At 40.1% G+C, this 67,828-nt stretch overlaps 1 protein-coding gene across 2 annotated transcripts; it reads right to left on the bottom strand.

Moving 5' to 3' along the window:
• Nucleotides 1-5,897: 5,897 nt before the first annotated feature.
• Nucleotides 5,898-60,387, bottom strand: gcgra (glucagon receptor a). Of its 2 annotated transcripts, XM_063471993.1 has the most exons (14): nt 60,106-60,387; nt 23,531-23,678; nt 22,902-22,998; nt 15,984-16,091; nt 15,727-15,827; nt 15,483-15,577; nt 15,180-15,369; nt 13,430-13,589; nt 13,210-13,270; nt 12,640-12,709; nt 10,587-10,675; nt 10,340-10,484; nt 8,946-8,987; nt 5,898-8,856 (listed from the first exon to the last, which is right to left on the bottom strand). In XM_063471993.1, exons 2-14 carry the CDS (start codon nt 23,582-23,584, stop codon nt 8,491-8,493), a joined length of 1,578 nt encoding a protein of 525 aa, XP_063328063.1. In that variant the 5' UTR covers nt 23,585-23,678; nt 60,106-60,387; the 3' UTR covers nt 5,898-8,490. The 2 variants fall into 2 exon arrangements, with proteins under 2 accessions (XP_063328063.1, XP_063328064.1); XM_063471994.1 differs by lacking the exons at nt 22,902-22,998; nt 23,531-23,678; nt 60,106-60,387 and having other exon boundaries at nt 15,727-15,822; nt 15,984-16,080.
• Nucleotides 60,388-67,828: the final 7,441 nt, after the last annotated feature.

The following is a 67,828-nucleotide window of genomic DNA, read 5'->3' on the forward strand; positions in this document are numbered from 1 at the left end:
TTATAAAGGCAGGATGAAAGTAATTGAAGGAACCATTTATGGCTCATAAAACTGTTTTCCTGTCAATGCAGGCTTTATTTGAGGCTATTAATTTAGCTGTTACATCCTGATTTGAGCAAATTACTATAAGTACTCTGGGAGTCTTTTTCTATTCTAATCTCCTCTGGAAATTATGAAAAACTAGACGAGCTGAAGAACAAAGTGTCTCCCACTATTAAGCTGACCTGACATCTTAAATTAGGAATGAACTTTTTGTTATCTGGACTGTTGTGCAGCTGATTGATTCCAGCTTTGAGGGGCTCATTTAGTCTGTTGGAAATATTCATATTCATCTTCTGGCAATATTACTTAACATAGACAGAGGATGGCATAAAAACTGCAAACAGACACGGCACACTGTATGCTTATTTGGTTAATCTTCCGCATCATAGCTCCTAGCAGCATTACTCTTTTTTCCATTTGACAGAAGCTTGTAGTTATTAGACTTCCATCCAGGCCAGTAAATTTACCCAAAGCCATGTCACTCTGTTTCAGAGCTTCTGCTGTAAACCACCACACTGTCTCAGATATTGGATTTATTGAGCCTAGTGTGTTTGGTGGCTACAATCTGATTACACATTTATTTAATTTAAGGGGGTTGTAGGGGTGCTGACAGATCATCAGGCGCTGGTGAGGGATATCTCCAAGATGAGGCCGTGTGTGAGGTGTCAGTGTGTGTGTGCGTAAGCTGAGAGAGTCATCTTCATATTACATGAACGGGTTGCTTCCCAAACCATGTGTACCCATGGGATGCTGCTCTGCTTGAGAGAGACGATAACGCAACCTCTCAAACACAGCTAATGAGCACTAACAACCTGAGTGATGATGCTCATGCATTAATCAAACCAATGAATCCGGTCTCTCTCCTCACTCCTGCGTCCTATGAAACTGAGTAAATGATGCCAATTTGGCTGAGCAGCTTGCCAGCCTTGAAACATGAGGAAAATGTTTTTGCATGGATCCACTATAATTCTGCATCAGATGTGTGCCACTTATTCATATCCTGGGATCTAAACGATGTGACAAACATTTGCAGAATGTAGTTACTGAAAATTATCTTTTCAGTCACTCACTCCTGCTCTTGATGTGGGTGAGTAAAAGTTTGATTAAAATCAGTGGGTGACTAAATGATGACACTTTTGTTTGCGAACAGTATTATGATAATAAATATTAGTGTTCAAACCAATGACTGTACAGTCATTGGTTTGAACACGTGTTGCTTAATGAGGAGTTTGATGCTTTTGTTGGGTGAAACTGCTACTTTTATTGTTGTTTTACTTTATATATATGCTTTAAAATGAAGTCAAACCTACAAGGCGCAGACTATGAATCAGAGCAAGTTTTTTTTGGTTTTTTTTAGAAAAATTATGTCTTATTTTAATCTTCAATACTGTTGTGATGCTGCGATTTCATATACTTGCCCAGCCAGTGTGGGTGCATTGGTGTGTTAAGAGTACAGCAATAAAATGTGCTGTAATAATTACTATAGAGTTTGCAGTGATCAGTAGCTACTTAGACAGAAAAGCCTAGTTAAATCTCAGCTGTAGTTTGTGTTTGTACTTCATTAAAAACACAAAGTTAAAGACAGATTGTGTGGTGTTCATTGCAAATCTTCACTTCTTTCTTCTCGCACAAAAGACATGCAAAAACATGCTGAGAGAGAGAGAGAGAAAAGAAAGTCAGAGAAGGATATACACTCACTCGGTTAGGTACATCTGTCCGGCTGGTTGTGAACATGAATCAGCCGATCACATGGCAACAACGTGGCGCATTTAGGCATGTAGACATGGTCAAGCTTTGACCTGTTAAGGTTCAAAGCATACAAATGGAGAAAAACGGTGATTTAAGTGACTTTGAATATGAGTCTCTCTTCTGAGTGTTTCTGCTGAAATACTCAGAAGAGTATCTCCGAATCCACAACACATTGAACCTCAATCCAATAAAGGACATTTGGGATGTGGTGGAGATTCGTTTCATGGATGTGCAGCTGTTTCCAGCAACTTTTGCCATGAAAATTTAAGGCAGTTCTGAAAGCAAAAATGGATATTAGCAAGGTGTACCTAATAACGTGCTCACTGAGCATGTATTCATACTCATTTCATATGAGCAGTCTTAATTTCCATTTTAACAGTCTGATATTAGACATTTTTGTTGTCCTTCTGCTAAAGACCATTTCATATTTAACTATAGATTGTTATCTTTTACAATTTACAATTCTTACTGGCCATGCTGGTCTGAACTAGGATTAGATCCTGCTTTTAGACATGCACTTTCACTATAGAGTATTGACTCAAGGTTATTATTCATTTAGCCATTAAGAAGACAGCACTGATATTATCTAATATGGAGTTAAAAACAATTCACCACTTTTATCTGATAAGGCTCAAAATATTCCTTAACCATTTATTTCATAAGACCCAAAGCCCAGTTTGCTTGCTAATTTGCATGCCCTATTTTCACACATGGTTGCTTGGTAAGATATGTAAATATGAAATATTCATTCACAAACGCACACCTTCAAATGCACCTGTTGCCTCTGCAGCTGCGGCACAATGACAATCCTGGGAAGCAATGCTAGCACGAGACGTCTGTCAGTGAGCTGAGTGTTCTTTATTGTCCAATCACACATAATCTGTATGTCCACATCAGGACACAAGCCCAGTTCCCAGGCCTCAGGGAGAAAAGACAAACACGACAACTGCTGACCCACCCTTGCTATATTTGCTCCATGTGCACAGAGCCCAGAAGACGCTCTATTCACCTCATCCCATTTTCTGATACCCACAAAAAAGGTTGTTTAAATAAGATAAAGTGTTTTTGTCTTTTAGGTTAGCAAACATATTATGCATCTTAATATACAATTAGCTGTTTATATAAACATACCCTAAATGTTTAAAGAAATATGCTAACGCTACCAAAGATTTTGTATTGTTTTGTTCTGTTTCTCTTCTGTTTGTTCTGTCAGTGTTAACTGTATTACATTCATCACAAATTGCTGATGAAGCAACCAAAAAAAGTCCTCTGCAGAGACAGCGGCAGTTGGACTCTTCATGTTAGATCTTCTGCCTACATTTTGTAAGCCTCTGTTGTGTGTTACCAGTCATTTAAAGTTGGCCACACTCACCCAACAGTGTCATAGTGTGGTCATCCGAACACAACATCCTTCAAAAACATTTGTAACTACCATTAACATCTTACTGGTTTAGAGATATAATACTACAGCGCACAAACATTGCTTTGTAAAAGAAGCATTTTTTAAAGATTTAGATTTTTTAGTTCTCAGATGATTTATGTTACCATCAATATTTGGCCTCCATCATAATTAAAGATTATGATACGGCTGACCTGACTTTAAACTGTTTCAATTACAGTTTCATTTGGACTCAATGACTCAATTAGTCATTTAGAAAAGTGTGACAACGAGACTTTTTTAATTACTATAATTTTATACTTACTATTTATTTTACACTCAAGCATATAACTGAGGGTTTTACAAGAATATTGTAACTATTTTTTTTATTAGGTTAATATGTGCAATATCTTCAGAATTAAATCCCCCTTCCACTTAATCCTATTTGGCCAGCCATGGTATTTAATATTTAATATGAAGTAAGCTCAAATTTCAACAGCACACAATGTTGTCAGTTTAAGAAATTTATGCTACTGTGGTACCTCCAAAATCTTAAGTACACCTTCCTCAGTTTGGATGATGCTGTGCATAATTCAAATGCTGATTAGTTGATAAGTGGGTCTTTTAATTAGTTAATGGTAGTTTTCACTCTGAAACTGGAAGCTCTGGAAGCTCTGAAAATTGCAGTTTCTCATCTTGCTCTTACCACTCACCATCAAGGCTACATAACGAACAGGGAGGGACTACCAGTGTTAAGCCAGTGAAAGGATAATGCATCATCAGCACCAGTGTTATCTGTCAAACAGTGGCAAATTTTCTGCCAGAGGCTTTTTCCTGTTTCCTTCCCACTATTGCCAAAGTGCTTGGCTTGATGGTGTCAAAATCACGTCACAGAGGTGATTTTACTCAGACCTCTACATTGGCGAGACCAAACAGCCACTTCATAAACACGTGGCACAACGTAGAAGAGCCACCTCCATGGGACAAAACTCGGCTGTCAATCTGCATCTAAAGCAAAAAGGTCACTCTTTCGAGGATGCCAATGCTCACATTTTGGACAGAGAAGAAAGATGGTTTGAAAGAGGAGTGAAAGAAGCCATCTATGTCCACTGTGAACGACCATCTTTTAACAGAAGCCATCTATAATCCAGTTTTGAGATCCCCTCCCAGACGCCTTAACGCCCACTCACATCCTGGGCCATTTGACCTCAGTAAATTACATGATAGAGTGGGGCTAGGTTTCACAATGGGTTCACCTTGGCTGATTGTGACCCACACCTTGGCTCGTGTGATTGGGTAGAGGATCAAAAGGGGGTCCATGACCCTCTTGGGGACACTCCCATATGGCTTAAAATCTGGGACTGTCCACCAATTGCTCTTAGAACTGAAGAAGCTTCTCGGATGAGAGGTGAAACATCTTCAAGGAAACTTAAAGAAGTCCGGAAGCTTTTCTTTCCAAGGTGCTTAGAGCTCACAGAGTAGTATATGGATTTGAGTGAAAGTGTTACTTCCCTCATGTTGACTGGAAATCATAATTTACTTGCTGGTGTTGGGTCTTGTGTTACTACTGCAGTTAAGAAAATTACTCTCTTTCTATAATAAAAGTGCAACTTGGCTGCTTTTCTCAGTTTAAAAAAACACTGTACACTGAGATCTTAACATTATCCAAGTAGTCCTTGTGATATCCACTGTTACACACGATCCAATCGGTGCCAGGTAACACTATAAAAGTTGTTCTCCCAACGTGGTGTCCGATTCAATAAGTAAGAAAACTTACTTACACTCTTTCTGGTAGAAACTTCATGTTCTCAGAGTTTTTAAAGAACATTCACTAACATCACCTTGTAACATTCCCAAAACGTTTCCAGATGGTTAATATGTAGAGGTTTTTATTATTTGGCAGACATTCAGGAGAAATTCAGAACAGTCTGGAAATCTTTAGGGAAGCAGTAATATAAAACATCCCTCCTGTGTGTCCACACTGGATTGAGACAACATTTACAGTACCTTTAGTGACATTATGTTTTAGCTTCTCTATTACTCTCAAGGAAATAAATGCACTCTTTCCACCCATATAATAACCAAAATGGAACATTCTACTAAAATCATACTGGGAGTTACAACCTTTTCACAATCAAAGTGTAACCATTTAATAAAATCCTTGATGTTTGGTGAGGGTTTGGGACATTTGTCACCTATAATAATTCAAAGATCCTTCAGAGACATTGTTTAAGATCTCCAGTATGTCTGTTTTAACATGTTTGTTGAGTCCAGCAATGACAGGGATGAGATGCAATACTGATTAAAAATGTGAATAAGATGACGTTATGAGTGAGCAAAAAAAGAGAGATTATCTCCACACTGCTGACGACTGAAGAAAGTGTCAAAGTTCTGGAAAGTTACAGCCCCTTTTTTCCACAAACGTGTTGGGGGAGCTGCTTTAAGATGCTATTTAAGCCTGCGTCATGCAATTTACTGAAAAAGAGAGGGTCTTGGTGAGATGAAACAGAGTACTGTAAGTGTAACAATACAATGTCTGTTGTTGTTCCATAATAGGAACAATGTGCCATAGTAAACAACGCTCGACCCCGAGGGTAGAATCAATACTCACCTCTTTCACAAGACAGCATGTCATTCAGCCAAAAAAGCTGCCTGGCCAGCCAGATAGCCAAAGCAACAGATGTCTCCATCAAGTCAAAAGAGTTTCTCTGCACACGGTTCCTTCCTTTTTATTGTAACATCATGAATATTCACCAATACAAAAGCCACTGCAAGTTAAAATCAACTTTCGAATACACTGTTATTTATTCTTTTACCATTTGCACAAAGCGGACACAATATATGATGAATTGTATACACCTGGACGCAGTCGGTTTATATACTGACCGATTCTTCACACCACATAAACTTTACATAACCACCTTTAAGAGAAGAGAAAAAGAAACATACTGAGTTGAGCCTTTTAAAGAATACATTCAGACAGAACCACTTTGATCCAGGAAAGGGAGTGACCCAAGCTCCTAACTTTAAATGCAAACATGGTTATGGTCACAGCTTAAAATACATGTAGTAGCTTGAAGCTAAATTAGGATATAGCTCTACTGAATCCTATTTTCTTTGACGTGTACAACATTCCTTTATTACTTTGTGAAATGTCTACAAAACAATGAAAAAAAGATCTAAAAAAACACTGCAAAGATACTTGTGGCAGAACCACGGTCGATGTACTTCCCAGCAAAAATGTGGCTGTCTACCTGCTCTATTACTATCCTCAGCAGATGGCGATGAAAAACAACCTCAGCCTACAATTTTTTCCCACCTCAACAGCAGGAACTGACTGAAGTGTTAATGAACAGAATCTTGATCTGAATGAGAAACATGTTGCCGCTGTGGGCTACAAAATGGCACTGAGGAATCACAATGAGTCGTTTCCATTATAAAACAGAGAGCTGTGTCTTCTTCTTGCCTTATACAGGCATGGTGTTTGGGAATGTCCTGTGGTTCTTTACTGTATATGCTAGAGGGAGACTGACTCATACTAACCTCTGACCTCTGCGCTCTGTGTCAAGCCACTTGCACTGGTTTTTATCAAGCCTCTGCTGGCAGCCCATTATTCATCTTACATCCACAAATCTGGAATACTGAAACTACACACATTCATACCCTGAAAATACACACACCCACTCAAAGACATGCGTGGGAAATATGGACTGCAATCAAATAAAATCACCTGTATAAACACATATATAGAGAGACATGGTATCTTCCAATTATAAATTAACATTGTGCAAATAGATACATACAAAGTCAAGTTCAGTTAGTTCTGGCAAAAGGTTTCAGCAATTCAGATATTCATTTCTGCTCTGCAGGTTGCTTCCCTTCTTTGAAAATAAATGCAATCAGACACAAATGTACCACTGTCTGATTAGCTTTGTTTGCCACGCCAAAGCATGCTTGTTCAGCTTTTGTGATGCAGAGTTTTGTTCAAAAGTGTTCACAGCCACTGCAGACATGGTACGGTTGCACATTAGACTCTGTTGGTATGGTTACTGGGCGAATCCAGTCACTAGCAGTCATTAGCAAAGACGTTTTCGTCTGACACAATGGCACCGTAGAGTGATTATTCACACAACTCTTAAGTTAAGCTCGCAAAATTTACGCAGTCTTCATGCATGAAGTCCCGGGACCATCCTCATGCCAGAGGTGACGCGCCATTTTTAGGAACGATGCTGGAGTCACACCTTTACAGGTCGTAAAGTTGTGTGTATTTTTATCCTTGATTGGATAACCACCCTGGATTCAGGGGCGAGGCATGTCATTCAGACAACATCTTGATGGCAAAAGGTAGAAAAGGAAATGCGTGTAGTGGCAAAGGAATTCAACTATCACCTTAAAACATACACGGCAAGTTTAAACAGCTGCAACAATAGCAATCAGCAGTATTCAACTAATATAAAAAAGATGTATTTTAATCTAAAAGACATAAGAAAGTCAAGTGATGATGATTTTAGCTTATTTATAATTGGTCCTATACCATCACTTGACCTCCTTTAATGTCGACAAGCAAGACGAGAAGGACCTGGGGACAGCAGCTGCCAGTTTCCCATGAGCCCTGAATGAGGTCACTTGAACAACACTGTGGTCACCATATTGTTTGAGGTATAGTCAACAGAATGTTTCTTTTTTTTCTGCACATTTTCATCTAAATCACATAGACAGGAAAACATTTACAGATATTAGAGCAAAGCAGATATATATATATAAAAAAAAAGGTTTCCCATCTGTTCCTACCGCATGTTATTTTGTATATTTTGTAGTCTTTTTTGTGTGTATTCAGTTCAATGCTCTCTTTGTATTTAAACTTTAGTACCAGAAATTTGATAGATAGGATAAGTTAAAGCAGAGGCTCAAGCAAGGACCCTGTGACCTTTACAGTTGGGGTTTATTTATTTATTTTTTGGTGCTTTTGTTACTTCAGGTTTCATGTTTGGTATGTCATTACGATCTTCCGTGGCTTATCTGCCTCGGGATGCTGTTGCAAAAATTGTTCAGCATGCAGCAGCTTCTTATTCTGTGCTACAAAACATCTAAACTAATCCGTTCACGAGACTCGCAGCACATTCGAAATGTCAGCGTGGATGCCCTTCCTGATCCTCCTCTCAGACTGTGGCGACAGCTCTCCAGTGACGCAGATCTCTGAGGGCCGACCTGAAAAGTGACACCATTAACTCGGCTCTTTACAGCTGAGCAAGTCAGTCTGTCAGAGCACGATGAGAGCCCAAAGCCATCCAGCTTCCTTTTTTAAGTAGTCCCAGTAGCTTTCACAGGTGGCTCTCCATGTTCTCTTTCTGCACTTCGTAACACTGCAGCTTGTCAGTAATGCTGATGTCCTCTACCAGGATATAGTTGCCGATGGTCCCCTCGTGCAGCAGTGAGGCACACTTCCCTTCCTCTGTACTGTGGACCATGCCATTTTGGTTGCTAGCGACGAGCATGTGCCTCTCCTCGGGGCTACAAACTGGGGCGGTGGTTTTGGCGATGTCTGGGAGGTGAGGCATTCGAGGGGCGTGGTTTAAGAGGCTGGCTGTTTTTGTGTTTGGGGTATTGCTATAGGTGTGGCGGTACTCCTCCTCAATGTTCCTCCCTAGCTTCCAGCGCTTCCACTTCTTCAGGATCTCGGACTGCACCTGGGGAGACAGCAGAGACATAAAGTAGACACTACAAAGCTTCGAACATCTGAAGATGGTGTATTTGTTGTGCAATCGAGATGACTCACTTCTTTGTTGACAAAGCAGTACAAGATTGCCACCAGGAGACCCTGTGAAGACAAACAATACTGATTTCATTCTGTCTACTAGCCATTTTCACCCACAATATTCACTTACATGCTACTCTGCAGCTATGAAAACATGAAACTGAATGTATTCTAATATATGCACCACACTCCAGGCAGAAACTGCAAGTTTACTTCTTTAAAATAAACCACAAGTGCCTTTGAGTAACATCTGTCTTAAGATGTAAACCTCACAGCTATGTTTGCCATCTTTTGACTTTGAAATTCTCTTTTGCTCTGTCTGTTGGTCATCTGTCATCTCTGTTTCCAGTGCCTAAAGGTCACTCTAATTATGTCACTGTGTGACAAAGTCATTTAGCAGTGCTCATAGTGTGTTAATTTAATCTCTTCTGACACACAAGTATTACAGCACATCATGACTGTCTCAGAGATGGAAAACTCACAGAAGCAGAGAGAGACAATTATGCAAGATTATTATTAGTTTTATTATTTTTTTAGTAGCCTACAACATACATTTCTAACTGTGAATCGGATGCTGTTACGGTTCGGACATTTAATTTTTTTAAGCTAACATTTGTTAACCTACAAAAAACCCAACCTTAAAATTGCTGTTTTAACTCTTTTGTCACATCTCTCCACACAAACACTTGATATTGATAACACCCATTCGCCCTTGTTCAGGACTACTTGACAAGCACAAAATTAAATTAACTAGTTCCCATCAATCAATCAATTTGAGTGAGTTATTCAGTTCACGAGCTGTCACAGGGCGAGAGGTGATACACCCCGGACAAGTTGCCAGTTCATTGTAAGCACTGAGTACCATGTATTACCAAGTAGTTTTCCATGGAAAGTGTTGAGGGCTGTATTTTAGCCCAAATCACAATTCTCTCCCCTAAACCTCACCTTTTTGGGTGAGGTTTAGGGGATACGTAAACAAATCAGAGAAAAACTGGATGCGAATCATGACCTCCTGCCTTAAAAACCTACCAGCAACTGCCACCCTAAGTGCCTCCATATGTGGACTTCGCCTTTCTGGACCATTACGCCTTGGCATCCATTCTTGGCACAGCTGTAGCATGAAGGCTGTGTTGTGTGCATCTCAGACAAACCGTAACCCTTTTTGTTGGTTTGAGGTGTGTATTTTTTTTTCTTGTTCTGTACTTATGCAAGGACAGCTGAGGTGAATTATTACACCACATAAAGCTTTAACAATAACTTTCATTAAAACCAGAGATGTCTTAATTCACTGTCCTGAGGCACGCCACTCTCCTTAAGGTGATTAATGATGCTGAATCATACTAGAAATAGTGTTGTGAAAAAATAAACATGTTTCGAAGTTCATGACTAACAGTCATTTGTTGTTAAAGTCCAACCTGGAAGGAGGAGAAGAAGAGGTCAGAGAAGAGCCTGGTGAGACGCAAGCCGATGCTGCCACTGGTGGACTCATCTGTTGCGAAGATAAAGACCACGTTATGGATCCCGAGCAGCGGGATCAAGGTTAGCGTTGACTTAGCCAACCTGGGACAGAGGAGAGGAGAGACAAAAGGACAGAAAGCAAAGACTAAGTAGAGAGAAAAAAAACGCAAATCAAGAGAAAAACAACATCATATTCAGACTCACCGGAACTTATAGTCTGTGTATCTCATTTGGTGTGCTCGAAGCTTTGACACGAGAATTTTGATGATATGGATAAAGATAAGGAAGTTGATCTGTAAGAGACAGAGAAAGACAATGTTACTGGAAATAGTTTACTTATATTATGCAAAAGATACCGTCATAAAGCTCATCTTTCTCCAGTACAGTGGAGATGGATCTTCCAGATGCATACAGGCCCAGAAAAATTGTGATTAATGAGAGAAATGGAAGAAATCTGAGTTATAAATATCACAAAGGATCAGCAGATAAAAGCATAACTATCTGCATTAGTCCCAATAGCTGTGCAAAAAGTGTTTTCAAGCACATTGGGAAACCCTTTCATAACAGCTGGCATTTCAGACAACAGTAGGTGTTCTCCTGATGAAATCACTTATGATGTGACCTTTAATATTTTAAAATAATTTGTCATGGGTAATTTGTGGTGCTTGGACCTAATGCGTGCATTTAATTTCTGTCACGGATTGTTATATCAGCAGCCCAGTATGAACCGGCATGAGAATTTAATGGTGAACGGAACTGTGTAACGCTGCACAGTTATTCAACATTTAAACCATATGGTAACTTGTAATATTTAGAAAAGGAGCTTAACCATAGCCATGATAAATTGTTAATCAATATAAATATACACTTACTGGCCATTTCATTAGGTACATTTACTAGTATCACTTTAGAGCCAATACAGAAGTGTTTTAATTCATCATGGCATAGATTCAACACAGCGCTGAAAAGATTCCTCCGAGATTTTGGTCCATGTTAGTTGCACATCCATGATGTGAATCTCCTATTTCTCCACAGCCCAAAGGTACTCTACTGGCTTGAGATCTGGTGACTGGGGAGCTTGACAATAATGAACTGTTTAAGTAACCACTTTTAGATGTGACAAGCTTTTGGACATGCCAAGTTATCCTGCTGGAAGCAGCCATCAGATGATGGGTACAGTGTGGTGATAAAGGGATAGGCATAGTTGACAACAATGCTCAGGCAGGCTGTGGTATTTAAATGATGATCATTTGGTAGTAAGGGGTACGTGAAATACTCGGAGCAGCCTGCACGGTACCGACAACGTGGTGCATTCAGCGTTATTTAAATCACTTGTCTTTTTCATTCTGATGCTCAGTTTGAAGTACAAGGTTTATGCCACGATTATTTACTTTAATGAGCAGTTGATGCTGTACCCATCAAAGTGGCTGATGAGTGTATTTAACAGATGCAAAGCTAACTATAGGCTGGCTAAATCTGTCAGCACACTGCGTATTAAACCACCTACATATTTATCTACATATGAATATCTGTAGTTCTATATTTGCACAGACTTGAATAAAATTGCTGTAATTGTCAAAATATCTGTAACACCTGGAGCAGTCTCACACACACACACACTACACACACACAATCAATGTGAATGCTACAGTGTAGTTTTCTACTGTGTCGTGCAGCTTGAGAATGGTGGGATCAAGATAAAGAGGGAAACAGTGAAATTGGGACCAGCCCTCCCATTCCAACAGGAACCCCAACACAGGAATTCCTGTGGGATACAGGTCACTTAGCTGGAAGATAAATGCATGGAAAGTGCCAGGATGTCTGGCTTCACTTAAGAGCCACGACAAATTGGACTTGTGTAAATGCTTAGGAGTGACCTTTGCAGAACACACGTCTAATAAAAGTCCTGGTGACAGGATGAATACAGGTTGCAGAGTTGGTCACAATGCAAATATTAATTTGATTTAATCCACGAATTTTTGACCCCTGACAGGCTTCACAGAATTTTGTGTGAAGCACATCTTATCTTTAACACAACATGAATAAAAGAGGTATGTTTAATATTTAACAGTTCACGAGTGGGGGATAAAAATAGCTGGAAATGCCAGATTGACAGTTACACATATACCATTGTAAGGCGAAGCTGCTTTTTTGCCATTAACGTTTACATGCAGGAATAATTGAAATGTTAAAAAAAGGACATGGCATAACAAGATGCGAAGACACATAAAGAGGAGGAGGACGACGACAAAATTACCATAACAGCTGCCAGTATCGGAGCGCGTATGATCCACCAGTATTTCATGTTTATATTTTGCTCCCAGCAACTGAAAAGAAAAAAGAAAAGCACTGAATGAAATATCAGTGAGAAACCACCTGACATATTTCCTCTACTTTACTAGAACGCTTGTGGACACGGCTCACACTGTAAAACATGTTGTTAAGGCTTTTAAGACTTTACATAAGAGCACAGTGTGACCTTAAAAGCACTTCATTTACTGCTTTGCAGAATATTTGGGGTCCTGCCGAAAGTTAACATGAAATATTAAGAATGTGCAAACACAGCTGTTAAACCAGACTGGCATCCAGCAGGAGATAAAACATGTCTGTGTGAAAAGTTGAATTGCAGCCAATCCTTCATGTAGTAAATTGTGTGTTAAATTAACCGCAAGCATCAAGATTTTTGGAGAAAGACAATCTGCTGACTTTTTTTTGACATGGTGTCCTGATACAAATGTTACAAGCTAAAATTTAAACTCGTTGGCAGGTTTTCACTCTTGTTAAACAACCTGGAGAACAGGGAAGAGGGAAAGAGAGGGAAACTTACTCCTGATTTTCATACAGGTATTTAATCGCCACCCATGGCACGAGGAATATTAATGGGGTACCTGTGAAAAAAACAAGAGTTGTCTAAATGCAAAACAGCCAATTAGCACTTAACAATTTGTATGCTCTTACTTCATTTGGCTCAATGCAAAAAGTATCATATAACACATAACTGACTTGCATCCCCTGACCTATGACTTCACAGATTCAGGCCAGCTCACCCCAACCGATGCACTGGTAAATTTTGAAGTAGTTCCTCTCCGTAAACACAGTGATGACCAGGAGGTTGTGGAGGTAGATGCCTTCCACCAGCAACCAGTAGCTGTTAGCCATGATACTATACTGCATCATAACCATGGCGATGCGACAGCTGACCATTGTCTGCAAGAAAAGGTTAATATCACATATTTTAGACTGTCGAGAAGAGTTGCCTGACACATTATTTAGCCAATGTGAATGATGACATCGGCGGAAGTGGGAGCTCCTTCTGCGCCGGGATTCGGGCTCTGTGCCCACAGAGGTAAGAGTTTACAACAGCAGCAACTTTAAACCCAATTTCAGCCAGCTGTGACAACCCAAGCGCACATTTATATATTAATCTCTTCTGCAGCAAACTACTGTATTTTATTTTGGTCATGTATGCAGTTTCTCATCTTTGTTGTGTTGGTGAGACTCCTCACATGCTTGACTAACATAAGTAATCATTAAAAGCCTTTTTAGCTGTACCTGTTTTGACATTAAAAACAATTAAATATAATGTGGATATTAGACAAACATAAGTAAATGCAAAATGCAGTTTTTAAATAAAGATTTTATTGATTAAGTAAGAAAATTGGCACTGGTCCTGTGTGAAAAAGTAATTGACCTTCTTGTTACATCATGAATTAACTGTGATTGATCTCATTTTTTGGGAAGCTGAGTTCAGTTTCACTAAACAGGCTCAGACCTGATTACTGGCAGACCTGCTGAATCAGGAAATCACTTACATAGAATCTGTCTGACAAAGTGAAGCAGGTTAAAAGATCCCCAAAAGCAATGCATCATGCTACAATCTAAAGAAACACCTGAGAAACATAGTCACTAACATCTATCAGCCTGGAAAGGGTACAAAGCCATTTCCAAGGCTTCAGGACTCCAGTGAATCACTATGAGAGCCATTATTCACACATGGGGAAAACTTGGAACAGTGGTTAACCTTCCCAGGAATGACCGGCTCCAAGAGCACATTGATGACTCATCCAGGAGATCACAAAAGAACCCAGAACAACATTAAAGAACCACAGGCTTCACATGTCTCAGTTAAGTTCAGAGTTCATGATTCAGCTATAGGAAGGAGACTGGGGAAAATGGCACCGAAGGGAGAGTTCAAGGAGAAAACCACATCAAAAAGAACACAAAGGTTCATCTTATATTTGCCAAAAAGAAAAAAAAAAACATCTGGATGATCCCCAAGAGAGAAAGCTAAACTTTTTGAAAGGTTTCAGTCCTATTACGTCTGCCGTAAAAGTAACACTGCATTTCAGAACAGGAACATCATACCAACTAGTCTGCTTTTTCAGTCAGAAAGCTGATAGGAAGGCAACAGTTACTTAAATAACCACTCATTACAACCAAGCCACACAGAAGAGCATCTCTGAATGGGCCACACTGGGTACCACTTCTGTCAGTTAAGAACAGGAAACTTAGACAGTGGTACTAGTAAGTACTAAACAAATTGGCTAATGAGCGCATATATGAATCCTTTAAACAGAATCAGGATTGTTGTTCTTATAGAGCTCAAAGTTCACCTTTATGACACATTGTGAACATACTATAACGATCAGAACCTAAATCCAGAACTGTTTTGTACTTTTATTTTATTAGCTAATCAAAAAAATAATAGAACGGTCACAAATAAGAAAACATTTGTCTCATTTCCACTTCTGATAAAGTCTTTGGTGATCACTGTTAAACATGAAGAGCAAAACTGACCTCGTTGTTGACCAGCAGCTCTATTGGAGCTATAGATGCAGGGGGGAATCCCTGCTCCTCGTCTCTGTTCAAGCCCTGTGCTATGTGGCTGGTTTCGAACAGAGCATCTTTGATGAGGACAGACAAAGCTCGCAGGATGAAAGAGGCAAAAAGATTCATGTGGATGTTGTTCCTCATGCAGTGGAGTTTCCTGATGAAGGAGAAGCAACAATCATCCAAGAGGCAATCTGTTGGTGTATCAATCATCTGGTTTTGCTCTCTTAAAATGTGCTTGAAATGATTTAAAGTGTAAATGATTATTACCTAAAGAATATGAGAATGCCAAGAGCCAACACTAAAGCCACCAGGGATAAGGAATAGCCCACCGTGTACATGATCCGAATATGGACATAGTACTGCTGCAGATCAGAACACACGTTTGTTAAATCTTTTTTAATTTTTATTTTTTATTTATAGTAAAATTAGACAAAATCTCTTTGTTCTTTAGTTTCTCTCAGCTATATCTAATGCTTTCAGATCAAGTAGAATAAAAAAAGACTATTCTTACCAGATGTTGTACTTGTTCATGAGAATCACATTCGCTGGTATTATATGTAGTCACCCACTGGCCATTCACATCACATTCCTGATACACCACGCCATGCTGAACTACACATACACACACACACACACACAAACAGACCTCTGTGATTTACTGAGAAGTCCAGTCATAGGCAGCTGTCCTTCTCTGCAGGGCATTTTAAGTGACCTGGCATGAGCATGTCTGAAATATTGTGTATGGCCAAAAACTCACACATCTCTTACCTTTACGGTGCCAGGGCAAATACCACGGGCATGGCACAACAACAGTAGTGTTAGGGAGTCCATCGGGCCAACAGGCATAATTATTAAAAGTCCTGTTGCACACCAGGCCTGTGATTAAACAAAAAAAAAACCATAACATCATAATATATATGCTGAGAAACCACAGACTATCTCTGAGAGTCTAAAACTTGCAGAATGCAGTAAAAAATAATTATATATTATATATTTGGAATGATTGCTGCTAGTAGCTATTATGTAAACATCAGGGTAATTTAGCTTGACTTCAGAGTCCTGACCTCCTACTTACAGTATATCACGTCTTCAATCGTGTTTCAGAACAGAGGACCGAAACAACATTAACTGTACGGAGAGATGGGTGTTCGTGAAGTGATGTATAGGCTAAGCTGCTCTTACGCTAATGGAGGGTGACAGGAAAGGTATGTAAGTGCTGCAAAGTGGTGTGATTTTGCATGCAGTGTGGGAAGCAGCCTTTCTGAAAGTTGGAGCAATCTGCTGCACTAACCAGTGAGCATAAAACATGATAACGGTCTTTAATGCGACTGAAGGGCAGCGTTTAGCGTGTAGTTAAACATTTTGCAGATGGGAGCTGCTTTCTACTAAGCATGAGCAGAAAGTAAGCATGATGTAGTAAATGTATGACTGGAGAGGAAATCGCTGCCGCCTCATGGACTGGTGAGCAAACTGTTACCTGTTCTGCAACATTAAAAGGTTTTTCTCAACAATGTGTTTGCAAATCATACAAATATCTCTTACTGTCGCATTTGCATTGCTCCGAAATGTTGCATATTTTGCTGAAGTGGTTATAATTAATAGTTTTGCATTAAAAGGTTATAATACCTTTCTGTTGGTTCACAGCAGACATTTTAGAGTTGAGTTGGGCTATGACTAGCCCAACTCAACTCTAAAATGTCTGCTTGGAATACTAAAGAGCAAACTATTATAGTTACCGTCTAGCTAATGTGTTTACTGAAGTAGTTGCTCTTGAATATCGTACTCCTTAGCTACCACGGCCCCTTTATATTTATTTAATTTAGCCTGATGGAAAAGGACCTCCCTATTCCTTCTCCTTTTCCTTCATTACAATTGCTTTAAAGTCTCTTTGTGCTAGTTTCATCTTTGCCTTGGGCTGTCGGCGTTGTGTTCATGCCTAAATACTAAGAGAAAGATCATATGGGACGCCTAGCAGAGGCCCCAGTCCGTGAGATCTTCAACGCACACCTCTGGCAGAGCTTCAACAGCATTCCGAGGGAGACTGGGGACATTGTCCGAATGGACCATGTTCAGCATCTCCATTGCCGAAGCTGCTGCATTGAGCTGTGGCCGCAAGGTGCCTGTCGTGGTGGTAACCCCCGAACCAAATGGTGGATACCAGAGGTGAAGGGAGCCACCAGGCTGAAGGAGTCCTGTCGGGCTTGGTTAGCCTGTGGGACTTCGGAGGCAGCTGACAGGTACCGACAGGCAATGTTCCCTCTAAGCTGCGCACGTGCGCAATTGCGCACTGCTGGCACGGTCTCTGCGCACAGAAAATCTGCGTTGTGCACAAAAAAAAAAACTAACCTGAATTGAAATTAACAATTCTGTTTTGCAGTGTTAGTCAGTAAGTGACTGGCTGCCCCCGTATGGGATTAGAACGATGCCACCTTATCCCATAGTCCAGCCAATCACGCGATTCACATTGTATATGCGCAGCTAATCAACGTGGTTGACAGGCTATGACAGCGTCCTTATGTGCCAACACCGGTGTTTTAGCTAGCAAAGCGGCGTGGCTGATGTGGAGTGAAGCCACGTTAATGATAACGTGTACAACCATTGGAGATGTGAGCAGGACAGACGGAACAATTGACGGAAAAAGTGTAGACATTATACTAGTCTTTAAATTGTGTTGATAGGCCACGTAAAACCAGAGTTGTGATAAAAAAAAAATGCAATGTTTGTTTTTCTTCCTGAATACTATCGTTGTTTATATTTACTGCGGGAAGAAACGGTAAAAACGGCGTTTTGTAAGAAAAAAAGGCTCGAAAGCACTGTCCGCCTGTTAGCAAAAACAAACCCCCACCCCCCTCTCTCTTTCCTATTTGTCCAAAAAAGTACCATGTCGACCAATCAAAAAATGATATGGCAACGTGGCATCTAGTTGTTAAGAAACGGGGGGAAGTTTTAGGAGTGACGGCGGTGTTTTGAGAAGTGAGAGATTTGAGACGTTTAGCGCAAATCTTGTGTAGTTAGTGTGTAGTGTACTCAATAGTTTTGTTGTGTGTGTCAGAACAATGAGGCGACTGCTGAATGTTACAGGTGTTACAGCAGTGATACATCTCCTGTTGTCAGGCCTGCAGGTATCAGGCTGTTGTTCTCCTTTATCTCATAGTGGACAGAAATAATTTTTGGAGTGGCACAAATAATTTGTGTGGCATCAGATTTGATGCAGAACAGCTGATTGTTCTGTAAATATTTTTGAAATGTTTATTTAAAAATGCATTGGCTGCATTTAAAAAAATAGCTGCAAAAAACATTGTTGTTTGCCAAACTGAGTTACTTTTTTGAGGAGTAACTATATAATTAATTGCCCAGCATTGGTCATTATATACTGTATTTTGCAGACAGAGAGTTACAGGACTCTCTCCCAGACCAGACTCATACTCATAATACAAGTCAGAGCTTTATACAAAAAAAAAAGAAAAGAAAGAAAGTTGTGTTTTCGAAATTGGAGTTCAAGTTATTTTTACTTCCAATAGTATTAACATAGTACACAGGCCAATGGCTAGATTTTTTTTTACATTTTCATTGTAAGTGGGCTAAAGCAGTTTAAAAGTAGTCTAACATAAATGTAAATGCTGTAATTTGATTATTTTAATAAACCATGTAACTTGGATGGATTCGGTGCTGGCGTGACCACAGTGCACACGTCTGATGTCGCTCACAGTGGTCCAAGGGACCACTCAGGGAGTTTGTGTGTTCGCTCAGTCACATGAAAAATTAGAGGGAACATTGCCGACAGGCCAAGCGGAATGCGGCTCGGGCAGTGGCTGAAGCAAAAACTCGGATGTGGGAGGAGTTCGGAGAGGCCATGGAAAAAGACTTTCGGACTGCCTCGAAGAGATTCTGGCAAACCGTCAGGCGTCTCAGGAGGGGAAAGCAGTGCTCTACCTGCAAATGTATAGCTCTGGTGGACCTCTGCTGACTTCGACTGAGAAAATTGTCGGGCGGTGGAAGGAATACTTCGAAGACCTCCTTAATCCCACTGACACGTCTTCCGAGGAGGAAGCAGAGTCTGGGGATGAGCGGGATGACCCGCCAATTTCCGGGGGCGAGGTCACTGAGGTAGTTAAACAACTCCTTGGTGGCAGAGCCCCTGGTGTGGATGAGGTCCGCCCCGAGTTCCTGAAGGCTCTGGACATTGTAGGGCTGTCCTGGTTGACACGCCTCTACAATGTTGCGTGGAGATCAGGGGCAGTACCCCTGGACTGGCAGACCGGGGTGGTGGTCCCCATTTTTAAGAAGGGGGACTGGAGGGTGTGTTCCAACTACAGGGGGATCACACTCCTCAGCCTCCCTGGGAAAGTCTATGCCAGGGTGCTGGAAAGGAGAGTTCGTCCGTTAGTCAAACCTCGGATACAGGAGGAACAATGCGGTTTTCGTCCTGGTCACGGAACACTGGACCAGCTCTTTATCCTCTCAAGGATACTTGAGGGCGCATGGGAGTTTGCCCAACCAGTCTACATGTGTTTTGTGGACTTGGAGAAGGCATTCGACCGTGTCCCTCGGGGGGTCCTGTGGGGGGTGCTATGGGAGTATGGGGTGTCTGGCCCATTGCTACGGGCCATTCGATCCCTATACAACCGTTGCAAGAGCTTGGTTCGCATTGCTGGCAATAAGTCGGACTCGTTCCCAGTGGGTGATGGGCTCCACCAGGGCTTCCCTTTGTCACTGATTCTGTTCATAATTTTTATGGACAGGATTTCTAGGCGCAGCCAAGTGGCGGAGGGCTTTCACTTAGGCGAGCTCAGAATCTCATCTCTGCTTTTCGCGGATAATGTGGTTCTGTTGGCTTCATTGGGTGATGGCCTCCAGCTCGCACTGGAACGGTTCGCAGCCGAGTGTGAAGCAGCGGGAATGAGGATCAGCACCTCCAAATCTGAGGCCATGGTTCTCCCGGAAAAGGGTGGAGTGCCCACTCCGGCTCGATGAGGTCCTGCCCCAAGTGGAGGAGTTCAAGTATCTCGGGGTCTTGTTAGCGAGTGATGGGAGAAGGGAGCCGGAGATCGACAGACGGATTGGTGCTGCGGCCACAGTGATGCGGACACTGCACCGGTCCGTCGTGGTGAAGAGAGAGCTGAGCGTAAAAGCGAAGCTCTCAATTTACCGGTCGATCTACGTCCCTACCCTCACCTATGGCCATGAGCTGTGGGTAGTGACCGAAAGAATGAGATCGCGGATACAAGCGGCGGAAATGAGCTTCGTCCGAAGGGTGGCTGGCCTCTCCCTTAGAGATAGGGTGAGAAGTTTGGCCATCGTAGTGTAACGAGTAGTGTAACAAATTACTTTCTCCTAGGGGTAATTCATTAACGTACTGTATTTTTTTTTAAAAGAAAAGTGTTCTGTGAAATATGTATAATATTAATGTTTTTGAGTAATGACAAATATTTGACCTCACAACATGCAATTCATTTGCATGGTGCTTAGAGATGGTGGTGACTCTCAAAGCTGAGCCAGTGAGAATTGATAAGGAATCAAAACGATAAGTTACAAGCAGTAGCAACCAAAATAAGCAAAATTTGGGGGGGGGGGTTGGATAACAGACAAATTTGAGTATACTGTGATTTATTATGCTCTTGTCACTTGGTCAGATGAAATATTATGGCGTTATTTTTGTGCCACTATTCTGAGTGCACGTAAAAAAAATTTGAGCGCACGTAAAAAAAAAATTGCAGGTGCAAGTGTTGCATTTTGAGGAGAAATTTATTTTGAGCGAAGAAAAGCTAAATTTGAGTGAACAAAATTCATTGTGCAAAAAATGTATTTCAGTGTTTGCTATCATCCATACACACACACACACACACACACACACACAATAGCAGCCCTTCTCGCTCAGTTTTTGCATTTGCGCTTGCTCGCAATGTGTTGGTTGCGCTCTCAACATTTCTGCCCGTGCGCGTTCAACTCTTTCTGTACACCGTTATATTTGTGCCACAAAACCAGCCAATCACAGACTTGGATGCAAAAAAATCTGATTGGCTGGTTTAGTCTCCAATCAGCTCAAAATGACGAAATGCAATATCCCAGAATCCATTTTGTCCAAAACTCAAACGAGGCAGTGGAGGAGGAACACAGAGTGGCAGAGTTTGAAATATTACTCTTTCTGGGTCACAAAATGAACTTTTAAGATATTTTCATGCGAGAATGGTGCTGTGTAAACTTCAAATATCTGCTCAATTTATCAAGACATCACATATTTGCAAAAGTGCTCTAACGTTTTTGGAAATGCCTGTTACCAACCAGCTGACCGCACAGCTGGACTGGCCATTGGGCATACCGGGCATTTACCCGGTGGGCCGATGGTGATTTTTGATTTTTATGTTTGTTTGTTTGTTTTTGTAACGGTATAAACAATGAAAGGTGGTGGATTAGCCAATTGGTCATGATCAGCTCTGGGCTGGACCAATTACAATACATCCGTATTGAGGGGAAAAGGAACGCGATTCGTCCTGGACTTCAGCGAAAATGAAAAAAAGACACAAAGCTGGACTTATTCTGTGTTTTTGCTGCACAACTGCCTGTTCTTCTCTCATTCTCTCCCCTGCCTCTCCTGTTGCTACTTCAATCATGAAACTGATCAATGATCAGCTGATCGGCTTTTCTGCCACAAGTCCCGTCTCTCTTGTTTGTTTATCGCCCACTTTGTGCCAGAAAGAGGAAACCAGCGGATGTCGCGCTAAACAACAGCAGCACGTTCAAGCTTGATAAGCTGTTGTTAGAATTTATTTAATATTACTTTCTAGTATCAGCTGATGTTTGCTGGAGCCACAGCTGTAAAAGCTGCTGGTCATGATATCGGTTTGGATATGTGGTGAGAGGGAAACATGAAGGTGATACAAATCATACATATATACCAACAAGACAGTGTTGGTATATAACAAACCAACACTGTTGTCACAACAGCGTTTGTTTTAGTTCAAAGGCTTTATGGTTTTTCCTATAATACCTGGTGGTGTAGTCAGCCAATTTATTTGTCACTTCAGCCTTATATATTATGTTCAATCCGAGTGACCACCCGGTCAGCTAGTGGGTAACAGGCATTTCCGAAAACATTAGAGCACTTATGCAAGTATGTGATGTCTTGATAAATCGAGCAGATATTTGAAGTTTACACAGCACCATTCTCGCATGAAAATATCTTAAAAGTTCATTTTGTGACCCAGAAAGAGTAATATTTCAAACTCTGCCACTCTGTGTTCCTCCTCCACTGCCTCGTTTGAGTTTTGGATGAAATGGATTCTGAGATATTGCATTTCGTCATTTTGAGCTGATTGGAGATTAAAACAGCCAATCAGATTTTTTTGCATCCAAGTCTGTGATTGGCTGGTTTTGTGGCACAAATACAACGGTGTACAGAAAGAGTTGAATGCGCACGGGCAGAAATGGTGAGAGCGCAAAAATAAATTTCTCCTCAAAATGCAACACTTGCACCTGCAATTTTTTTTCTTACGTGCGCTCAAATGTTTTTTACGTGCACTCAGAATAATGGCATAAAAATAACGCCATATAAAACTGGATGATATCTCCAATGAATGAGTAACACTTAGAAACTTTTGGTAAATGGGGCAGGTTGGATTTTAATAGCAGTGTGAAAGGGCCTAAAGTTAAAATTAAATTACAAGTTTAACACAGTGTTTAGCTCACCGGTGCTTGGTGGATTTTGGCTGTTGTTGCGTTCACACTCTTTCCTGTACAATTCCCAGCGCTCTGTCACCTTTTGCAGGGAAACAACAGCAGAAACCTAAGGAGACAATAACAGGAACACAATTAAAGAAAAAATATCTGGAAGGTCTGTTTTCCTGGAGACTTACGGATACATTTCAACCAGATAGACATGAAGAATACTGAGAACATGAACCTCGTGCAAAGCAACTGGCCAGCTGACGTTCATTTGTTTCAGTTCACTTTATATATACGGTAGCTGTAAACAACTGGTTCTCATACTGGGGATTTAATCAATCAAAATAACACCTTGTCACACGATAATACTGTACTTACACCACTGTACAGAGTGTTTAGGTTTCTGTAACTCTCTGGCTTCTTTCAGAAGAAAAGACAAGTCTTAACTGTGAAGGTCATTGACTAATATATATATATATATATATATATATATATATATATATATATATATATGTGTGTGTGTGTGTGTGTGTGTGTGTGTGTGTATATATATATATATATATATATATATATATATATATATATAGATAGATAGATAGATAGATAGATATTTGTCTGTGTCTGTGTGCTTTTAAACATGTTTTTGGACCCACCTGGATACTGCAGGAGACAATGAGCACTGCCAAAAAGAGGAACAGCTGTGACATCCCTTATTCCTGCTGTTGGTGCTGGGATGGGATACTGCAGAGCTGAGAAGAGTTTTCACTTCATAAGGGGGCTTATCTACACTGGCCTCGCTGCCTGGATGACACAGAGACATACAATTCATCAAAGCTCATTGCAAACACATTCCTGTTAATGAGGCTCAGCTTGGCTGCGCAAAACAAGAGAACCAAAACAGGAAAAGGCTGGGCCATGTCGTTCACACTACAATTACACCAAATTTAGAAGGTATGCTGGCAAGGAAGTAAAATAAAAGGAGAAGTCTTATGTCTTTTCAACTTGTGTTCTTAACGCTCAAGAAGTGTGGAGAGGAAAGGAGTGCTTATTCATTCAAATAGAGCCATGGTTGACAAAGTTTACAGCTATACAAGATAGACCAGAACATCATCGGGCCAAAAAACCTCCAGGAAATGCTGTTTGTCCCTGCAGTGAGACAGCTGCATGTAGTCAGTGATTCTGCTGGCAGCTATCCACCTTCATGCTGAAGCCAGTGAGTATTTGGTTGAGTGTTTGTCAGTGTGTGCCAGAGGTCACTCACCTTCGCATCGACTGCCACAACACTCCCGAAAGATTTGACTGAAGCCGGAGAACGGAACGAAATCTGAAACGTTTCTGCAAAAAACACCTTGACCATGGAAACATTTTTGGCTAAAACGTTTCAAATTCCATTCCGTTCCAGTCTTGCGGTGGGTAGGAGGACGAGCTCGTGATGTTGTGTAAGTAATTTTTTTACAAACGGAGGTAGGTATTTTTTCAAGAGATAAGAGCATAATGTATCGTGACAGATGAACAGTTTGCAATGTTCTTGGGTGGGAAAGCTTAATTCATGAGTTTTTCAGTCTCTGTTTTGACTGAAAATGTCATCGAGCTTCTAAAATCTGGGGTAAACAGCAGCTTGGAGGATCCAGTCACAATCTTAATGTCCACCCTATCAGACTTGATCAAATCTACACCAAAGCCTTTCTTAATGGGCTGCTCACTGTAATAACTACTGGATAATTAGCATTAGCTGTAATACAGCCTCACTGATTGCCATAGGCGCCTGAGAGATCAGAGCTACTCTTGTCAGGCCTGACATCACGTCGTGACTGGTCCAGCTCAAATCATAGCGCTGACTCTTGTACCTCTGACAGCATCAGACATGTTCTGATTTCAATCCTGTTTTTGTGTTCTGGTGGCTAAAAGACCAACAGTGGCATCCCATCACAAATTCTGGCATAGGTCATTGGAAAGCAGAAACTACAGGCATACTGTACTTTAACCTCTGCTCTTCCAAAGATCTCTACTGTAGGTATCTCAGGTAAGTTCTTACCAGACAGAGATAATGAGCGCGTGACATTTCAGCACGTGTCCCGCTGCACCGGAGAGGTCCAGACCCTGGTCTTCCTTGTGGCTAAAATGTTACGCCATGTGTGACAGTTTTCCAGGGGTTGCCCTCTTTCACACTCTATCTCTCACTTACTCTCTCACTCTTTTGCCAGCCCGCGCCACTCTGCAGCTTAGCAGCGACTGGGAGCAATGATTAACCAAACTGCAGGAGTGGGAGTGAGGGTTCGTCAAAGCCAGAGGGTTTACTACAGGAGAAAAGATTCCCAAACATGGCTCCTGACCCCTTTTCTATGTTGCGACACTAAACATTCCAGCCATTACACACATGTGTGAAGTTATGAGGTGAATTTTAAATCTGCCTCTCACACTGAGAGTATGCATGGACACCAAAATATGATATTTCATCATCACTTCATGACTAAAAGAAAATAAAAACTGCCTTTCCTAATTATCCTTTAGATGACTTCTATAACAAACTCTTTGCTTCTGTTTCGGGAGTCCAGCTGCACAGTTTTCCTTAGTATTTAGTATTTATTTTTAGATAAAATAACACCGAATGCCCCACAGCTGAAGACAAAACAAGACTCTCTCGATAATGAACATTCACTGCCTGTTACGCTCAAAAAGCAACGCTAAATCAGAGCACTGGAGGATTTTTAAGACACAACCTGAGGACATAAGTTCACAGAACTCCCTTGCTTTATTTGTGCACATTTGTCAAGTACAATGTGTCTGCTCGGATGCCTTAAATGCAGGATAAGGGGAATCACGTTGGCCATTGGATGGAAGCTCAATTGGAACTAATGGCCTTCGAGGTGTGAGGCTAATTAGGCTTCTATATTGTGCTGTTATGATAGCCTGCCAGATCTACAGTACTGCTGCTCCCACTTAGCTTTTTCAGTCCATTGTGCCTTCAGACCAATCAAGGTCCTCTGAAACATGTGCTGTTAGACCCAGTGGTTCCCTGTTCCAGGAAATAATCTGGAGCTTTTAACACTTTTGCTGCACATTTGATGTAAGAGGTGAAACAACGGCTGAGAGTCGAGCCTTCCAAGCCAGATGGCTCTCTTGAGATGCTTGGGTCTGCTCCCTTTAGCTTCATCCAGAAACAAGTTAGCAAGCAAGAATGTTTCACCTCAGGGTATGTTCCATGTCTGAAAATTATGCAGCACTTTTTTTTCTTTTAGATAAATATTTATGTTTAATTTCCTCTTAGACAACTTTGTGTTGATTGACCAAATGCTAAACAGATGCAAGTGTAACCTAAGAGGTTATTGCCCCTTTACACACACAGGATAGATGGCATCATGTTTGAATCATCCTTGGTCACTTATTTATGTTTGCGAGTGGAAGAAATACATTGAAAAACATAAGTGAATGACGCAAATCACCTGAATGTCCCAAACAACCTAAAAAACCGCTTTGTGTTCAAGTGCACATTGGATGGCTTAATACAATGGCCACTAACAATTACTGTTGTTTGTTGGAGAGTGCTTACCTTTCATTTGATTACATTGTCTGACAAATAAAATTACAAAAGAGTATGCATGCATGAATGTGGGGCAGAGGGGATCGGCAAGGATTAAAAACAAACCTCTCTGAAAAACACAATAGTTGTCCAGCTCAGAAAATGCCCCTGAGCAGCAGTATATCATTCAGCTTTCCAAACGCACAGGCACTAGTGAGAGCAAACACTAACTGTCTGACATCATCCAAATCTGACAGCTTTCCTCACCACAGATGAGGTCTGGGTGCAATTTAAAAAATATATGATAGAGAAATATCTTTGTTTTTAAACTGTCAAACAGCAAAAACAATCAAACACATGATCATTAAAGTAAATGTGTGATATGTTCTTCCTGCTTCCCATAATTTAACAAATTTAGCTAAAAGGCTAAAGCACAGCTCATACCTTAGAGCTGCAGACGTTACATGCTTAGTGTTCAGGCATGAGAACCCTGTTATCTGACAATAGGGTGTTCAGGAAAGATAAGCATCGTGCTGCAACACGCTCTTTTACTTGTTTGGAGCAATGGAGATATTGCCTAAATCTACGCATCGTGCTCTGCTTGACTTACATGATCTTCAGCATGACAGCACGCTAATCTGTTCCTGTGTAAAACATCAAATTCAACAACATGACTGTTTCCTCGCTCTGATGTTCTGCAACCATACACATGCCACTGATTGCACGACAGTGGTTATGCATTTCAGTTGTTTTTCTGACCTTTTAAAAAATGTCTGCTTTCTCTTCAGCCACATATTTCCGATGCTTCCCAGGAATTCTTTTGAAAAACAACACAATGTTTTCGTCTAATTGCACATTGAGCTGGCACAATTGTTAATAGCTATTGTCAAAACTTTTCCAGTATTTCTGGAAGGTTTGTTTCTTAGTTTGCAGAAAAACTTTGAATATATACAAATCATGAAGACTTCAAATACAGTGACAAAGTTACATTTCATTTAAGCCTGACTCAGCAGAACGTTTATGTTCACAGACAGCTTCCTGTTCATCCTCTACTTTACCAATAGGAACATGTAAAATAGAAGCAGACCTGAATAGATTCTTATTGATTTAAAAAAAAAAAAATGCTAAAATGCCTCCTGTCAGTGCACCACCGGCAGGAGGGACGTAGTGCTGGGGAGTGGCCAGGGATGGAGACCCTGGCCTACTGATCCCCGGGAACCAAAACTAGTGATTGGGACACGGAACATCGCCTCTCTGGAGGGGAAGGAGCCTGAGCTAGTGCGTGAGGTTTAGAGGTACCAACAAGATATAGTTGAGCTCTCACCTCATCAAACAACTCACCTCAAAGGAGGGGGTGATTGGGAGAAATGGCTTTCCAGGTCTGAACCCGAGCAGTGTTCTGTTACTGGACATGGTGTTTGTCCATAACAAACTGTCAACTGATCATCACCTCGTGGTGGGTTGGATCAGGTGGCGGGGGAGGATGCTGGGCAGACCTGGGGCACCTAAATGTATAGTGAGGATGCCATATAAAAGGCTGGCAGAGGCCTTGGTCAGCGAGATTCACAAGGTCTTAGACTCCCACCACTCCCATCGCAGAGCTTCGTGAGCATTCAGAGGGAGACTGGGAACACTGAATCCAAATGGACCATGTTCAGCACCTCCCTTGCTAAAACTGCTGCACTGAGCTGCAGGTGCAACATCATCAAATTGGTAAACCCTGAATGGTGGACACCAGAGGTGAAAATGGATGGATTGATGGATGGGTGGATGCCAAAATGCTATAAAGAATAAAAGCACCTGGGTTCACACGAGAGCCCTCCATGCAATTCTGTCTGTGAAATTTCAAAAACAAAATATTAACTTTTTCCTGTTTTTTCTCAGTTATTTTGTGAAGGAAAAGTAGCTTACTTGCAGTACGCATTATGTTCAGTGGCACACAGTGGCCATGGGATTCATTGCAGGTATACAAAGTGCTTAACTCTAACGCCATATTGTTGTAAAGGTAAGCTCAGTTTTGTTCTGAGCTGGCATCTGAATAGCAGCTGTGTCTCAAAACCTTTTTTCGATTACCAGAGATCAGGACAGACATAAACTAACATATATTTCCACACTGACTGTTTGGCAAAGTACATAAACCAGCCAGATTTGCCACTTTTAGTCTGAACCACAGAAGAACTTTGTATTTCCATCTGCAGTCGTTTATGGAGGAGGTATGGCTCTGTTCTGAGAGGTCTCTTTCATGTACATGCATGAGAGCCGCAACTAGACCTCAAAGTCGAGCACAGAGCGTCTGTGACAACAAACATGACCTTGATTAAACCAGAGACACTACAAAGCATGAGCTGATGTGGAGATGGGTTGCAAAGAGGCTTACAGAGAATATGCATTACAGTTGAGGAGCATCAGAATACTTCCAGGTAGCCTCATTTTTGTTCTGGCCTGTAGTGAACAGTAACCTTCAACAGCAATGTTATAGCAAAAATAAGTTTTTTAAAGTGTGTGCTAATACCACAGTGTCCATGGTGCACCCAAAGCTGCAACACAGATGCCACAAGAGCATGCAGCAGCTCTGTCTCTCACCCTTAAATGGGTGGTTAAAAGGAAAGGTCGAGTGGAAAAAAGCAAAAGGCTGGAAAAAAAATGGGGCCAGTCAAGGACTAGGTCATTGAATACGACTTGTTAACACACACTTAGACTAGCTGTATCGGTACAACTAGTGCTTAATTTTACTAAATTTTTGTGTGTGTGTGTGTTTTACTCTTTTGCTTGATGCTGGAATATAATCTCTGTTTAAAAAGCTGTTTTGTGTGTTTGGCCTTTTAGATATGTCGGTGTTATGATTGTGTATTGATAGTGGGTGTAAAGTGAATTTATAAATATTGCATACCTTGAAAATCAGAGTTCAGATTACTTTTGTAATGTGGATAACTTCCATCCAGGGTGAACATACTGGACAAATACAGTGCAAAACTGTTGCCATTCGCCCATATTAATGTAAAACCTTGTCATTCATTTCATTCAAACAGTTTAAAATGAATTCTGATAAAACGTTTTAGGAGTAAGGTCATGTTAGCAATCCATTAAAATTTGCCTTGTCTTTCATTTCAATTTAATAATTTCTTGGTCAAAAATTGACAAAAATCCTTAAGAACTATTATTCTTAAAAGCGTGATATTTATTGTCACCATACAGAAATTAAAACTATGTCACATTTGACCTCTGAACTTTCCTTCAAGGTCAAAACATCCTTAAGGTTGTTATGTAACAGATCAGATCTGAATTAATGTACAATGTGTCTGAATAAAGAGTTTTGTTTTCTTTTTGGAAAACAAACTTGATATTATTAACCTTGATTTTTATTACTACATATTTAAACAAATCTTATTAAGCACTGAGATTAATGCTACACATGTACTAAAACCACATAAATAAATCATAATAAAAACTCAAAATTATCTCAAGAATATCATCGATCTCCCCTCAATTCAGTTTCTGAACTAGATTCTGACAGATACCGACATAAATAAAGTGAAAATTTGGCATTATGATAGCATTAATCGACAGATTTTGCAGTGTGTTAGTTTGTATGACCAGACAAGCCCACAGTACACATCGACACCTGCTATGAACTTCACCAGCTGGATGTAGTCTGAGTCTTAATCTTTGGCTGGAGTAGAGCCATTTAGCTGAAGGTCTTCCAGCCATTTATAAAATGAAGAGGTAGCTGTTCCTCTGCAACTGATTAAAAGACCATTAAATCATTTTTTTTCAGGCCATGGGTCTGTTTTTGTTAATGTGTGGCCTAAACACACAGCAAACAGCCGCCGTAGAGTCCTTGATCAGTAATGGACGCATTCATGTGAGTAGTCAGCAGCGTTATGGAGTTCTTTTCATTTTGCTGTCATTCTAAGTGGAGCAAGATGAGGACGACCTCTCTTAGTCTCTTGACAATGTGCAAAATGCTGCAATGTCTCCCGTTAGTAAATCTCTGGCAAACAGCACGAGGCAGAGGATGCATGGGGGTAATCTTTTGCTTCCTTTGTCACTGCTTTCAAATCAGTCCTGGTGTAGCCCTTCACTCGGTTTGCATCTGCTAATTTAAATGGGCTCGTCGAAGTGTGACTGATGAGAATCTGTGATTTTATGTGAAGACTGGAAAAAAGGAAAGCTGCTGGTCTTTGATTCTCTGGAGCTCCTGCCAAATGACTTTGCTATTGACGCTATAAATTTAACTAAAAGAAACCAAAAAAACAAAAAAGAAACATCTTCCAACTGCACTGCAGCTGTGCTCCAGCAACAACAAGAGCACCACCACTAAACAAAACGAATGAAAACCATTTGTTGTAGATGTTACTTTGACTGAAAGACATTAAAACAAAATTGGAATTTCGCATCCCAGTGTCGACCTCAGTTTATTCTCTGTGCGCCGCATGAATGTGAACGCCACTATATGGTCAACTAAATCCAGTTGCTTAAGCATCACAAGTTCTGTGGTCTCACAAATCAAATAACCCGCCTCATCATAGCCTTATTTAGTCTATCTGACCTGTTAGATTTTCCGATGGCACTGCGTGCTGCACCTGTTCACTGTCTGCTGCTGTTTGTCTTCCTGAATGGTGATTGGAAAACGTGTCATGTTATCATTCATCACTTTTCTTTAACAAAAATCACATTGCCTCAGTGAATATAATTACTGTGTTTTCATGAAATGGGTCATAAAACATCCCACCGCTGGCTAACTCTGCTTTCCCATGCGTGCCTTTTTATAATGTGTCAAAATGTCAGCAGAACACTGCAGTGCACTTAAATATGCAAGTCAAATGTGCCAGCAGGAACACTATGCAACTTTTGTTGAAGCATCAGTAGACCTCTCACTTTGTCCTGGAGATTAAAAAAAAACAAAGACAGAAAGAAAAAGCTCACTTCTTTCAGGTATTTCATTTATCCAGATCTCCAAGTGTTTACAGTAATACCGTGCACATGTCTAAAGATGAGGATGTAGCGTGAAGTCTCAAACACATATTTTTTGAGCCTCTTATTTCTACAGCTCTGTAAAGAGGTCAACCTCTGAACTGTTACACATGTTTGTCGGGGACCCTGTTATGATGTGGGAGAGGAGCTCAGAGAGTGGCCCATCTGGACGCATCTACAGGGACCTAGCAGCTGGATGCTCGAAGCCTCTTCAGCGCGTTGGATATTTACGTGTTTTGGTAAACATTTCCTGTTTAGAGGCCACATCGGCTGAATGTGGGTGGGAAACAATGAAAACTGATTGTATAACATCTGATTCGTACCTGTGTTTTGTGTGTGTGAATGTTTGATGTTTCGCCGTGCTCTACAGGAGCATGTGTGTGGGAAGCGTTTTGCGCTGCCTGGGTGCTGTGTCGTACACACTTTTATGAGGTGCAATGGACCTACGAACTGTGCCCGCTATGAAGCAACAACAGCCCTGCAGGGAGCCTTTGATTAGCCATCGCCATCCTACATTGTTTCTGCTGTGTTTGTTTGAGCACAGGATGAGTTTAATTCCCAAACTAAGTTTAACTTTGGTGCACATTGTTCACCACAACGCTGCAAAAATGTATTTTGTTTATTATCCAGTTCATAATCCTTTAAATTGTTAAATGTAAGGGAAAGATATCGTCTTACTTAAAATGGGAAAGAGCAAGCTGGCTAAGAAACAGTGAGTCACACTAAGTAGTGCGGTTGTTCATTTATATGAATATTGATGTCTCTCTTTGCCAGTGGACGGGATTTGTGTTGTTAAATTAGCATTATAAAGGCAATAGAGATGGTGTTTCATTTTTCTCTTGCTTTCCCTTGTGTACTCTGGCAACTGATTGCACCTTTATAACATGTGTCGGTAACAATAAAAAGCTTATTGCAGTACAATTTTTGTGTAAACAATTACACGGAGCTGCAAACCTTCATGTGTCCTAAATCCTAATATGAATGATTTTGATATATGGACAATAACGCCTTTAATAAATCAGTCTAACTCTGTAGCTACCATCAATCTTCCTCTGATTCTTGCTGCTAACTACTGCTAAATCACCTGAATTATGTAATTAATTTCAAGTTTAGTAGTTCATCCCTCTCAGCTCGATTTTGCTTATTTCACTCGAAACAGTCGAATTAGGTGATTGTCCAACTTCGGCACAACTCGGTTTCCTCCTGGGAGGACTTCTTTTGTGGCATAACCAGACAGGCCTGTGCTGTTCATCACAACATTGTCAAGATTTCCATTACACGAAGCAGAGGATTATGTTGATCATGAGCCAAGCCTCGTGGCGACTCCGACTGCGCTACAGCTTCTTACCACAAAATGAACAATGATTAGTTTCCTGAGATTAGAAACCTGATTTTAAGACGACAGTATAATGACAGCCCAACAGTGTTGCCACTTAGAGCAGAGAGCAGGAGCGGGACTGTGTTGATGCTATCTGTGGTTTCAGCTTGGCAGGAATAACGCTGCGTGCGCTTCAGTCTCGGACAGCACTTAGCTTATTTGTCTCTGCCCGTGTACTTGCTGATATTCGGTGACCTAGCTGGCACAGAAATGCAGGAAAAAAGATTTGAGGAAATATCAACATCATTTGTACTTGCAGCTCTGCATTGAACTCACTGTTTTTGTGGTAACCCACCAACTCCAAGTGCAGATTCAACGTTCATTTTAAACACATGCTTTCATTTTTTTTGCATTATAGGCGTCAAATAATTAGAGCCAGGATCGGAAAAGCGGTAAACTCGAATTTTCCTGAATGCTGCCAGTAATATTGTGTCTGTCTGCATGCAAATATCAGTCGACAAAAACGCTGAGGTGATTAGTTCAAGCACATCCAACTTTGCAGGTTGAGGTTCAAGTTACAGGAATGTCTACTTAAGTGTTTCTACTTTCTGCAACTTTATACTTGTACTTTATGAGATTACAGAAAAATGTTGTCATTTTCTGCCACTATATTTATTTGGCGGTTAGATACTTAACATAAGAACTGTGATCCTTTCTTCTCTTAAAATAGCCATGAGAGTTTCAGGCCATAGATTTAGTGCAGTTATATCTGTCAGTTTTGTGAATTTACAGCTCTCAGGACAAGCGGACGATTCAAAATCAGCTTGGCTCTTACACTCTGTTTCAGAGTTTTCTGTCAGCTGTAGCACTACAAAAAGTCCAGGCTCTTCTCTTGCTTCCTTTACTTTAAACCAGGGGTCTCGAACTCCAGGCCTCGAGGGCCGGTGTCCTGCAGATTTTAGATCTCACCCTGGGTCAACACACCTGAATCAAATGATTAGTTCATTACCAGGCTTCTGGAGAACTTCAAGACATGTTGAGGAGGTAATTTGGCCATTTAAATCAGCTGTGTTAGATCAAGGACACATCTAAAGCCTGCAGGACACCGGCCCTTGAGGCCTGGAGTTCGAGACCCCTGCTTTAAACCTTCTTTTTGTGTGACCCGGATTTCCGCAATATGCCCACCAGCCCGCTGCTATAGTTTTGTCTGTCAGCAGCTCATCTCACAAGTCTTCAATCTGCATGCCCACTGTGCTTGTGCCCACTAGGTAATCAGTGTTTGTCACAGATTACCTAGTGAGCCTTTCATCTGCTCTGTTGTTTTGCATTTGAGTCTGAATGTTTGCTGACTTAATCTGATATCTAAGTGGTCTGCATGTTCACATGGGTGTTCACTCAGGTTGAAGCAGATATATATAAATACAATCATTGTCAAGAACGTTTACAGTATTGTATCTCAGTGCAGCTCAGTGAGCTGCAGATGCATATTTCTGCAAAAAAACAGCTCACATAGCTAAGAAAAACTGGTAATGTAATTCCCCCAAGAATAAAATAAATGCCTTATAAGATTAATAAATCTCCCTGTGATGACATGCACAGCAGTTGGCTGAGATTTGGAGTAAACAATCGAGAACAGAGTAACGCGAACACAGCAGTTCCACCTGTCAACACTTGCAAGTTAGCATGGCGAGCCAGCCACGTCACTTCAGCTGTCTGTGAATAGAAAACAAGCCTTTCTGTGACCTTTACCAAGCGCATTATCTGTGCCAAGACTGAACACTGAGAATGTTGTGGTGTCCGCAGCCTTTTATGTGAAAGGGATGTGGTTTTGATATAGAGTGATTGCGTGACACTGCTTTTTTTCCCCTTCTACTGTAAAAGTCGGGATTACTACCAAAACAAGGATTTGCATGCACCTCTGTGTCTGTGTCTCACTCATCTTAAATAACTTTATCCTAAGTCAAATGCACACCTAAAACACTCTCTTTCCTAAAGTACTTGTGTAAAAGCCCACCTGCCCTACACAACATGTTGTTGTTAATGTCAGCCACTCTCATAAGCTGAGTCTAGGAGTCACAGTCAATCCTCAACAAAGCCCTTCGCAAACAGCGAAGCCTCTCATCCAGCTCATTAGTCTCCGATTATCCATTACTACAAACATCTTCACTATCCAAAACATTGTTTCTGTATGTTTTAGTTTGTGAACTATGGATGATAAAGGGTGAAGTTCAGGGACAGGAGAAGCTTAACAAACTAACAGTGTTATCTGAGCCAAAACCCCATGATAAGCCCACCCATTTAAGTTCAATGAGTCCAAAACACACAAGAAGCAAGTATAGCAACACACATACTCATGAAGCAAAACCAAAATAAATAAATAGCTACTGGACAAGATTAAACTACGGATGGAAGCGGCGTTTATATGTGAGAACTTCATAGAACTTCATAGTTGCTGCATTTTGGCAGCAACTATGTTCGTTTTTTGGAAAAGTTACCATATTTGGGAAAAATCGAGTACTAATTATTCAGGAAGCTTGGCTACCAATCTGCACGAAATCTGTAAAACAAAAACATATACAAACTTCTTCAACAGTCCTCACTGTTGCAGCAAGCCATATTATCAAGGGAAAAATATCCAAAAATAGGGCCAAAGCTATTTTTGTACCAAGTCACAAACTTGACTTTTGGACATTTTAACATGGGTGTCATGAACCGTGGGCCTTTAGAGAAACTGCAGAGCCTGTAGGCTTAATTTTTAGCTCCAGAAGCTGAAGGGTGGAAAAAAACACTCGAGGACAAACAAGGAATTGAGACTCAGGGGAAAAAACACACAATGGGGACAAGGGACAGAGAGATGAAAAGAGGCGGGAGAAACACAAACAAACACAAGATTTACGCAATGAGTGTTTGACATCATCCCATGGTGTCTCACGGACACGTGCCCCACATGCAAACCTTAATTTCCTATGCGATGTTTAATGCTTATGTGATAACGCCAAATAGAACCACTGAATTATGAAATCACCTGGGTGACCATTAAACTGTGGGCCCCTTGGATTATACCTTCAAGGATCTGTTGTACATTGAGCTCTTATCGGCAGTGTTTATGTGCAGTAATCCTCTGAGATCGCCTACGCTGCTCTGTCACTCTGCCATCAGCCTGGAAATTATCATTCTGCCATATGCAGCCCAGGACAGTAGACCCCATAAAAAGCTACACTGAGACTCTCAAGCCTTATTTAGACAGGCAAAGGCAGTTCAACCCAAAATAAGAAAAAACAACATTAATTAATGAGGGAGAAGCTGCTGGGGAAGAGGTCATACTGTGTGCTCAGAGTCTACTTAGACTTGAGATAAGTAAAAAAGTACTATAAAAAATGTTGAATAAATGCAATACTGTGCAAAAGTCCTAATAAACCTCTAATTTCTTTATATTTTCCAAGTAAAACAGGAAATAGGCATATTAAAACACACAGAATTACATGGAAATACAGTATACAAGGCAAAAACAAACTTTCTGCAATTTTTAATGAAAGTCAATATTTGGTATGACCACCTGTATTCTTCAACACTGCCTGAAGTCTCTTAGTCAAGTTTCCATGTAGTTTCTTAAAGTTATCTTGGCGTGGCTATAGCTCAGACGGTAGACCAGGTTATCTACTAATCAGCAGGTTGGTGGTTCTATCCCTGGCTGCATGGCTTTGGACAAAGTGCCCAAAGTAACCCCAAGTTGCTCCCCAATGCATCAACTGGAGTATGTAAGTGTGTGAATGTTACAGAGAAAACAATTTACTAGGAAAAAACTGTTTGTATAAATAGGTAAATGAGGTAAAGTGTATAAAGCACATTGAGTGCTCAGGTAGAGTAGAAATATATATAAGAATCAGTCCGTTTACCATTCAGGAATAGTTCTTCAGGCTTCTTGAAGGACATTCAAAGCTCTTCTGTGGATCTTGGCTGCCTTTTGTGCAGTTCTCCATGAAGATGATCCCACACTGCTTCAGTAACGTTAAGGTCCAGGAGGCCAGTCCATGACTGATAATGTTCCACTGTCTGTTTTTATAGTTGTGCTTTTACTGCACTGGCAGCGTGTTGAGGATCATTATCATGCTAAAAAGGAAGCCAATCAAACTCTTTCCAGATGTTATTGCACACTGGATCAAAATCTGAGGGTATTTTATTCTTTCATAGTTCTATTAATTTGGATAAGGTCTCACCACTGTTTGAAATGCAGCCTCGAACCATAACAGAGCCATCACTGTGCAGACACTCACTGTTGTATCTCTCTCCTGATCTCCTCCATACATATTGATGAAGATTCAAAGTTGGATTCAGCACTCAATAAGACCCATTGCCACTGATTTGAAGTCCAGCACTTGTGTAATCTGGCATTACTCACCCTCTTTTCTCTGTTTCCCTTCTTTAAGAATGGTTTCTGGCTTCTTGACATCCGTCCTTCCACTGAAGCTATTTCTGATGAGGCTCAGCGAACAGTAGACAGATCAACTGAAGTGTCAGCATCTCTCACGTCTTTGGCGATTTTTCCCTCTTTTTTAAGTTAGTAACTTTCTTAAGTTAGGGACATAAGTTTAAGACATTGCTCATCTATTGCACACAGTTTGGGGGTTTTTAGGCCCGACACTTCCTCTTTTTTCCCTCCACTTGTCCAGTTTCCTCTGATTTTTAAGGATGTAGACACCAAACTGTGCTATCTTTGCCTGTACATTAGCACTGTTATAATTTGCACATTACTTTTCTCAGTTTATATATACTAACTTATTGGAAGTTACATGTCTACTTTTTAATGCACAGGTACAATAAGCAATCTGTACTTTTCTAATTATTCTAAATGTCTTAACTATTTAAACATCTTTCAGTATCCTGCTCTGTTTGCCCACTACAACCTGGGTTTGCCACTTATCTGTACTTTAATTTTAATAACTGCACAGTACTCTGTTTTAGTAACTATTGTCTATGATGTAAATATGTACAGATTGTGTGTGTTTATGTTCTATGTCCTGTGTGCTGTTCTGTTTGTATATGTGGTTTATTGCGGATGTTACACCAAATTTCCGATTGTGGGACAATTAAAGGATTATTCTATTCTATTCTATTCTATTCTATACTTTTAACTAAAAAAAATATGTTTTTACAACAGACTGCAGTAACAAAGCACCAAAAGATAACAATTTAAAAATGGTTCATTATACTTTGAAGACAGTAAACTACAGTGAAGGTGAGACTGGTATTGTTTATGTTCATGGGTTTAGCACAATGTCTTTCGTCCCTGTCATTACTGTCACGTCCCATTCTCGTGTTTCCTGTGGTTGATCTTCTCTGTCTATTTCTCTTTGTGTGTGCATACGTGTCTCCGCTTGATGCATAGCTCTGTGCCAATCAACTGGCACACCTGAGACGCTTTCACTTGTCATGCTCCACAGTATTTAAACAAGGGCTGGTACTAGCCTGCTATGTTATGATGGGCAGCTAGAAATAATAGGTTGAGAAGTACAAAGCTCAGGTTTCTGATCACGTTAAGAGGTGTGCATAATCTGGAGGTAGGCTTTGAGCTGAACAGAGGTCCTAAACAGTGCGTTTGTAGAGCTATTTTTCCATATGCTGAGCGCAACTAGAGCTGGCCTGGATGCAAACATCAGTTCATCTCTCTCGGCTAGATTAACCGGTCCTCACTTACAGTCGGTTTCCTCGTGTCGTTATTTGATCTCTGAGTAATCTTTGTTTCCTTGCCTCAGGTTGTGCTTCACTCATCAGCGTGCCATCTAGTCTTTTTGGATGAACCCAGCCTGTCCTTCTCACTTCTCCACGTGTGACCTACCAGCCAGCCAACCTGCATTCTCCAGCCTGCTCCCTTCATCAACTCCGTCCTCCAGCCGGTGCCAGAAAACCTCTCACTCCCAGAACTCTGTTTCGAAGCTTTGCTATTTCTGCAATATCATAGTAAACCTTGTTTAGTTCAATCTTCTGAGATCTTTGAGAGAGCCAGAATGTATTCATTTTCATGAAATACAATGACGATATTGAAAACCAACACTTTTAACATTATTCACAATACAAGTCCCAAAAATGGGTTTCATACCAGAAATTTATTGCTGTCCAAAAACTATTAAATGTATTATGCTATTCCATATGCAATAAATAATATCTGTTATTCCAAGTCAACTGCAGTAAAGTATAAGGGCTTTCACATGCTATTTAAGTCATTGTGTTATTTGCTGTTAATGTTGAGAAAGGAAACAGGAAACAGGTGTGAAGATATATTTTACTGTGTTTGTGTGTGAGCGTATGTGCATGCGCTGATTTTGAGGTACCTTGTGAAAAACTAAGTAATTGTAAGTACTTCAAAACCTGTCCAAAACGTTAACAGAGAGGCTCATGGGAGATAAATTAATTATGACTGCAAGAGCCACACAGATTATGAGCAGAGGTCGACAGTTGTGTGGCGTAATGAAAAATTTGTGCAGCGTTTCCTACTGCCAAACCCAAAGCAAGCTGAGCTAATTTGTCTCAGTGTCACTTGGCTCCCACATCTCCTGCCCACCTCCTCCTATTCATGGCTCATATTCCTCATCTGTGTTATCTCCCTCCATTTCCTCCTCTTAGCATCTGGCTCATCCTTAATCTAAAACAACTGGATTCCCTACAACCACTTGGCCAAAGACAGTGAAGCATCTTATTTACAGCTCCATCTCCGCAGTTACACACGCATTAAGCGCTGCCAATCTGTCTTAGATGCACATGCTTATAACACTCCTACATAAACACACTCAAAGCAGATGACAACCCTAAAAAAAACGCTTAAAGCCATTGTTATGCAAACTGGGCCTCAAGTGCTTCGTAATGCTCCCAAAATAAATTCACCTACCCAGAGGCGTTTTAATTTGGATTTCTTTTTCATGTGTCTTCTACTCCGACTGTTTGTTAACAGCAAGAACACCGTCAGGCATGTAAGGCAGCGTTTGTTCTCTCCAGAGCTTCAGCGACATCTTAAACAGGCATCAAATGTCACTTGTTCTCCCACGACAGTCTACGGTTCACTAACTGCGACTGATCCCCGCTTATGAATGAATTAATGACACAAACAAATTCTCTATGAACACAGACTAATATGCAGAAACAACACACAGACAGCTGAGCCATGAGTATAGACAATTTGTCATTCTGTCATCTACAAAATCCCCTACAGCATTATTATTCCCCACATGTCTGTACAATGGAGATGTATGCTATAGACTGTAAAAACCATGCCCTGTGTCTCATCACTGACAAATATGCTGCACCCATGAGAAAATATGGAGCAGGGGAAACAAGAGTGTGTCACGCAGCGAGCAAGCGCGCATCAGGCGAACTGCAAGGAAAGCACTAAGTAGCTGTTGATGTAATGTAGGTCACGAACTTAAGAATAAATCCAGGGCCTCCAACAGGCTCTGCATGTCATCGGGGGGTCGCTATGCTGCAATAGGTCATTTGTCTCACATTAATATGTACGCTATTAGGACCAGGTCTCCATCTAGCTGGTAATTACTTTAACACTACAACCAAGGGAGCCACTTTGACCCTTTGGTATTTAAAAAAAAATTATGAAACTCTATTGAATTTAAAGCCTATCATCTCATATTTCAAAACTTTTCCTGAAACAGGTTTAATCATCATAAATTTTGAGATTTGTGGGATAAAAAGAAAAAAATCTCTACCAGCTATAGCTAGAACTGCTGAGGACGTCATTTTAACGATAAAAAAAAAATCAATCAGATGTTCCCAGAAGCCAACGTGATGATGTCTGTGGCTGAGGGGGGTGGAGCAGGGGCCTATGAAGCTGGCTTCACACAGATGTGATCGCCATCTCGATTAGTTAACCCAGGGTTTCATAATTCAGTTACAATTGCGTTCATATTGAGGGGGTGGAGTTGGCAGCAAATAGATGTGCTGGCAGCAGAGCAGCTGATTTAAACTGCAGTTTAGTATTAAAGCCTACAGCTTTCATTTACAAAGCAAGGAAAGAAACGCTGCAAAAATGCAGACTGTGTGAGTATTACTGCCCTGTCATTAGGAGATAGGTGAATCTGATGGATTATCATTGTTATTCCATTAAAATTAATATTTAGATGAGCATAAGATAATTTTGGTTAATTTTTTAATTGAGATTTTTAATTAAAGTTAAACCCTTTCTTTCTATCAGTGACCCAGAGAAAGATTGTCGTGCTTTTATTATAACTAGACTGAATTCCTGCAGTTCATTATATGTGCTCCTGCCAGACTTATAATCCTTCTTTATAATCCTGTGTCCCACACCGCTCACTTGATCATTGATCAGCAGCTTCTAGTAATTTCGAATTTCCTGATTGGCTTGTACAGCTGGCTGGGCAAACTTTGGAAATGTCTCAGATTAGGTCATCTATCTCACTAACAGCACTCTAACTAAAAACATACCTCTTAGTCAACAGTTTCTTAGCGTCATTTTCCCGAGTGCTCTTTTATCGCTTTTATTTTTTTTACTTTTTTACTATTACTAGCTATGTGCGCGTCTTTGCTTTGGCATTAGCTCAAGATCTATACACTGGTAAAGTTACCAGAACAATACTGATTTTAATGATAAATCATAGATGTAGAGAATTTCACACCCAATGGGTTGCTTCATAAAGTAATGATGCTCACCTGAACGTAGTTTTCTTATCTCCACATTGCTGTCATCTGCTTTGCTGCATTATTTTCTAGCCTTTAAGCATATTTATGGCAGCTTATTTTGATAAAATTTGAGCTGACTGTTAAAATACTTAGCATAACAAACACAGAGCATGCACAAACTAAAACAATGTAGCATGCTCACATGAAACTTCAAACATGTACGCGGTGAACGCAGTCATAAGATGGCCTTACGAAGGCTCGTAAAAAGTACAAATATATATGACTGTGGGATTTGTATAGAATATTTTGTACACCCTATGAATGTTGGCACTTAGACTACCATCTAGGTGGAGATAAGAAACATACAACATACGCACATACCATTATAGCATGGTTATTTACCACCCTTTTAGTTAATAATTATATTATGTGTTGTTCTTAAATTATATAAGTATCCTTCCTTTGATGATTTTAAATGTCTTATATAAATAAAGTGACTTAACTTGGCTAATTTACTCTCACAGATGACTTGTCAAGCTTAAATTACTCATTTATACAGCTGAATATATTTTTATCAAATAATTCAGTTCTACTTGGAAACATTTATTCAATGAACATTTTAAAAAAGTATTGATTTAAGTAGAAAAACCAAGTAAGCAAAAACATCTGTGTGGCATTTGCAGTTCAAATCAAACATTAACCACATTTAAATCCTTGACTGTCTCTTTTTATTGGAAAAAGAAAGCCAAACAAACTTTGGATGGAGCTCAATATGTCTGTACACTGTAGCACGGTTGCGTCACAGCCGTGGTTATCTCAGCCTTCACAAACAAGCCTGTTAGAAGTGTGTAGGAGCTGTGTAATACAGGTAACGTAATCGGCAAACAGAGACTAATTAAGCAGTAAAAGAGATGAGCACACACGCACTAACACTTCTTTCTCATACTTCTATTCCTGTTAGTGCCCTGCACTGACTCTCATCCAACCCAGTGACCTTTGTGTAGTCTCTATAGTTAGCCTGTTTTTAAATTTCCTCAACAACTACGTCATTCATCTTAAAGGACTCAGGAGTGACCTTAAATAATCCTACACTACAAAAAATGTGTAATGACAAACACAGGGGACGGGATTACACTGGAAAATGGAAAATACTCTACGTGCTGTAGATAAAAGTATCTGTTTCACATCTCCTCTGCAGGAAGGCTACACCCTGCAGCGATGATAATGTGCCATATCAGAAGAGGGTGCACAAAGATAAGTGGGATTACAAGTGAGGGAGCTTGAATTACAAGTGTCACTCTTGGGCTTGCTTGTATTTTTGTGCAGAGGAAACGGTGAGATGATTCATCTTAACTTGTGCGGTAATAAGCTGCACTCACTGTCTGATACTGCATTAGAGGCCTGCACAGCATCTATTGTGGTGAACGGGGATGATAAGGCAATCAGTTGGCCTTTTCTAAAAACAGACTGCAAGCAGTTATGGTCAAGGAGTCAAAAAAAGACATCGTCATGAAGTCGAGGAGACATATTGGCTTATTTTCAAGCTATGGTACAACCTATTGTGTAACCTATGATAAGAAGATAAAAAAGAACGGCTCTTTACGATAAACCTCATGAAGCAAAATGGCTTGTTATTGAAACTCCAGTTTCTAGTAAGGAGTTTCAGAGAAAGTGAAGCCGAGGTCATTTTCCCTACTGTAAAGGCCATAACATACTGAGCACGCTGCAAAAAGGGACACGAAGGTTTTTCAGATGCAAACGTGTCATGTAACATTGTAAGCGGTGTGTTTTTGTGGAAACTTTGTCTTCAAAAAGCACACAGTGGAAAAAATGAAGTCAAAATCAATCGATGATGAGATGGTCCTGATGATTCTAAACAAGAAAAGGACCAAGCAGAGATTCTGGGGTCATCCAGTTGTCACAAGAAGGCAGCAGCAGGGAGAATTTCATGGTTTGATCCAGGAGCTGAAGCCGCGAGCGGTCGTTGGCAGAGTTGGGGCCACATCTGAGGAGGCAGAGAGCTATTGACCTGGAGCAGCATCTAGCTGTGTGTCTGTAACAAAATTTTATTTTTCTACTATTTGTATATTCAGAACTGGTATGTGTTTGAGCTCCAGTGCACTTGTTGCCAAGTGAAGCGGTCTGTTTGGTCAGATCAGTTTGAGCTTGGTTTAAAAGAATAAATGCCACAAATTCATCTAGTAAAATCATTCTTGATTAAAATATGTGAATTTAAAATATCTGCATGGATTTTACACGCGTGGTGTAAAGGCCTTCATCTTGAACAACATTTAGATTTGACTGGGATTCATGTTTGAGCCTCTGTGAATTGGATGCTGATGAGTTGCAAAGAGATCCTTCCACATTTTAGCCAGTCACCATAGTCAGCCTAGCTCCTCTGGACTTCATTTCCATTTATTTTGCATTTTAGTGTACATTGAGTTTCAATACCTAATTTTAAACATTCCCAAGTACTTTAGAAATGAATATTTTAAGATTTTATCCTTGTGCGTTGTCAACCTTCTCTACCCAAAGTGCAAACTGTAGTAATTCTGTTAAGAGGTTTGACCTGCTGCAACATTTGCATTTAAGATTTGTTGTGCTGGTTGTCTGGTGATGGATGTAATGCAAAGACGTCTTGAGCTTCCAGAAGACTTTCAGTAGTATGGTGCAGGCCTTTGGAGAACATAAATAATACTCCAGAAAAGCAGCTTGTTATTCTGTACTGAATATTTGATGTGTTTAGTTTATGACAACATGTCTGGAAGACGACAGCGAGCTTAATTAATGATAACCCTTTAAAGAAGATGAGCTTTGACAGGAGAGAACTGCACACCCGAGGTATGAATCATCACATGGAAAAAAGAAACTAGCGACTAGGTCAGCTACGCATAGCTTGGGGGGGGTTAAGGAAGGAAAACAGATACCCTGACTTTGCTCACTTCTGCAGCATATAAATGTAATGAGACAGTTGATAGTTTGCCTACACTGCTATTCATAAAGAGTTACACTGGTGGAAAATCTTGCAGGCAACAGTATGCATTTGCAAAAAAAAACAGCCTCCTCATGCTGTAAGTAGTCATGTGAAATGTAAACAAAAAAGAAATTGGGGAAAATGACTTTGTTATCCTTTATATTAATGTGGCTATTTGGAACAGCCACTAGCACTTCAGATTTCTGGTTGACAGCACATTGTACAAGCCACTTGTTAAGAAGCATAACTCCATACTGTGCATATGTTGCAAATGGGGTGCACGCATATATTTAAACAATTAAATAATACCATTCATAAGTTTCTGCTTTGCTCGACTTTCATTTGCAAAATAATTTGTAGCAAATGAAAAACTGAGAGATCGAATCAGCTGCTTCTCATGTGAGTGTCTATCTTAGTCATGGACTGCAGCTAGCAATGACAGGCTGTTTAACTGCAGAAATTCTCCACTTGCCCCTAGGTTCTGGTTAGTGTCCACCAAATTTGCAGCACATCTCCAGAGCAGAAGAAGGCCTACTGACAAAAACTGCAGTCCAAGATAGTTGAATTTGAATATAACTGTGGGAAAGCAGCTAAATGATATCAAGGATGACCACAAGAGCAACGGGATCAGTGAGTCATGGGACAAACACACAGCAGACTTCGTTTTTGTTTTTTTAAGTGAGAAGACAATCCAATTACTAAAGGTATTGCTATTACTAATATCAATCAATCTATTTATCCATCCATCTTCTGCTTATACAACTTAGGGTTGCCCGGGGGTTCCCAGCTGTCACAGGGTAAAGGCAGGGTATACCCTGGACAAGTAGCCAGTCTGTCACATGACACTCACAGTCACATTCACACTTACAGTCAGTTTATATTCACCAGTGACCCTAACCCTGTTGAAACCTCTGCCTCAGCAGAGTTTCTTTAACCCAAACCTCCTTATGATTTGTTTGTTTAAAACAAACAAATTGTGAGCGATAAATCATATAAACGATGCAGCCTTTAGCAAAAATGATACAAATAAAACTTCTGCATTTATGAATTTATTTCTTCAGCCCTTATGCCTCCCAATATAAAGTTTTCCAAACTGAACCATCACTTCATAGTCACCCAGTTTTGATAACCAGTGCATCAAGGCATCAAAGGACATCTTGTGCCTACGCCTGCAGCATCACTGGCTTCTGACAAAATGGCAGTATTTGATTTTTTTCCACAGAGAAAAAAAAATTGGATGTAACATTACTGTCATAGCCAGTTTGAAGCCAGCTATGACATTAACATCTGTTTAGTATTGCAATGATCCTGTCACACAGCCTTACTGTTCGCATAAACATCACCATTGCAAGACAGCGTAGCATATGTCAGTGAAGACTGCAGAAGTTATTTTGCTCTGTATGTTTTTTTAAATGAATCAGTAAAACTAGCACCAGAAATTTGTGTTTATACCTATAACAGACAGCTGCATGTTGTGCATGTCTGAGTGCTACATATGAAGAGAGGTCAATGTCTCCCTCACTGTGTACACAAAACACAGAGGCCCACGTCCAACTTCCCGTCAAAGACACACTGACTTCAGCGGTCTCTTCGGTGAAGGAGGAGGGCATGTTGTTTTTCAACTCCAACTAACAATCCTCGCCACTGAAAACCAAAGAGAAAGACTTCATTCATGGTAAGGTAGCATAGACAAAAATATTCCTCTGGGAGACATTAGTCTCAAATTGTCTCCAATTCAAATCCCTTAATTTACATACTCATTCCAAACCGTTTACCAATTACAGCACTAACGACAAGCAGCACTGCGGCAGTGACATTTGGTTTATGTGTAAGCTGTAAGACGCATGTCCTGTTAGAGTTCATCAGACACACCCAATAACTAATGCCAGAGAAGTTATAAATTTGTTGGCTAATAGCATAAGAAAAACCATTCAAGGCAAAAAGTTGGGGCGTATGTTCTGTATTAAAGTCAGAGTTCTAAGTAGGGAGATAGATGAGAAAACTGATAATATTCTCAACTCCTCGAGCATATTAGCTTCCCTTAATATTGTGCACAGACAGCTCAATAAAGACAACTGGTTCTTTTGTCTGGGGGCTTGTGAGGTCAACAATTTCATGACAGGAAACAGGATAATACTAAATCAGGGATGTCAAACTCTTCTTGCAGTGTGGGCCACACACAGCCCACTTTGATGCTAAGTGGCCCGGACCAATTCAATTTGATTTTTATAGCACTAAACTGTAGCCTTTCTGTCAGTGTAAAGATGTTCAACTACACATAAAACCTGAGATCTTAATTTGAATTAATTTAAATTAATATTAAATCCTTAATTTAAGAAAATTTGTTACTGTTACTGTTACTTTCCCGTAAGCACGTGGCATTACTGCGTTACTAAACCGTGATTTTGTTTGTGAGAGTGTCTCATGACAATGACGTAAGGGCGTGCGACATTCGTGGTAACAGACGTGTGCAGATCAACAATGGATAATATATAGAGTGAAGGAGAGAGTACGATTGTGCAGCATTTAAATCGTGGAAGTACTGACCTTTGAGTTTGCTTCTGTAAAAAGTGACAAAAACATTAGCGTCTGCTGTACACTGCGTGGGAAGAAAACTTCTTTTTACAGCGAAAAAAACCCCTAAATTTCTGAGCAAGTACCTAGCACGCTGCCTCGGGAATATGAAATTCACGGAGAAACCCCGGGATCCTACCGCTGTCATGACCGCTGCGGCACTGGGCAAACCTCCGCCTGTTCCACTCCTGCTAAACAGGTGAAAATAGATTTAAGAATGACAGGACTCAGGCTATGTCCACACGTACACAGGTATTTTTGAAAGAATTTTCCGTTTTTTGTTGGGGTTTTTTTTAAATCCCGTCCACACATGCAGTTTTAAAAAATGTCTCCATCCACATGTAAATGCTAAAAACGATAGGTTGGCCAATCCGAAGTCTAGAAGCATGGGAGAGAAAGACTGAACAGGGTCTTGTACTCTCACAAAACCTTAAGTACTTCTGAAAAGTTTTTGTTTTTCTGGAAAGGCAGATAATTTTGTGTTACTTTTCAAGTGCCTTCATCATTTCAAATGTTAATAACTAAAGACTATTTTGGCTGTTGTGTAGACTCACAACTTAGGAATGAACAAAATGCATACAGCATACATAAATTTAATTTTTTGGGGGGACTGAAAGGTCTATTGCTTTATTACTTATTCAGGTTGTGTGTCATATTTTTAAAAAGTAACTAGGTAACTTATTACTTTTGGAAATAAGTAATCAGTAAAGTAATGGGATTACTTTTTGGAGAAGTAATCAGTAATTAGTTAATAATTACTTTTTTCAAGTAACTTGACCATCAGTGATCATTAGTGCCACGACTGAGTAAAGATGACCAAGGTTGAGCTATCGGCGTGCTGGATCCTGCTATATGTCCAAAACTGTCCCTGGAGGCTCTCTAGTCTCATTGTTCTTGGTGTAAATCTGAGAGAAACTGAGATGAGCTGCTCAAGCTGGTACTTGTGCCATTTTTGTGGCACAAGTAAAGCACATCCAGCCTGAAGCTGTATAATATAGTAGTGCAATGTGGACAATGTAGTAGTGCTAATCTCTCTGGATGAGGAGATACTTCCTTGGAAAAAAATCTAGTTCTGACATGCCGCCTTACTGAACGTGGGACACGCTGGGTCAGCGGTTTCATTAGAGGCAGCCACAACCAGCAACCATTGCACAGCTGCAGACTGTACTCATCCAGAAATAGGGAGAGCAATTTGTCAACAACAGATCCAGAAGCTTGAGCAATCTATGCACACACAGGTGACTTCATCACATCAGATGAGGCCAGACCTCATATTGAACTGTTTGTATGTATATACAAAACAATATCCATATTCTAATTCATTCAAATCAGTAAAAATCAAAATTGTATAAAGTAGAGCAGGGCGATATGACCAAAAATATTTATCATGATATACATTTGAAAATTTGCGATAACGATGTAACTGACGATATAATTGACACTAGACAAAATACTTTACAACTCCACAACTTTATTAGTGCAAAAAAAACCCATCAATGTATTTTCACTTAAACAAGCAGCTGTTTTTTATGTGCATTAAAGTTATATAAAAATTTAATAGTGCAAATGCAAATTCCTTGCTGACAGTTTAACCAAAAGGCATTTTCAGTGGAAACTGGCCGACATATCCTCAGCATAACCATGTATAATATATCCACAAAACTTAAAAAGAGGTTATACACACACAATACGGTAATATTATGTTGAAGCACAGTAGGTATCACTCCGCGAGGCTCCTGCCAACGATAGCCGTAATGCTGCGACAATCCATCAAGTGGTGCGGGTTCGTAGCTTAGCAAAGTCGTACTAAAACATTTGACAGATTTTCGAGCGCCGTGTACCACATAAAATCGTTTCGAGGTCAGTAAAACTCAAAATTCAAAAGTCAGTAAACACAACCAGAATTCATACATAAGGCACACGGGATTATAAGGGACACTGTTGATTTTAGGAAAAATCAAAGGATTGATTTTAAGTGTGCCGTATTTTCCAAACAACATGGTAATAACGACAGCCTGCTAGCATGCTCTACCAAAAATAGTGCTTTGTTGTGTATCTGATGGACGAAAGCTAAACCAGTTCCACACCACTGAAGTTGCAGCATTTTTACAAACCAATTCTGGTTCATCTGTTTCATTCAACGATCCGCTTTCGCCCTTCTCATTCTCCGTCGCCGCCATGCTTTTTCTGCCATGTGCGTATGAAAACAAAGGCACTGCGCATGCACGTTTTACCCAAATTCTATCGCGATATTTCATTTTCTTATCGTTGCCCAACATTATACCGGTATTACCGTGAACGGTATGATATGGCCCAGCCCTAGTATAAAGATGCTCTACAGAAGCCTGAGACTGAAACCTGTTGTTCTGAGCAGATTCCGGCTCATAAGGGATGATTTTACTGCTTGAATACAACATAACATAGTATCCGCTGGATGTTGGTTCTCGTCTCTTATTGTATGGTTAAATTCCACTGTGTTTTCAGCACAGCAACAGATGGTTAAGATTGCTCCGTCAAACATCAGTTTACCTCTTTTGGTTTCAAAAGGTGGAAAAGGTGAGTTAGGCAGTAAAGTTTACTTTTGTCCCCTTAGTCACGTCACCAGAGCCATTGACAAAATAGAAGAACACTAAGAGGAAGGCCTCTACGCCATTGGTTTCCAATACAGATTGTTGGAGGAAACCCAATTTTCTTGGGTACACAAGATTTAACGCGATACCGACTTATAACCAACACTGGATTCAGGGGTTCAGTTATGCACTTTGACGTGATACTTGGGCTCTATTCGATGGGAAACCCATTAACAAACTGTGCATCTGAACAGTTGTACAGCCAAACATTTAACGTCAGAAATAAGACCACATGAAAAACATCTTATGAAAACCTTCTTTCATCTTTTTTTTAATTAAAACAAGAAAACACTGAAACAAATTTTCCAGATTCTCATGGACATGACCAGAAATTTTCTATTTATTTGAATCCTTAAAATGTAGAACATTTTTTGACCACGCAGCAATCTGCTTTCATTTTGTCTAATCCTCTGTACTTTAGCTGTTGTTTACCTTGTGACTTACAGGGCCTCACTATGTGGAGGAGGCAGCCAATCGCTGCACTTTTCTGATTACTTTCTGTAACCTGAAGCATTTTCTGCGCCATGCTCTTTGCATGAAGACCTCACTTTGAGTAAACTATGTTGATTTAACATGACAAGTGCATGCACAACTCTATTCAAAGTGTTTGCTTTTCTTCTGCGACGTCTTGGGCCTTCAAACAAAGATTATTGTTGTTTTATATACTCAGCGAGGATTAGATTTGCAGAAACAGCAGGACGGAAGCAATTTAAAATTTGCCAAACCTTCAAAAAATACGTAAATTGGAGTAGGGGCATTTAAAAAAACAACAACAAAACATTTCATTATGAAATGATGAGTGAATGAGAATTCAGAGATTATTTGTCTGTTGATGGAGAAAAGTTGTCCTGATGTGTGACCCAAAGCCCACAGCAAAAGCACGGTTGCAACAGTTTCCAGCTGAGCAGTCACTGAGATAAAGCAACATTTGTTTGTGCTCTCTACTGTGATAATAGGCTGTGTTGGGGAGCAAAAGGATCTATATTTGACCCTCAACCCATATACATACAACAAGGGAGCAGGGGGTATTTTTAGCACCCAACCAATGTGGATCTGAACAAATGGAAAATTGCTCGATACCACTACCTGCTTCAAAGTTTACAAAAGTGAAAGCGTTCCTGTGTTCTTTGATCTTTTTTAAATCCTTTGCTGCTCCTATGCAGGTATTGATTCCTCTCTGATAAACGCTCAAGTCTGTACTTTGTATGGAAATGTTTCGGCGTGCACCGAGGAGGAATTAGCTTCATGCTGTCACCCCCCCCACTGAGACGTGAACGTATCTGTCACCTCAAATTTTGATCCACAACTTGACCCATAGTGGCCCGGCTGAAAGGCTACAAGCACATGGCCCGTTCAGCAAACTGATGCGTGTAGGTCGGTCATTAGTGTATAATCATATGAGTCTGACTGGGTGATTCATCTTGGAGAGAGAGAGCACGAGTGATATGTCTCCATCATCACAACCCACTGACTTTTGTCATGACTTATCTGAGAGATAATTCCAATCATGACCTTCAGCCTGTGAGGCTACATATCCCAGTCCATCTACAACACTGATTACACTTAATGAGCAGTTTTTTTGTTTTTTCTGTAAAGCACGATTTACAAGAGACCCTCAGAATTTAGTCTAAGTATTAACATATGACAAAGAGTGCTGAAATATTACTGTTTCACATCTGCTGGGCTCAAATATCAAAGACACTCTTACTCCCATACATATGCAGCTACTCACTTTATAAAATCATTGTGGGTGACAGGCAAATATATGTGACTTTGAAAAACGTATTTTTCATTTAGGCCATAACAGGTTAATATAGGAAATACAAAGAGAAAGACAAAAGAGTCACATGGCTTGGTGCATTCTTAGATGATGCCAAGTAAAGCAATACCAGTGCAATGCAGTCTGTCATTCAGTACCTCTTTTATCTTTCTTCCTAAAATGATAAATAATAGAGCAATACCGGTCTGCTTTCATTTTTGGGGTATTGAATATGGGTGTTTTGTAAAAAAACACAGTTGCATCTGAGACGTGTCCATGATGCACCGCGTCTCACTCCTAATGGATTACATATGTACTCTTGAGCAGGGATTCTTGATTCATTGGCTACTCTTCATATTTCAGCACCGCAACCTTTTCCTAAACCCAACCAGTGAGCAAAAACAAAACTGATCACTGAACTGAGCGAGCGAAATCAAAGTAAAACAAAACAAAAAACAGAGGCCAACACGGTCTCCTGGCTGCAAAACTTTTATCTTGACCCCGTGCCACACCTCATACTTATACGCAGGCTATGGCGCTCTTAAAATCGGGAGTGTTACCTCTGTGCTATCTCTGTGAAGCCAGCAGCTTCTGAAAAATAACAGTATCTATCACTGCGTTCTCCTGTCATTGGTAACCTGCTGTTGTCATTCTTCTTCTTCTTTTTTTTTTGCTTTCTGTTTTCATTCTCTTCAATCTCTGTCCTCCTGTTATTGCGGAGTTGTCTTAACTAACCATGACAGAGATTTATTTTAAAAAAAACATGTAAAATAGACGACGGTGTTATAGGGGCCACACAGGAATCTGGATGCCAACATTTTGTATTTCACTTTTTTTTCTTTTTTTTTTAAAAACAACAGCATGGTGATTCAGTGACAATAAGAAGGTCATGGGTTCAAATCTACAGGATAGCCAGGGCCTTTCAGAGTTTGCCTGTTCTCTCTTGGTACACCATCTTCCTCCCACCCTCCAAAGAGCGGTGATTCTAAACATGTGAATTATGAGCATAGATGATTCTGTCTCTCTCCAACATGTCCAGGGTGTGCCTTTTACCCAATTACAGCTTGGATTTAGTAAAGCTTATCAAATCATGAATTGGAATGGAATTGAATAATCAAAGAATCATGATGAATGGACTTGTTGTTTTTGTCCTATCTTTGATTTGAACCAGGTTTCACCATGTAACTTGGAGTTTTCACAGTCTGTTTATATATCGTCATCACAACAATTTATGTATTGTGATTTAAGTGCATTGAAGCAACTGTTGTTGTGATTGGCACTATGACTGCTAAAGCCCCAGTCACACCTAGAGACCAGTCAGTGACATTTTTCCCTAGCAACTAGAAGTTGCTAGGGAAAAATGTATATTCTACAACTGATTGTTCAGTGGTTTCTGGACATGGTTGCTGTTGCTAGGTGAAACTGGTCACAAAGAGGTATACAGTGCTCGACTGAAAACATCTTTGGGATTGCTTTGGCTGCAGTTTGCCAACTTGTCTGCAAATACTTGCCAATTGTTCACTAAGCAGTAGTGAAAATGAACTGTGCAGCTGTTCACTGTTGTTTTTAAATGTGTTGGTTCAGTTGTTGTTCAGTCCAAACATTGTCTATTTCCCTTTTGAGTCACATGAACTACCGCTCTGAGCAATAGTTAGTTGGATAAACCAGTTGCCATCTTCCTTACTAGCTACAGGTTACTGTGGCAATCCGCTAGCAAAAAAAAGCAATCACAGTGACGTTTTTTTAAAATCCGACCATCAGAAAGCTTTACTAAGTAGGGCTCACTCTCTAGCTTTTAAGCCTAAATTGAGTTTCAAAACAAACAAAAAAAAATCACAAAGAAAAAAGAAAACAAATGCAAACTTTATAAGATACGTCTCTCAATGGTTAAAACTTTTTATGAATGGAGGGATGTCCAGTGTGCTTCAGACACCACAGCATTAAAACCTTCCACCAACCTTTCAAATGTATGAATGAAAGATTAAAAAAGTGCACTCATGTAACAAATTTAATTTCACAACAATTGTTCTTCTTATGACACTAAACAAGTACTGACTGAAAAGGGTGCATAACGCTTCTCAACTTCCCTTAACAGGATCATGCACTGGGAAAATAAATCCTCAAACTATTCCATGGGACTTTCTTAAACTGACGGAATGAAGAAAGGAAGGATATAATTTACGAGTCTCAGTGCATGGCTGATATCCAAAAGGAATGTGGTAAATATTCGTGCTGTGAAGCTGAAATAGCAAAGCTCTTAGAGAACCAAGAATGAAATGATGCATTTGGTTTCTGAGCACCGCATTTCTGGTTTTGCTTTATTTACTCCATTATAATAGGTTTCTTATGTTCAGCGTGTGTGAAAATGGAAAAAACAATGATGCAATGATTTCTGACTGAGGCTGTAAGGCACATTCTATAGCGCAATTGTATATTAAACAAATTTGAAAACCACTATTTGGCTGTTTTCTTGGCAACCGCAAAAGCTCTGATCGCTTTTGGCCGACACTGCAGAAACAATTCAGTCTGTGCACCATGAGTGGACTCTTTGGGCATGTAAGATTGATTGTCTTTTGTTCACAAGGGCAGGAAGGTACAATGCTGCCTGTCACACGGGCCACAGTAAGTGATGGAATGTGCTGCACTTCATATCTGATTCTGGTGTGGGTACGGAGCAGAGAACATGCAGGAAAAGGCAGCAGACGCTACCAAGAGACCAGAGAGCAACATCGGGACACGGCCCAGATGGGCATCAAGGGAAATAGTTTCCAGCCAAGACATTAAGTGTGCACATACTGGCAAAGAAACAAGAGCACAGTCTAGCCTGCACTGTGCGTTGTGTGGAGTAAACATAAAAGGCAGTAATGAGCATCCAGAGTAGGCGCTAGGTTGGGTTTTTTTTAGCCATAACAAAAAAGGCTAAAAATGAGGGAAGATGTAAGGCAACCACCGGGTAGGTCCTTTTCTGTTGCTATATATATCAGTTTATTGCTCTTTAAAAGCAAATAAGAAATTAATTTTTTTTTTCCTACAGGTGTTGGAGAGGTTTCATAAAGGAACTGAGATGGCGCTCTGCTATTGACACACTGCTGGGTGTACTTGGGAAGATTTAATAACCTCTTATCAGTTTAACCCAGTGCGCACCTGAAAGTTGGAACAGCAAAGTCAACCATTAAACTGTGCCTCGGAGCTACATGGACATCGATGTATATTCAATAAGCAGTAGATGTTTCCTGCTGCTAACAAAAAGGGATTGGTTCTAATTTTTCCTGTTTAATTGTGTAAATAAAGATCGGGTGTGCGCACTTGTGACCATGGATGTGTGTGTGTAGTGGCTAACCTAACCGACACGTGTCAATTTGCGGTTAAAAAAATGACAATGTCCGCACATTTACCTTTGACTTTTCCACTAAGTGCTAGCTGCACTCTTTTATCCGCATAGAACATCACAATTCACGCGGTTGTGTAGCCTAACCAAATTTGCGCTATGGTTACACTAACTATGGTTACACACTGTTACACACTATGATTACGGTCAAAAGAACAATACGCGCCACCTGACTGCAATAAACTGAATAAATAAAGTTATAGGTGACTGCCTCCTCACGTTTTCATCAAAATGAAAAGAAACAAAAACAGATTTATTAATAGATTTATTTAGAAACCAACTCTGTCTGACAGTAATTCAAGCCAAGGTAATTTTGTATGTGTTTAAATAAAGCATTTCAAACAGCGCTCTGTCCTGTAAAGTGACTGACATTGCATGCTTGCATACAAACTATAAATTGCTGCCATCTTGTGGCCACACTTGGCTACTGTCTCTGGAGGCTAGCTTGACTCTGAGCCACTGGAGTCTGTAGCTGCTGTCATTTTCAAGGGTGTGTCCTGGAAGCTAAGAGGCCAGGAGCTTTTTTGTGCTTCTTTGCACTTCATCAGTATTGCATGCGCTGTATGTTAATTACATTTCACTGCTCTAAGATCAGTTGCAATCTGCATGTTACCGCAGAAGGAGCGTTAGGAAGTAAGTGAGGATATTACTGTGATTTTTCATTTCAGCAGATTAGTTTTAGCCAGGAAAACCTTTATAAAGAAAATTCACATAATGAAGAGGGTACTGTGATCTCTGGAATGTCCCAAGGTTTTAAGTTTGTGTAAGTATGGTTTTACATATGTATATTAGTAGAGCCTAAAGTCTTTGTTATATTTTAGTTCTAGTACATATCAGTTAATTGATAATTGGCCTCCGTGTTTCTCCGATTGGGACATAGTCTGAATAATCACTTGGTTGGCTGGATGCAAGTTTAATGAGTTGATTTGCTTTTTCTCCCTCATTTCTTAAAAAATATTAACCATGTCACACAGTACTAAAGCTTCAATTCAGTTTGCGTTTATTATACTAAATTTCTTTTTTTCCATTAAGGTGTAGGGCTGTTTTTCTAATCAGATTAAGAAATGTTTTTCTTTTAGAGCAAGCCACACTACAAACATATGATAGTACACAATATGAAGGTACTGTGTGAGCTCAACCTTTAATATTCGCAATAGTAATATTACCCATACAACACTGATGGGGAACATGGGAGGGTGAGTATCATCTCTGCTTGCCTTTCAGCAACAATCACCCCACTTTACTGGATTTTTGCATAGTCACAATGCATTTTAAGCTTTTCAATTGCTATTTTACACTCTCTTGGTTACTTTGACTCACACGTAGGAGCATTGTCCCCTAACCACAGGGCTAGTGGTTTGATCCCCAACCATGGCCTCTTCAGATGGCGCCACAGACTTAGCACCCAGCGGCCACAGTACGTTACAGCAATTGCAATTTAGATTTTTCCTGTTGTTGTTTTTACATTTTCCTAGCTAGCAAATTGAGGGTTCGGGTTAGGACAACAGTAATTTGCCCGTTTCAGTTGTCTTCTTAAAAAGATGCACTCTGACAGGAACACTCTGCACTTCTTTTCTATTTGTTAGACAAAAAAAACCCAGCAATGTCAAATTTGTGATAGTGCAACAGCAGCTTTTCGGTTCATTACTTTTGTGCCAACATGAATAATAGATTTGCGGTGCAAAACATTTTCACCTATTGCTGTTGACTGAGCTGGAGAGACAGAAAGAGAGCACATAATGTATACAATTGTATTTATGCATGCACTTCACAGAGATTTCAGTAATTTTTTTATGTCCAAATGAGTCATGAAATTTGTTTGTGTGCCTCTGTGTAATAGAATTTGCCTTTTTCTGATGTAGTCATGAAGTAAATATGCTGCAGGTAAAAATATTAATAATGTAGTCAGTCTAAAAAAAAAAAAACTAAGGCTTTTGTATTTTTTTTCTTTTTCTTTCTTTTCACATGCTCTCTGACTACACTATAACAATAATTGACTTCCTTAATCCCCAATATGATGCACAGATCCATGGGAGAAATGCCTTTTACTCCTTTTTCTTTCTTCTTTAATTGCATGGACTGGCCTGAGGATAGAGACGATGAAATATCACGTACAGTTCGATCTCCCGAGAATTTTTGTGTTTGCTCATGCAGGTATGAGTGTGTTCACATTGTATGTGTGTTTTGCGGTCAAGCTGTTATGAGCTGGAGGGGGCACAGGACTAAGTGGAGCCTAGCAGCAATATCTAGATGGATATTGCGGACTTCTCTTTTAACAATCCAGAGTGACAGCTCTTTGTAGTGGAAGCTATTCTTAGAGCCCCTGGGTCAATTGCAGGGGTCCAATTGAATTGGAGGATGCCGTGCCACACAGGACATCCATGGTCACTTGATGGGGCTGACACAAACACTCACACTCTTACACTCACACCTGTCTATCACACCTCCACGAGCGTTAATCCAGCTGAGGCTCTCCGGATCACCTTCTTCGTTCTGTCTCCTTTGTTCGCTCACACGTTCTCTTCCTTTGTCTCTCCAGACACTCTCTATCGTTATCTCTGCCTTCTCTATTACTCCCTCTCTCGTCTCGATTATCTTAACCACAGCCAAGGGAAAAGTACAAAGTTAAGCAGCAAGAAATTACCAAGGACGCTGTATTCCTCTGTTCTTGTTGTGTCTCTCATCCTTGTCTTGTTAAGGCATCTCATAATTAGGAAACCATGGCTATTTTTGATTGTTGTCTATCCGTAAATGAATCTCTTTGCGGCGTTTTTAAAAAAAACCACCTGCTGGGTCAAACTCATTCACTTATGTGTAATGTAAATTATCAGATGCTCCCATTGTGTTTTCATATAAAAAATAAAAAACAAAATGAAGTGAAGTGACTTTGGACAGCTGATGCATAAACATATTAATGTTTTGCACTGGTATTAAGTAAAATCTGACAAAGGGATTTTTTGTAAGTTATCTGCACTGTCTGTTATTGCTCATCTCTGGCTGCTTAGATGACGACACTGACCACAATATAATGACCTTACTCAAGTGTCTTCAATGCAACTAAACAGGAGGTTTGAAATTAAAACATACGTAAACATACGTTCTTTTCCTGGAGGAAAAGAAAATGTCCTTTACAAATTTACTTAATTTTGTAAAAATGTATTTCCTAAATTAACGTTAAATACATTTCAGTCCATTGATGTTGAGCTGATTCTCATGGAGAGGACAACTACACTCCTTTGTCTATTTCATGGACTCCCTCTCACAATTACTAACTGTGGATGTTGTCCAGTTGACACTGACCAGTAGAGCTGTGTCTTATCTATTACCACAGGTCCCTCCCATGATATTCATCTCAACATGCCAAATGTTTTTTAAGAAAAACAACAAAACCTACATTACTTGACTGCAAGATAAAGACACAAAACTAACTCCATGACAAACACACATTTATTCTTGCTTTACCATAGAGACTTTGACGAAAAACACCTGCTGTATAGTCATTTAAAGGAAAGGAAAAAGTCCCACAACTAAGATCATACTTTTTGTTACCAAACAAAACTGAATGAGCAGATATAGCAGTGATAGTGAGTGGAGCCACTTGACTTTCAGTGCGTCCTTTCTATGTGAACTGTGACCGAGAACAACAAATCCTTTTTTCACCTTTTTCTTAAAGAACTCTTTTCTGTTAGAGCTTTGGGATCCTGCAGCTGAAAGTGGTGTACAGTACTAGCTAACAGCACTCAGGGCAGTGAGAAGATCAGAAAGCACTCCCAGCTTTCGCTCTCTGCCCCTTGAGGCAAGATCGCAGTCTGAATCATGTAGCTGGAAAGTTGTTCCAAACCACAATGTACTGCATGCATATGAAGGTCATATATCTATGTAACAAATCCAGTGATCCCTGTATTATCATTCAGCATTTTTATCTGTGGATATACTGAAACTCATGACTGTGGAAAGTTTGCCACACTGATTGTAGCTGCACCTACAGAGCAGAAGCTCACTTTATGTATCGCAAAACCTCAGTAATGTTTATTCTGTATGCACCCAAACTTCTGTGCCACCCACTAATGTTTGCAAATTAAGACTAAATACATCATCCAGCGGGGCACCACTCATTCACAGAGTGCACCTGCACACACAGGAGCATGCCTCTCTGATGCATTACTGCAGCAGCAGCAGCTGTGATAGTAATGAATATGCTTGTTTAGTAATGTGCAAGAGGTGTTTGCCTAACAATGGGCACATTTATTAACCACACTACGCAAAATGCACAAGGGACTGAGGACCAACATGTTCTCTCATGTGATGCTGCTCAAGTAGGTTTAATTAGGATCAGAAACACTTGTGGACAATTAACTCCCCTAACAATTAAATTCTTATGTATTTTATGCACACAGAGAAACACAACCGTAATTATTCTGCCTGTACATTATTAGATGCATGCGTAGGCATACAGAATAGGGTCGCGGGAGTTAATTTGCTGCTGCTTGAAATTTCAAAACACAACAAACAAATAGATTTACGCACATGCATATGGTGTTAATTAAAAATCTTCAGGTTCCTCACATGTATTTTGTAACTCTCTTTGAAACAGTTGCAAATAATTGCGCAAAGAGGGCGACTACTTTAGGCTGAGTGGTCCGTTGTTTTGGTCTGAAGTGGACTAGGTTTAGTCTAGCTGAGCTGATAAGGTCTCTCGACTGCCATTCGTACACTGAGTGGACACAGTAGTGCTGTAGGCTACGGGAGAATGCAAAGCAACAAAGTCACATTTAACACTAAATTAAGCCTGTGCTTTCAAATTAAATCCACTTTAAGATTAAGAGATTTTTAAAAATTGATCACTGCTTTTCCACAATGATTTGCTTAGTATACTATTTGCACGTGTTGTAAAGGAGTCAGGAGAAAACTTTATTCATCCTTCAGTTATTACTTCTATAATTTAAATATTTTTTCAATGTGCTGTTGTGTAAGACCAGAGCCACCAGCAGATACTTTTCGAAATACAACACACCGTTTCTGTATTTTTGCACAACCATTTATCCACAGAACACTCGTGTCTTTGACATGTGGGACTCAAGATCCCAGATAAAAGACAGTTTAGATAACACGGCCTTTGAACATTAGTGATAAGTGACACTAAATGCAACTGGAGGAATCCAGAAAAACGTTTCCAGAAATGTAAATGTGTCCAAACATGCAGCAGAAAAAGAGAGAGAGAAATCCTTTCATTTCATTTCGGCAATTCCAATTCCAATAATAATAATAATAATACTGATAATAGAGTTTTATTAAAACCCTTCTTGGTAATAGATATTTTAAGGTCCACTACAGCCTGCAACATGGCCAGAATGATGAGATTCTGCTCACGTGAACGAGCTCACTTGTGTCAATATCAAATATCAAATTAAACCAAACTCAATCAAAAATAAATGCAAGGCAAATTACCGTTGACAGCACGGGATTCCGCCGATTCTGCAGATGTGATCTTTCACCGCTGCTCATCATCTGAGCCGCGTATTCCCGGTGAGTTCACGCGGCTCCGCTCTAATCCAACTTTCACAATAAATTATAGCCTCGCAGATAAGTTGTCTGCCCTGTCGGGAGAACCGTTTTCGGGATTTAGCGAAACTCTTAAAGTACGGAAAAAATAATAATAGTACAAAGATATTAAATAAATGTATTAAAGTGAACGGTTTGGTTTTGTCTGTGTACTTGCCACCGTTGGCTGAGCGAGCGCACAGCTGCTTACTTGCGCTCCTTGTACCCGTGTGACGTAAGAGACGAGGGGTGGGGAGGGGGGTCGTTTAAACACTGGGTCAGGGTGTTGTAGTGCTTTTCTGTGTCGTTTTAGGTTTCGAGGGTTGTTCGAATTTCGGACTGGACACTGAGCTCTTCATTAATTAGGGCTGATTTGTTCTCGTGTCTTATCCAGCTGGTAGCTGCAAACATTTGAACTGAGCTTCATTCTGCCTACATACAAACCTTATATGCCTTTTAAAATATAAAAATAAATAAATAACGCAATTATTCTTTGCCTTACTGTCCCACATCTTTAGCCAGTGTCTCACATTTTTAACGACTTCTCAGGACATGCGCTTGTTCAAAGTCTGCATTTATACTGACTAAAATGTGAAAACAAGTCTTTTTTTTTTTCTTATAGTTAAAACCCGTCCAATGCTATGCTCATCAGTAAAAGTTAAACAATGCCAAAAAAAAGTAACAAACTTTGCAGAATTTGGTGAATATTATGGCAACTACAAAGAAAATGAAGTGAAGTATCTTTTTCCAAGTTATTGTTCAGTTTTGCACAGGAGATACGTGTATGTGTGTGTCATAAATTGGCTAAAATGGCACACAAAAAAAAGACATCATCTGCAGTCTATGGATGCATCCCTACTGAAACCCAAAGACTACAGGAGTGTATAAAGACTAGGCATGAGACCACAAGAACAAACTTCAGCATCCTTTTATTCTTACTGTATCTACTGACCAGGTGAGTTGCGTTCAAATATATGTTTGGGTACCTCAGCCAGTAAATACAGGCCGAGCTGCATCAGCTGCTCAGGGAGGAGCCTAGTGCTGCCCAAGGTTTGTTCCTGTTAAAAGGGATTTTCTTTCTACTTGCTTTGAGGGAATCCTTGTGTGCCTTACAGCGTAATGCACTTTGAGATATCTGCTGTTGAGAAATAATGCCGATCAAAACTGAACTGCATTGAAAGCACTGCAGACCGATGTCACTAAAAGAAGATACAGTCATGTGAAAAAAAAAGTGTAACCTTAGTAATAGCCAGGTACTGATAGTTAAATGCACTTAATTAAAAATAAAAATAAAAACACCCAAGACATACATCTGAGACTTTATAGGCCTCAGTTAGTATTTTGGATGTTGAAGGTCATCATAGTAAAGTTAGAAAAAAGACTGAACAGGTTTGGTTTATCTGGAAAGATTGCCAAGCCAAAGCCTCTTCTCTTTAAAAGGATCAGTTTGCAAAGCTGCCTCTGATAAAACCACAAGCCTTCTGAAACAATGTCAGACAAGACTGGAGTGGCGATATCTGGCCATAAAGCATTGGGAGAAAACCAAATAGCATATCAGCACAAACACCTTATACCAACTCTCAAGCATGGGGGTGGAGGAGTGATGATTTAGGCTTGTTTTGCAGCCACAGGACCTTGGCACTTTGGAGTCACTGAGTTGGCCATGAACTCCTCTGAGTACCAAAGTATTCTAGAGTTAAATGTCATCTCTGTGAGTGTTAAAGCTGATTGAAATGGGGTCATGCAACAGGCATTGGTACCCAGATCACCAGCAGAAACAGAAAGTCTAAAAAAACAAAAGAATCAAGAAGCAGCAATGGCTCATTGAAATGCTGCGGTGGGACCTTAAGAGAGCATAAACAAATCCCCACAAACCTCAATGAACTGAAGCAATGTTGTAAAGAGCAGTGGGCCAAAACCTACCAACATACAGAAGACTATTACTTCAAGTTATTTCTGCTTAAGGTGGTTTTAAAAGGTTACTTTATGATGAGGTATGGGGCATGTTTCACATGAGAGCAGCCATGTTTTTGATGGCAGTCACACCTGCAGTAGCAGCAGGAGAAAACCTGAGCCGCAGGAGGCGGGCAGTGATCTGTGGATTGACCCTAGAGTAGTGGAGGCCCTGTACTGTCGGCTTAGCATCAAATGCTAGAGTAAACAAACACTGTTGTTATGCATGATACAGATAAAACATTTTCATCTTTACCATGAAGAAATCATGCATTTAAAAGATTATTAAGTCAGTGACCAGGAACACAACAAGTTTCAAGATTCAGAAGGATGCAAGACTCTAAAATGAAGATCACATTTACATCATTATGATTTCATTGGACTCTTATATTGCTTGCACATTACTGTTAGCTAAGACTGTGGTATTGAAATAAGCCAGGGACTGCACTATGCTCCCATTACGTGGCATGTTCTCCAGTATTAGTGTATTATTTTGGGACATATTTGTGTGTGTTTTTGGGAGACTGAGATCAAACTTTCATATTGGCTGAGGTGAACTTTGTCCTGCTCCCTCTGGACATCTCATGTTTCCCCTCTTCTCTCACTAGCCGCTTCGGTAAACTGCTGTAAGTCTTTATCCTTAGCAAGGTCATTTAATTTGTTATACTGAGCAGAACTAATGCTTGTGCTGAGGGGATTTAGGGCAGCAAAATTTCTTTACTGCAAATAAGGGTTAAATTTGGTGTAACAGAATGCCAAGCCCAAAATAATTAATGCCTTCCTCGGTGATATTCACCCGTGATGTAGTCTGTATTCACGGTTTTAGGAGAAGATCCATTACGTGCAGAATGTGGGCTGTTTTCTAGAGCGCAGTGAGATGAATGTTTTCAAAAAGGATTAGCTCGCATTTTCACCAAGCTACTGAAAATGCATTGAGTCCTGTCAGCATTTTTTTTTTTTAGAATTTATGAGAAAATCCTATCTCACTATAGGGACTTCCAGGAGGGGGGATTTCTTGGCCTTTCAACCAGCTAATCAGTCACCTCGCCTTCGGAGAAAGTGACTGCATGAAGCACTAAAATTAAAAGGAGATGAAGTCTCCTGTTCGCTGTTGCACTAAATCCCTGAACAAAAACACTGTGGTCATTCTTGCAAAACACAAACACACTTTATTGAACAGTGAACTTTGACCAACAAAAGGCTCAAAGACCTTTTGCATGTGTCAATACGCTCTGTTCAGATGAAGCAGACATCTGCTACACTGCTTTTTCACTTAAATATAATATTATAAAACACACTACTCAGCCACTTATAGTATACACTTATTACATTGTGCTCTGTAGTAGTCTGTCCTGCTCTTTTATTCTGTCAATTCATCGTGCTTATTGGTTTTGACCCATTAACCCTTTCACAGTTTGTTTGGTTTGTTAAATAATCTTTCCTTTTTTTCTGATAAGAAAAGCCATAAATTGCCAGTAGCAGCGGACAGTGTCAGCCGATAAGATTTCTCTACATGCACATATTTTTATCAGTCCTGTGCCGCAACAGCTGTCAGGCTTTGAGTGGGGTAAAAAATGGCAAGCAGCAGCTTCTGTGACTTTTGTTCCCGAGAACTGAAACACAAAATATGCAAGTGCTGGACGTGAGTGAGAGTTGATGTTATAAACTGCCTCAAGCTCCCCGAGGCTGCAAAATGCTACGATTGTGTCCAGCTGCCAGGCATCATTGCATCTTTAGTGAAATGCTTTTAAATTACGTGCATCCCCCTCAACCCCATTCTCTGAGACATTGTATATACCCAGACCTGAATTAGCTTGACACATTTATAGGATTTATTGAACTCTAAATATCAAAGGCTTGATGCTTGTGGCACCATCTATATTTTTTTTTCTAGAATCGTTTCATGAGCTGTAAAAGACAAAAGAGAGCAAGAGAGAAATGCTTGAAAACAACTAAGACATATTCCTTGTTCTTTACAAAAGACCCTCAGGCTGCAAAACAAAAAAAACGCATTAAGTATATTCACATATGCAAGAGTGCTCAGGCTGGAAATAGAATAAGCCACACAGTATTAACCAAATGACAGAGAAATATGCGTGCTTGTGATTGTCGTCTGTGTGAGTGTGTTATGGGTAGGAGGTGTGCCAGGAGGATGTGCAGCATTTCCACAACTATCCAACAGAGGGAGCCAGCACAGCAAAACCAAACAAGTACACAACTTTATTTACAAATGTAAATGCACAGACACTAAAACGACTTTTCCCCCTCTGAACTCCCAAAAATTCTCTCTCTCTTTATCTGCAGACTGAAATCTATATTTCTGTTTTATGTAATCTAGTTAGATTACAGGACGCATGTTTGTCTAACTGCATGCAAAGTAAACATTTGAAGAGACAGATAAGGCCTCTGCAAAAGGTCATGTATACATTGTATTAAAAGGTCAGCAAGTTAAAATACTGCTGTCATGCTTAAATTACATAATTACTTAAAGAATTACTTAAACTCTATAGTTTGGATAACAGAAAAACTTCATGGTTTTATATGGATATAGTTGTAAGTATGATACAGTTGCCATGTCACTGCTTTATAAAGTCTTTGTGTAAGTTATAATATATGGCATATGGAACATGTTTCACTATAACATACATTGATGTGCCAAGTAAGTGCAAAACCCAGTGGAATTGCAGTTCTGGTCAAATGAACTAAGATGCATGAAGGCAACAATGCAGCAGTAGTATGGTAGTAGTGCATATAGATGCTCTTGTAGGCTGTGAAAAGCTAATTTTGGAATATTCGGTGGAAAGTAATATTAATTATCTTAGCCTTAAGTGTTCATTCTGTTTTCTATTTGGGGGCATTTATCATTAGTGTACTGTATCTTCCTCAAAAAGGTTTGGAAAATGTACATTTATATGCTGCAAAAACAGGATTTTTTGGGACTATAAAAAAGGTTGATGTTAACATGTTAACAGTGGCCAATTTATAATTGCATTTTTGTTCTCTGATTAGCTTAGGACATATTGACAGCTGATTGCTGTGGATGTACAAGGTGGGTTCTGCTGTTTGTGTGACAAAGTTCAGTGTTACAGTACCACCACAACAAGACAGTCTGCATTTATCTTTATGGAGTTTGTTTATGGTGCAAAGAGGAGGTTAATGCAACAAAGCTGATACGTTGTCATACTCAAGAAAGACAGATCACATGGTTGATGACATGAACTCATACTTTACAGTAATAACCTATAAATACAGTAGGAACACTAAAAAAAACATTTTATTGCAACCAAAAAGTTGATAGTATTAAACTATAAAAGAAATAGCTGCACATTACAGTGGGTGTGTTTTAAAAATAAAAGTCAAAAGCTGGAACATCTGGCCACCAGCACTTCGCAGTTATTAAACGGGGACATTTTTTTCAGTGCTTCAGTTTCTTTGAACACCTGTACACTGCTGCCAAGATAAACTTTTCTTAGACACGAGGTTTGAAAAAACATTTCAAAAGAATATTGATTACTGCCATGAACAGATAGTGTCAGGAACATTCAGTACTGCACAGGAAAAGGAATAATAAAGACGGCTGGTGGAGGAAATAGACCAGGTGAGAGTGCGTTAGCTATGTATGTTTGGGTCAGCTGTGGTCTGACCTCTAGTACTCCCTGCTATTCGAGACAAGCTTGTTTTCAAAGTCTGGCCATTAAACTGGCATTTGGCAGAGTTCTTCCTTTGCACACCAGCCGATAAATCAGTGCGTAAATATTCTGTCATGGTTTTGAGGCTGGCGGCTTTGGATGTAATGCCTGTTTGTTTGTTTTTTAACTTCATATAGAGTGACTGAACAGAAATTCCTGGCTTTACATTCCAGTTCTTTTCAAGCCACTTACTGCACATACAGTATGTGTGTCAAGGCAATGATGCAATCCTACAGCTGTTTCAAGCTTCATTTACAGTTCACTCCCATTCAAGCAGTGATGTGTGCCCATTTTTCACCATAAGCCAGTAGTTCTAAATGTTTTTCTCTCCACCTGTTTTCCTCTCATCCACACATGTGTTCTGCCTTGCTTCTATGGACATCACTCCTCTTCTCTCTGGAGAATACCTCCACCTATCCACACTCTTTTTTCACCTGTTCCCTACTCTCACTTCAGATCATAATGTCTCCTGCAAATGTCATAGTCCACTGAGACTCCTGCCTGACCTCATCTCTCAGCCTGTCCATCACCACTGGAAACAAGAACAGTCTCTAAACCAATCACTGATGTAATCGCATCCCCACCCTGAACCCATCTATCACTCCTACTGCACACCTCACCACTGTCTCTCTGTCCTCATACATGTCCTGCACCATCATCACATACTTCTCTGCCACTCCTGGCTTGATCATGCAGTACAGCAGTTTTGACATCATATGCTTTCTCTATATCCACAAAGACACAATGCAACTCCTTCTGACGTCCTCTCACAAAATCAATTGTTGCAAAATTGGTATTCGAGTACCGCATTGAAATTCCGTGTTTGTAAAGGCAGACTGGATATTTAGGTGCTAGTTTCATACGACTGGGGCAATGGGACGGTACTAAAATGTAACATTTTTCATGAAAACTGTGCCTTTTGCTATATTTCCTACCAAAATATTAGATGTAATCTTAAAATTAAGTTTACTGCAGCTGTCTCGCTGCCCTAGGCTCTATAGGAGATATTAAACTCCAAATCAATGAAAATACACACTAAACCATACATAGAAGCAGCTAATCTATGTATGTTTCCATTTAAGTGCTCCCATGATGAGCTGAGTGTTCTTCAGCCGAATCTCTATCAGCATTGTTATCAGGTTGTTCAGAAAGGAGCTGATAGACGTGCAGTCAAGTTGAAAGGCTATCACCTATGTTCTCACCGTGCTACCTGTGACAGTCAGCTGGCCAGAGTATGGGTTTCCCTAGGGAGGCCTCTTCAGAGGCAGGAGTGAGCAATGCCTCTTATCAGACATCAGCTTTCCCTCCGCAGGGTCAAATAAATATGCAGGACCGTCTCTGAGAAAAGGCTGCCTGTATGGAACCTGGGAGAGCTTTTACAACAGAGTGACTTGTTACAACTTCACAAGCACCTGTTATGCAATTATACATACATAGATTGTTTGATCAGTGTTATTTACCCACTCTCATTCCTGACCCCGTTAACATTTATCAGCAGTCCATTAATATATAGCCATAAACACATACGAGAAAATTTTAAGAAGTTATCAATGTGCAATGTTCTATTTTATTGACTTTTATTATCAATTTAAATATCAGTTTACCAACTATGCTCACCGGCCACTTCATTAGGTACACCTATTCAACTGCTTGTTAACATTACAATCTGCCTATCACATGGCAACAATTCAGTGCATTCAGGCATGTAAACAGGATCAAGAACCTAAAGGCAAAGGATCCTACCCAGTACTAGCAAGGTTTAAATAACAAAGTGCCAGGTGAGTGCATATAACACATCAGAACAGTTGGGTTTGTATAATAAAAGTACAGTGTTTTTTCATTACTTGCTTGCAATTAACCTCTTAATTAGCTTAAATTTAAGAAGCTACCAAACATGCCATCCCTTTGAGCTAAACAATGATGCATTTTGTTTGATATGTTGGGGTTTTAACTCTCTAAAGCCTGAGCCATCTTCAAGTTTCTTGAAG

This window comes from Pelmatolapia mariae, linkage group LG4 (genome assembly GCF_036321145.2).
Source record: "Pelmatolapia mariae isolate MD_Pm_ZW linkage group LG4, Pm_UMD_F_2, whole genome shotgun sequence".
Classification (NCBI taxonomy): domain Eukaryota; kingdom Metazoa; phylum Chordata; class Actinopteri; order Cichliformes; family Cichlidae; genus Pelmatolapia; species Pelmatolapia mariae.

What these genes read in the sequence shown, in the direction of transcription:
- gcgra (XM_063471993.1), bottom strand. Translation starts at nt 23,584, where the DNA reads ATGTCACAGCTGTTCCTCTTTTTGGCAGTGCTCATTGTCTCCTGCAGT. An exon ending in TTTGCCCTGGCACCGTAAAG is followed by an intron (nt 15,828 to 15,983) that starts GTAAGAGATGTG and finishes GTGTATGTGTAG; the next exon opens with TTCAGCATGGCGTGGTGTAT. An exon ending in AGCTGCTGGTCAACAACGAG is followed by an intron (nt 13,590 to 15,179) that starts GTCAGTTTTGCT and finishes CTTTTCTTGCAG; the next exon opens with ACAATGGTCAGCTGTCGCAT.